Here is a 55,384-nt window from a genome sequence, read left to right as displayed (position 1 = left end):
TATATGCGTGTAAAGGTAATGGGTATACTTGAGACAAACGTAGATGAAATGAATTACATAATGCTTTGAAAATTATTAACTGACATATATTTTTAATTTAAGGACAATCTACAATATCCTGGAATAAACAGGCTATATCTGAATCTTTACAGAATATGTAAACCATATAGAAGTTTGCATTTGATAGGTTATTGCTTTTTAAATTGATTTTAATTAAAGTTTGTCTTCATACTAAATCAATACTTTTTAAGTATAATAAAATGTATAATATATTTGTGTTTAATTATTATTATTATTATTATTATTTTACAGTTTGTGCAATAATGATTTGTAAACAAAAAGGCTACGGTGATAACCCACACAGTCAGCAATGCAGGACTTGAACTCTAAAACATAATTAAACATTTGTCAAGTTCAATAATCACTAGACTATACAACTTTATAGAATAGTGTGCTTAATTTATTATTATTATTATTATTATTATTATTATTATTGATCGTTCGTTCTAAGGTACAGATTCATCTTAATAAACATAATTTTGCTTTTTGTGATTGTATGTTACAGTAGGAACATTACTCAAAGTGACTGAATGGTAATTGAAATTCACTGACTTCCTATCAGCAAATCATGTTTGAATCAGTTTGATTTTATGAACCTAGTTATTGCTAAACTAGTCTTAGCCTCAGAACCCTTGCTCTGACGTTTTTAACATCTTCTTTGCTGTTTTAGTGAGAAAGATATAGCTGCAGGCCGAGCTCCAAAAAAGGGGCCAGGAAAGACATGAGGCCCTTTACCAATGCAGGAACTAAAGCTTGTACTTTTACTTTTAGGTACTCAACTCCTTTTCCTTCATAAATATTGACATCAGCAGTCTCCTTGGCAATCATTATTTCAAGCTCGATTACACTTCCTAGTGCTATTTAGAGCTCTGCGCATGTCAAGTACTATGAACTGTAATCGAGCTTGAAATCATGATCGTGCCTAGAGACTGCAATGGCAAGATGTGCAGTGAAAAAAGAGTTACATTTTGGTCTGTTGTCACCTAAAATCGATTAGATTGTTTAAGAAGACATTGATTAAACCACTGGAGTCATATGGATTACTTTTATGCTGTCTTTATGTGCTTTTTCGAGCTTCAAAGTTTTGGCCACCATTCACTTGCATCTTATGGACCTACAGAGCTGAGATATTAATCTAAAAATCTTTGTGTTCTGCAGAAGAAAGAAAGTCACACATCTGGGATGGCAGGAGTGTGAGTAAATGGTGAGATTATTTTGATTTTTGAGCGAACTATCCCTTTAAGCCCCAGTAGCCAAGCCCTAGGTTCGCCATGTGTAAGACAGCCTATCGAACCATTGAAATGACTTTTCTTGAAGCGCTTTGTGGTTGATATTAATTAAGATAGATAGGCTATGTAATAATTTGAGAATGTCGCCTAATAATAATGACAGGTCAGGGAAAACATAGCTTTAAAGGGATAGTTCACCCAAAAATTAAGATTTTCTCATCATTTACTCACTCTCATGTCATCCCAGATGTGTATGACTTTCTTTCTTCTGCAGAATACAAATTAAGATTTTTAGAAGAATATTTCAGCTCTGTATGTCCTCACAATACAAGTGAATGGGTATCAAAATTTTGGAGGTCCATAAAACACATAAAGGCAGCATAAAAGTAATCTATTCAACTCCAGTGGTTAAAAACATGTCTTCAGAAGCGATATGATAGGTGTGGTTGTGAAACAATCAATATTTAAATCCTTTTTTATGATCAATCCCCACTTTCACATTCTTCTTCTTTTGTTTTTGGGAATTTACATTCTTTGTGTATATTTCCACCTACTGGCCAGAAAGGAGAAATTATAGTAAAAAAGGGACTTAAATATTGATCTGTTTCTCACCCATACCTATCATATCGCTTCTGAAGACATGGATTTACCACTCGAGTCTTATGGGTTACTTTTATACTGCCTTTATTGGACCTTCAAAGTTCTGGCCACCATTCACTTGCATTGTAAGAACCAACAGAGCTGAAATATTCTTCCAAAAACTTCGTTTTGTTCAGTAGAAGAAAGAAAGTTATACACATCTGGGGTGGCATGAAGGTGTGAATGAGAGAATTTTATTTTTTGTGTGAACTATCCCTTTAACAGTAAACACATTACATTGTATAGTTATGATTCAAAAAGTAAAAGTCTCAGTTTCATTTATTGCTTTCCAAAGACCCTGAAAAGTGAAAATGGAAATCTTGGCATCAGACAAAATCATCATAATGCCTTTTCACTATCACAATGCAACCTGGAAACGCTTTGGAGAGAGGGTCTAACTTGTCCACATATCTGTGTTTTTGTCGTCATCATGTGGTAGAATGGGCTATTACACCACATCTGATTTTTCAAAGGTAGCATGCTGCTTTATTATTACTCATTTGTGACTTTAAATATAATTAATGATAGCTATTGTGGATTCAGGCTTGTAATTATTGTAGCAGTCTATCGTTTTGCTATTACATTTTAGCCACTGTTTATTTCCACTTTTGGAAAGTTTAGTTTATATAAAATGTCATAAATAATACATTTATTAAATCAGTTCATTAAATTGAACATAAATAAGCACACACACACACACACACACACACACACACACACACACACATATTATAGTTCTTTAGATAATGCTGTATAGATTGTGTTTTGTTTATTATTGGTTTATGAACAGCCTACAGTCTGTTGAGCCTACATGGAAAGAAACTTCACTTTCAAACCATTAATTAAAATAATTGCCATAATCATTTCAAGATCTCTGACAACTGCTCATGGAAGAATCATTAATCACTCTTGCTGCTTTTTTGCATCTTACAGCGCTAAATTTGGGCATATTTGGTATTGTCTCTCTAAGATATCCTTTATTTCTGATTGAGACATGTCTTTATCCCTTCCTGAAAGCATGTGGACAAACTTCTCCCACATGCCTTGTTTCTGGCTCATTGTCCCTCTCCCTCTCAACCTCAAAATTTCTCTCCTTGGTTACAGGTTGTCATGGTTTCGAGGGCCTGGCAGAGGCAGGATTAGGAGCCATTTTAGGGACAGCTGGCTGGTCGTCTCCGCCACCCCTTCATCCCGCACAGAGACGCTCAGGGGGCATGAGGGGGTACATTGTGCAAGGATTAGAGCTTCCTGTGTGTCAGCCGCATTACACAGGGAAGGGGGTGGAGGATGGAAAGAGGGTGAAAGAGGCAAAGAATGAAAGAGAAAATGAAAGAGCCAGCATATGAAAGAGAGCATGACACAGAAAGGGAGAGGGTGTTTGAGAGGAGGGGAGGGAGTGAAGTCTGTACAGCTGCACACTCAATCACATTACACACATTAGTATATGTGTGAACAAACACACACCATATACACATACAGACCTCAGCATACACATAACCTATCTGGGGAACAAAAACTTATTAAAGGAAGCAGACTTCAAAATAGAGGGGACGGATGAAGACAATTGCTGAAGCAGACAGACAAACACTGAGCTTTATGGAGCACAAAAACAAAAATAACCTTCACAGGACACTGAAAATTGCTTTTAGGGCAGTAGTATGTAAAAAAATGTGTTCAAAGAAATAATCAAAAAAGAATACTCAATCTTGAGACTTTCATTTTGACTTTATTTCTCTTTGACAAATTAGGATCAAGTAACGAACATCTAAATAGCAAAAGCTAAATAGAATTCAGTTGAGCCAACCAAAAAAAAATGTAAACCTCCAAGATAAGAGAAAATATAGGAAAACATAAATCTATGGCAATATTGAGCCATTTGCCAGCCTTTAGCATCATCAGGCCAGATCTGATGTGCTGTTTGCCAGATTCCTTTAGTAATCAAGTTCAATATAAATGAATACCTACAAATCAGTAAAACTGGGTCTTCTAAATAAAGAAATCCAAAGAACAGACATTGAGCAGACAGTAAATCTGACACTCTCAGCATTTCCTTTCTATCAGTCATAAGCCTCCCTGGTCAAACAGAGTTATAGCAGTCATGGGAATAGTGCAGCTATAGAGAAACACCTACAAATTACAGCAGCATGAAAGAACACAAAACATATACCCATATATTTACATTCACATCGGTTGATCAGTTTTGGTATGATCCCCCATCCCGTCTCATCTCACTTCAGGTCAATCCCTTTTTTTGTAATGTTTATTTTGCTCAATTAGTTTTTTTTTAATGTTTTTCTTTTAGATGCAAGAATTCCAAATTGCACTAAGATGCAGAATTAATCTTTTATTATACACAAATACTATTTTCAAGATCCAATTTCTGTGTATCTTGATATTTAAAGGTCAAAAGACTAAGTCTTAATCAATATAATTTCATTGTCTTTATGTAAAGGCACACTATTATACATTGACTGATTTACTACCATTCTACAATTTCAAACAATTAAAAACTACTCCTAACAACAAAAATGAAAAAAGTAAAATATAAATCGGTAAACAAGAATAGTGCTATAACCAAACTAATCACATCCTTTTAAGCACTGTCTTCAGGTCTGTTGTCTCTGTCTGTAGTATACAACGGATCCTCATTCAAGGACAGTTTGTCTGTGCTCTCCTCTGAAGAGTTTTTAGTTTCCTCTCCTTGCAGTTTTCCATTGGCTGGCTCCTCCAGACGCTCCTCAGCTTTTCCCTCAGAGGACTGTGCAGATGCTGTACTGGCCAATTGATTCATACTGCCACTGTGGATTTTCATGTGACCCTGTTGAAATACAAACACAAACAATATTGAGAAGTCTAGTTTGTCGCATAAGCTTGATATCACAGGTCAACACAAGTATATTTTCATGAATATAATGAATATTATTAAAATGTCTTCTAACAAAATCCTTCTCATTCAAAATGTAATAATTACAGATATTGTTCTATTTGTACCTTTAATCCACTGCGGCTAGCATACTCTTTTCCGCACTCAGTGCAGCTGTAAGGTTTCTCAGAACGCTGGGGTTGTGGAGGGGCAACTGAAATCACTTCTATCTTCTCTCTATCCAGTGCCTGTTTTCCTTGATCCTTCTCTGCTGATACCTCCGTTTTAGATTGCTGTACATCCTCAGTTTTCCCATTCTCCTCAATGACTCTTTCTGAAACTTTGGAGTGCAAAGATGCATTTTCTGTGGCTGGGTGAAAGTCTAAATTTTTGGGCTCAAGACCATTGTCCATTACATTCACAAGAGGTGCTGTCTGCTTGCTGCTTTGGTCTGACTTTAACTCAGTGGACACCCCAGGGCTGGAGGGTGGAGTGAGGGCTGGTGACAGATCTAGAGCTTCAGAGCCTGCTGTAGAAATATGCCCATTAATCACTGTATGATGTGAACTCCCATTTTGCAATTTTTTACCACACAATGTGTCCTGGGAGCTAGTCCTTGTACAGAGGGACAGAGGTGTGTCTTCTTCTACCGTGCCATTTACAACTTGAAGCTTGCTATGGTAAGTTGTGCCAAGGTAAAGGTTCTCCTCGGAGGCAACAGAATTGTCAGGAGGGCTATTTTCTGAGGAAGGGATGCCATTGCCCTGCTTCTCCATGGTCACGGTTGGACTCGTCTCAGGTGTGTTGTCGTAGGGATCTTGATTTGACTCCATGAGCTGGTGTGCATCAGTATTTGACTCTAGGATGCTGGCAGCGGAAGACATACTCATATTAATAGGAAGAGATTGAAGGGTCTTAGGCAAAGCGACTCCATCCATTTGACCAGGGTCTTCTTCAGACTGCATCTCCCCATTGCCTTCTGGAGGCAAATGGCCCCCCAGATGCATGCGAATGTGATGCTGCAGTACCACGGCATTAGTAAATTTACGCTGGCAGAGAGGGCAGGAGTTCTGGCCACGTACATTGGCAGGACGTGCTCTGTGAGTGGCCAGATGAGCCCTTAGACTTCCTTTTGTGGAGAAGGAGCGGCCACAGAGTTTGCAGGGGAATGGGCGTTCACCCAAATGGGTGGCCTGGTGGAGACGTAAAGCCCTTGGGCAACTGAGGACACGCAGGCACACCCCACACTGATTAGGGGCCAAAGTGGAGGCAGTTGATCCTGGGAGCTCTTGGCTAGTTCGCTCACTGCTGGAGTTGGAATTCAGTCCTAAGGCTGCCATCATCTCCCTCCGGTAAGCCGAGATAACATTAGCATTGGAGGTTGTGGATATGTCATTTGCCTGAGTGTTTGTTTGGCCTTCACTGGTGCTTTTAGGGAGGGGCTGCTTCTCCAATTTTTGTGCCAGTCTCTGTAGCTTGGAGGTGTCAGATGTGGCAGAGGAGGAGGATGGAGAAGAGGATGGAGGAGAAGCGTTTTGAGGTTTGGGGTAAGTGGAGAAGGGGAAGGTAAGTGGGAGGTGAGGAGGGCGGAGAAGGGCAAAGCTAGGATGGTGAGCAGAGGGACCTGATGGGAAGAGAATCTTAGGAAAGTTCGCCAGCTGGGAATATGGAGAACCAGGGTGTAAGGTGGAGTGTGGTGGTGTATTCTCATCAAACCTCTGCTGCTTTGCACCTTTGAACTGACTGTTCAAAGCAGAAGAGGAGGTGGTGGTGATGGATGGAGATGAGGACTGTACGCTAGTGGAAACAGAAGCTGCAGCTGCAGCTGAGGCACGATTAAGTTGAAGCAAAGAGTGGGCAGTGGAAAGTAGGGCCAGATCAACACTAGGTGGCAATGGAAGGGAGGAGGGAGACGGATGAGATGACCCAGATAGGAAACCCAGAGCTAAACTGTCTGGCATGCCCACATTACCTTTAACCCCAAAAGGCTCTTCATCTTCTGCACGGCGTTTCCTGCGTCTCTGTGATGGCCCTGAGACAGATCCTGATTGGCTCTGCTCGGATAGAGCAGGTGGCAAGAGGGAGAGCGACAACTCAGGATTTTGCTCACGGTGACGAAGAAAGTGGGCTTTAAGATTGCCGCGGGTAGTAAAGCGACTGAGGCAGACTGGACACTGGTACGGACGCTCACCGGTGTGGGATCTCAGATGTATCTGTAAGGAGGAGTCACTGCTTAAAACCTTCCCACAGAACCGGCATATGTGTTGCTGTCGGCCTAAAGATGAGGTTGAAGATCCGTTCGAGGTACTAACAGAGGAACTTAGTGGTAGCTGGTCCTGGGAGAGGCTGCGTGTGGGCAAGGGAGGAGTTGAGAAATTAACACCATTGCCATGACTGACAGAGGTGTTAGGAGACTTTTCATTGAGGTAACGAGGAAGTCCCAGTGATAAAGAGAGGGGGTGCATAGAAGCTGAAGAGGTGACTAAAGATGAGGACGATGAGGAAGGCGTTAAAGATGATGAGGAGGAATACTGAGCTCTGCTTCCATTAGTGTGAGACAGGTTGTGCTTTGACACAGGAGCTTGGGGAATGAAAGGGGCACCAGAGACAGTGTTAGGTGGGGAGAGGGAGTCTTCAACTCCCTGTTGACCCTCCACAGAATTTGAAGGTGCATCTTGGGCGCTGACCATACCACCCAGGCGCAGTACCTGCCTGCAGATCTCTTCTGTTATCTGCATTTGGTGAATCTGTCTTTGCTGTAGAACCTGAAGCTCCTCCAAGAGTACAGCCAGGGTCGGAGGCACCTGGAGCTGCTCTGAAGGTGAGGAAGGAGTTTGGTGGATGGGGCTTCCTTGATGTTGTGGGGCACCCAGTGATGAGGAGGAGGATAAAGATGAGGAGGAGGAGGTAGAGGTGGTTGCCGAAATACCCATTGGTGGTGAAGTCACAGTGGAGTGGGGCTGGTGAAGTGGAACATGAGTGGATTTCTGTGAAACAGGAGGAGGTGAATGGGTCTGGGATGACAATGAAGGATGTGGGAAGTCCGGGGAAAGAGATGAATATGCATTAGGTAGAGAAGTGGTATACATGGCAATGTGATTAGGCCAATGGGGAGGAGAGGAGCTCTCGTTGGGGAGCGAGGGTGTACGAAGGCTACCAGGGGATGCCCTTGGGGCCAAAGGAGGCTGACAATCCTGAAGGGATGAGGGTGAGGAAGAGGAAGATGACGAGGTAGCTTCTGAGGCAAGAGATGTGAATGGAGATTTTACTGGAAGCTGGTCATCTGCAAAATAGAAAAAATAAAGAAGAATATTCAGATAGATTATTCAAAAATAGAATTCTGATAACAGAATTAATCCTCAGCCCATGCAGATTGTTAAAAAAGCATCTAAGTACTGCATTGTTGCATTAATAGTTGTTTGTACTGCAGTTTTTAATTCTATTCTAAAACTCTTCAATGATGCATTAAAATGGCATAATTTTTTACATATAGAATCTTTATACTCTAATGTGATTATGCCGAATGTTAAGGTCAACTTCTGTATCAACAGCTTTCTTGCACCAAAATGCTGAATACTGCTCCACTTGTCAGTCTCTATTCTTAATGATCTTTCACCCTTAAATCACAACACTCACATCTTCTGTCCTCATTCTTGCCACAACTCACTGACAACCTTGCAATGCTTTTTAGAGGACAATAGATATCAATACAACCCATAACCCCTCTTAACCCAACCCTCTGTCCATCAACTACATCTTTCATTTCTATATTCACCCTTCCCCCCTGACCCCATATAGGGTCAGAGGTCAAGGCATTGAAAGGGTTTTGGGCACTGTCCATGTGCTCTGATTGGCTAGATGACCTAACCTCTAGAGCTCTGAGGTCAAATTCTTTCAAAATCTTAAACGTAGAAAAAGAAAGAGAAGAAGGGGGTTGGGAAAATGGTGGGCTAACTGACAAGACAAACTATTCCCACTATCTTTGGCATACTGGTACATGAAATAACTGTACACAGACCTGTAGAATTAAATCTGTGAATGAGACAACAGAAAAGCTCAATCATGAGATCCCCGGGCCATTGAATACCTTTTCTTACCAACAGCTAAACAAATCAAACTTTTGAACAAAGATGGTGTACCTTTAAGATTCCTTAGCTAACTTTTTTTTCCCATGGATGTATGCAATGGTGCATTCTTTCTCCCCTCTGTATTCTAACAGTGGAACCCCCCAGCCGAGAAGAGGTACAAAGTGAATAGAGGCAAGAGAGAGGGAAGGGGGGAACACGGTGGGAGCAGAAAAGAGGAGCACATGGAAACACGAGAGAGAGAGAATAAGGGAGAAGTGGAGAATGGAGTGAGAAGAGATTAATCTTTACCCAAACACCCCCTCCATACCCTCCCCCTGCTTGCACCTTATTCACACTGAATAGGAGACTCTTCTAAATGCATAAAAGACCCCCAGCAGTCAAAGTGACTATGCTGCAAGTCTCTTGGTGAATTGATGTTAGTGAAAAGCTAACGCAGTTATGGCCCGAGTGATTCATGTCAAAATAATGACTGGGCCATACGGCTGAACACCTTTAGACCAACCCTGTGGACAAGTCTCTAAACCCTTCTTTTAAGATAATATATTTAACACATATTTTTACTTTACCCATTATTTTATTTATTTTGTATTATTATTTTTTTTAATCAGGTCAAGGTAGAAATGTGAGCTGAATCTCTCAAACAATGGCTCACTGACTGGCGAGAAGAGGGCCACACACACTGGTGCATTTGAACATTTATCAAAACTCTTCAAAATAAATACTTCAAATAAAAGTCTATATAATTATTAGCTACATTAAGTCTGACCACAGGTGTTCCACATGATGGTGATCAACTTCTACAGTTTAACTTGTTCAACAAAAACTTTTCTATTAATCAGCTTAAACTTTCTATTAATAATCAGTGGTTTTCACACAGTAATGCATTTTAATTACACAGTACCATTTAGTAGCAAGTCCAGCGTAACAAATAATTAACAAAGGAGTGATTTCCTCACCTTGCTGCATCAAGCGCGTGCCCCCGGGGTCTGCGTTAACGAGCTGCTGGGGCCGCGTCTGTTTCCGGCGTGACATGATTCACGAGCAGACGGTGAGAGTTACGGGCATCAACCAACTTTGCAACGCAGGTAATAATAGTCGTGTTGAATACTCCCCCTTTTCGTATACTGATCCACCTTGCTGGGCGCGTTAAAACGGCATCGGCTTATGTTCAAAAAGCTGTTCGTTTTGTTTTGGAAATCAGTTAAATAAACTTAATATTCGCACCGACTGTTGAAGCGGACTGTGACGTCGTCCGCGGTTGCTGTGCGAACTGACGAGTGTGTGTGTGGCTATTTCTCAAACTTGTCCACTCTGCGGACCCCCCCCCCCCCCCAAAGAGACACACACACACACACACACCCTCTCTCTCTCTCTCACACTCACACACACACACACACACACACACACACACACGCTCTCACTCGCGCGCGCGCGCACACACACAAATACAATCTCTCCTTGTTCTGACATTTGCATTTCAATGGCACAGAACACCGTCTCTTTTTCTTTCTTTTCCCCTCCGCTGCGTTTCTCTTAATGCTTATATTGCAGCTCTCTCCTAATTTAGACAAAAGAGTATAGTATATAGTATAGTATCAATACGCGCCAATCAGAAGTTTTCAGACATTTATATCTTTATGTACATTTAATTTATGCATGAATGGCGCTCTTATCACCCAAGATTCTGACATCATCTGTCTGTTTTGAACAACTTAATGACCGCACTTCATTTAGTGCCTAGATAGAAAGCAAAGTTTTTGAGTATTGGACCACTAAGTGGCACGTCCCTGAAAAGGTATGGCAGAAATTTGAGAGAAATGCAATGTAAATAGAAGGCTTTACAAATCTTTGATTTTGTATTTTTCTTTTTGTGGGAAAGTAATATCTAACAAGCTGTAACTGTACATGGAAGCAAAACAATGGCTACAGGACTTACAGTGATAAGAATGGCTACTGTAATGTGGCAGATGTGACTGTTATGTCAAAGAATATCTAAAGGTGGTGTGAAATCACAAAATTAACTTGAGGGTGATGATGAGGAAGGTGATGGGATGGGATAAAACATCAAGCCTATAACTGCATGGGTTACTGGAGTAAAGACCCCCTGCAGCTCGCTCACTTTGTCAGTGCGTCCGCATATTCGAAGCTCTGTTTAAAATGCATTGAATGGGAAGGGAATTTCCAACAATGGCGACCTGGACACAGTTGAGTGGGCATCTCTCTCCTCACCCCCAGGATCCATTGCCTCTCCACACAATGCCCCTCTTTTCAACCCCGCCTCTGTTCCCATACACCACATAGAGGAGGGATGAAGTGAAAAGCCATTTTTAATTAGATGTATCAAATACAAGCAATCGACCTGCACCGTATCTCATATAAGGGCAATTTGCCCACTTGCCATAAAGTAGGTTTTCTTATGAGAGTAACGGGTTATTTAGTCTTATGCTTCTATATGTACGTACTTCTATATCTATAAAATTAATTGTTAAAATTGCCACACAAATATTATGGTGCAAACACATCATAACTCAAAAAGAGAGGGACTTCTATCATTTTTTCAGAAAATTATTCAAACAGTCATGGCTGTTTTAGTCTCGTTAAAATGTAAAACAAAATTTCTTGAGGACAAATTGAACTAGTGTACAAATACGCATACTATTTTAAGAGATTCTTTTATTTTCTGACATAACCTCCATGGCTTTATCATGGTAGACAGCTTAACAGTCAACTAGCGTGTTACGACAGTAACTCACCATTTGCGGATACCATACAAATTAATGGGGAGAGCCGTAAACTCACACCGCACGCTGCAGCCGAGCAAACCGAGACAATAGCTGAGTTCGGAATTGCATATTACCATACTACTCTTACTATTTCTGCCATAGACGGATATGGCAGAAGTAGTACGAGAAGTATGGGTAGTATGCAATTCCGAACTCAGCAATCATCTCGGTTCGCTCAGCTGCAGCGTGCAGTGTAAGATTTTGTTCAACTTGCTCCACTTTATTCCCAAATGTTCTACAGCTGCTTGTGTGTTGGTTGTTTTCTTTTCATCATGCCGGCATACCTGTCGCAAAATTGTCTGTGACTTCTCTTATTAACCTTATTCAGCTCTCCGCACTTCTGTGTTTTGTCTCTTTACTTCCGGACTGCATTACGTGTGGGAGCACAGCAAGTATATTTCACCAAGAGTTGATTGTGTGAGTCTACACCACCCCTGTATTACATTTAAATGTTCTCTTTAAATGTTAGTTTTTTCAAAACCCACGGAGGTAAATTACACCTGGCAGATCACATTCGGACAGCTATGACACACTACACTTTTTCATGATACGTTTTATTGTTATACGTGTACTTTAGCTTTATTTTTAGGTTTCAACTTTTTAATAATTTGTGTTAAAATGTGTAGCTGACATGTAATTTCAAACGGTAACAGCTCGTATTATTTTACATGCAAGTTAATAACATTAAAGGAAATTAAATTTGTACTTTTTAAAATGTATTTGTCACCCCACATTTTTTAAAGTCTTAAATGTGATTAAAATTGCTGTAAACGCACACTGTCACATGTACTGTTTATGTGAGTGTGTATAAATATAGTAGCACCCGTTCCCCCATCCAGGTTTAACACTCAAAAAATCTGCTCACATTAAAGGAATAGTTATCCCAAAAATGAAAATTCTCTCATTATTCTCTTACCCTGATGCCATCCCAGATGTGTATGACTGTCTTTCTTCAGCAGAACACAAATTAAGATTTTTAGAAGAAGATAGACCTCTGTCAGGTCCTTATAATGGAAGTACACTGGTGCCAGCACTTTGACGGTCCAAAAGTCACATTTAGGCAGCATAAAAGTAATCCATGTGACTCCAGTCGATCAATTAATGTCTTCTGAAGCTAATCGATTGGTTTATATAAGAATCAAGTCAATAATTAAAATGTTTTTAACTTTAAATTGGTGCTTCCATCCATGGCTCTGATGCTGTTTGAAATGGCCAAACTCTCGTGTGATGTTCATTCTTCTGTTGTAAATAAGCGCCACTTCCAAATTCTTGTGTGAACTCACCGACGTGCTTACGTCACACTTCGCGTCAGCTGCTGGCAGAAAGCGCTTTTAAAAAGTTTATAATGTTTTAATTATTGATTTATTTTTTACACAAACATATCGATTTGCTTCTGAAGACATTCATTGATTGACTGGAGTCGTGTGGATTACTTTTATGCTGCCTAAATATTACTTCTGGACCGTCAAAGTGCTGGCATGAACTTCTATTATAAGGACCTGACAGAGCTCTATCTTCCTCTAAAAATCTTAATTTGTGTTCTGCTGCAGTAAGACAGTTATACACATCTGGGATGGCATCAGGGTAAGTGAATAATAAGAGAATTTCATGTTTCACTTACAGAATCATTTTTGGGTAAACTATTTCTTTAACGAAACGCGATGGGTGAATGACATAAGATGCCAGAGGTGTTGTACAGAGATGTTTTTAATGACTTTGTGTTGTCTCTTGGAGTTTCGTGAGCACAGAGGCAAAGAGCTGTTCAGCTTGTAGTCCAAAAACCCGAAAGAGAATTCACCATGTGTTCCCTCAGGATTTTCCTATGGGTTTTTATAATGGGGTTTAGTAAAATAAGGTCTATGGTAAACATTACTTAATGATAAATGGACATTTTGATCTACAACATAAATTACACACAGTCATACCTCAAATGTGAATATTGAAGCCGTATTGAATTGCATAATAATAAAAAAAAGCTTCAACGCTTAGGGGTTCTCGCACTCAATGGGGCACGTGGTAAGTTGTGCGTGGATCACGGAGAGTAGCATGAGCCTCCACATGCTGGGGGTCTCCGTGTTGTCATGCACAACGAGCCACGTGATAAGATGTGCGGATTGACGGCCTCAGAAGTGGAGGCAACTGAGACTTGCCACCCGGATTGAGATGAGTAACCGCGCCACCACAAGGACATACTAAGTACTGGGAATTGGGCATTCCAAATTGGGAGAAAAGGGGATATATTTTTTTTTATATATATACATAAAATTTTAAGCTTATTTTAACCTTCAAAACAAAGAAAAACAATTTGTCAGTATAAATGCAACAAAAACACCTGTTGCATTTCATATTCATGTTTCATGATTAATATCCTGCTGAACAAATTTCAAAATAGTTTCAGAATGAAAGCATATGCTTTAGGTGTATGAAGACAAAACTGTCCTTGACATTCTGTTCTGTTGACATTTAAGTTATTTGTTGCTCTTCCCCTCCACTCAAACATAGACAAAAGAAAGTAAAAATTGCATTAGTCATTACAACCAGAGTTGTTGTTATTTCAAATTTTAATTTAGTTTTTTTTCTACTTCATTTTCAATTTGTCCATTCAATTTAGTTTATTTTTATCTAAAATTATGGGTGAAATACATGTAATATAATTTATTAAATACATTTAATGTGTTTAATACATTTAATAAATGGTAATATTAAAACATTTAATAATGCCCATAAAATTAAACAGAAAATAAATCAGAATGAACAGAAAATATCAGATACCATTATAAATGTATTTTTATTCTACTACATTTCACACTTTTCAGTCCTCCTGCTGTGTCCAGGTGTAGCCTACTTCCCTACAGTAAAGATCACATTTTTTATGACAAACTCTCCTTGAGCTGACGTGTTGTTCTTTTCACATTATATTTAGAATGGATAATAGGTGAATAGAGACTTCTGTTTTCTGTATTTTCTGACTTTTTTGCCATTGAAACACAAGTGCCAGCTTTACAGGTAACACAGAGTTTGCACTATAAATATGTAACGGACAGAGTTGTACAATTTCCATCATGGTCTATTTCATCCGTCACATTTGTTTAAATATCCCTAATATGTAGCATATTTTATTTTGTCTCGATATAGTCAGTTAGAAATGGCTTTGCGTAGAAACGTGAGTCTGATAAAACGTATTGTATTTAATCATTTGCAGAGTTGGGGAATGTACTTTTAAAAGTGTACTTGCATTATTGATATTTCTGGATGAGAGTGGCAGAGCACGTCTGGTGAATGGCGATCTCTTTCCCGCACACACATAGAGCATGGGTGCGCGGGCGAGAGAGAGAAAGTACTTTGAAAGAGTGCGCGCTGCTGCTCTCAGCCAGAATAATAACACGTAAGGACATATACATGTGAAAACTGATGCACAGTATGAAATGCACAGAATGTATGATAGTACTAACTGTAGAGAGCACATCATTACGAAGACAAAACCAAATTCCGGAGGCAATTTTGAAATCCCGGCCGAACGAGGACATGTCCGGGAAAAAGAGAACGTATGGTTACCCTATGTTACGTTATTTGTTTGCTTGTCATTGCAACACACAAAAAATCCAGAGTCCTAAAGGCTTGAGTCCGAGTCGAGTCCGAGTAAAAATGCATCTGAGTCCGTGACAAGTCCAAGTCCATTAAAATTGGACTCGTGACTTGGACTCGAGTGCCCCAACTCTATTAATTAGAGCTCTGAAGAGTGGACAACAAAGCAAAAAGTCTGATCAAACATTTACATGCTATTTCATTTGTGTGAAGACTTTGATTTCAGCAGATCTTGCTCACGTTTCATTGGCCGTTGTTGATACTGGAAGTAAGTTTACTCTGCGAGGGGCACCCCCAGAAGCGAGAAACACGGAAGTGTGAAAATAGACTATCAGATGATGCCATTTAATTGCTGCCCGCCCCGTGTGCTACCTGTGAGACTAGTATAAATAAAGAACAACATACTTGATAAAACTCGGTAAACTATCCCAAGTTTTTAAATGCTGCATATTTGTTAATAAAGATTTAATGCTGTATAGCCATTTGCAATTGATTAACAACGAGATGTACAATAGCATGAATGTAATAAGCGGGTTTTAAACGTTTTCCTCCATTTTTTTAGCTGCTAGCTTACGCATAAAGTGGCACACAAATGTCTCGTTGTTATTTTGCTATAATTGAAACCTCTATTAAACCTACTATTAACATGACTGTATCTCTGTTTCACCCATAAAACCAGCCATGTCTGTATCCGAATACAACTTGCTGTGTAATTTCCCTAAGTGCCGGGCCAGACTAAGTGGGTTTGCATGGGTCACGGCCTGCTGTCATATATTCTGTGATCAACACGGCTCAGATGAGTTCGGCCACACACCTGCCATCTGTCCGGTATGCTCCTCCATGCTCTCGGGCAAACTAGACGTGATGCGGACCGAACTGGCTCCATCAGAGCGGTACAAAGCCATGGTTTTGGTCGGACTGCAGCCTCATACGGTTCTGGATATCTGTCATAAAGCACTGGAGTTCTGGACCTACCAGGTTTGGTGTCTGTAGGGTTGCAATCACATATAAGGGGGTCGGTGGAAACTGTGTATCGCAGTTAGCCCTGTGGCATAAATGCTTGTTTTCTCAATCAGTGGTGATCTAGCCTGCATGTTGGTTTTAAAAATCTAGTATTAATAAAAACAATTTTGAATGCTATCCTGCAAGCTAAAATTCCAATATCATTATATTTTTGTAATAGGGAACACAATAAAACCACATGGGATGCATAAATGCAAGGTTAAGCTGTTTTATTAAGGTCCATTTTAACCAAAAGATTGACGTGTACTCGGAACAAGAGTACTTACAAATATCAAGTTAGGGCAAGTTGTCATGTGTTTTATGTTGTAATTTCTGTTACCTTTTCCATTTTTACTGTGCCATTAATTGTTTTGTGTTACATAAATGTTGTGATTTTTACATTTAACCAAAAATTCATTAAATAGCTTAAATTGTCGCAAATTAGTGGGCGATGACATTTTAAAGTTCAGATAGTGTTCTAATTTAGTATATATAAAAAAATAATATTTTCCTCCAATTATTGTCAATAAATGGCAGGTTTTCATTGTTACAACTGCTATAGAACATTGGGTGATGTAAAATCCTTTTGTGGTTGTTTTTTTATTTTCAGGTACACCAGGAGAGGTTGCTAATGGAGTACAAATTGTCCCAAGCTGGAGGACAAGTGGTTCAGATGGAGAAGTTTATGACCCAGCAGAACCAGAGCAGAGAGCTCGAGTTAAACATATTAAGAGGGGAGATTGCATCGCTGAAGAAGGTCTTAGATCCATCATGTCATTAGATCCTCACATCAAGCCAATGCCCACTCTCTCTCTCTCTCTCTTGCTCTTTATTTTGGAGCATTAGAGATGCTTTTTCCCCCCTTACCTCCCCATCTCTTGCCTCCATTCCTTCATTTTATCTATTCTCCAGGTGCTGGAGGAATACAAGTGGAAGTACAGTGAGGTTTTGGAGCGACTGAATGAACGAAACAGGCAATACCAGAAGCTGCAGGGACTTTTTGACTCGTTGCGTATGCACACTTTGGGGACAGGAGAGAAAGACATCATGCCCAACCCTTTCACTACAGGTTAGGAAAGAGAGGGACAAGTAGAACTATGCAGGGTTTGGAACTGAAGCAAAAGATGACAAATGAGAAGACCAATAATCTGGTTTACATGTACTTACATTTTTTGACAGAATGACAGAACTTGTCCCATTTATCCTGATGAGCTGTGTCTAGTTTTACATTGCATGTCTATTTCTACCTCATTTAAATGAGGTCAACAGTTCTATATCGCTTATAGGGGTTCACAGTTGTACAGATCTGATAGACTATTTTAAGATATAGTAGATAAGGGGCCTGGGTAGCTCAGTGAGTATTGACGCTGACTACCACCCCTGGAGTCACAAGTTCAAATCCAGGGCATGCTGAGTGACTCCAGCCAGGTCTCCTAAGCAACCAAATTGGCCCGGTTGCTAGGGAGGTTAGAGTTACATGGGGTAACCTCCTCATGGTCACTATAATGTGGTTCTCGCTCTCGGTGGGGCGCGTGGCGAGTTGTGCGTGGATGCCGCATAGAATAGAGTGAAGCCTCCACACGCGCTACATCTCTGCGGTAACACGCTCAACAAGCCACGTGATAAGATGCGCGGATTGACGGTCTCAGACGCGGAGCAACTGAGATTTCTCCTCCACCACCCGGATTGAGGCGAGTCACTACACCACCACGAGGACTTAGAGCGCATTGGGAATTGGGCATTCCAAATTGGGGAGAAAATGTAAAAACAATAAATAAAAAATAAAAAAAATATATATATATACATATATATATATATATATATATATATATATATATAGTAGATAAAATGTGTCTTTTCAAATATTGTCATCAGGGTTGGCCAAACAACGCTCTACCCATAGCAGTCCTTCCTTCCTAGCACCAGAGAGTGACAGGTTCTTCTCACAGGGACCAGAAAATGCTAAAGCTTTCTTCCAGTTCAGCTCACCATCCCGGGACAGGAATTACTCTCTTAAGAAAAACTAATCTTTTTTTCAGTATTTTGTTTAAAAAATAAATAAATAAATTAAACACACACACACACACACACACACACACACACTTGAGATTGATAGAAAAAGTGTTATGTTACTCTGACTTATGTTAGCATGTATCAGTCTTTTTTCTTACATTTATTAATTCTGATTTCAGTTCTAATTGTACTGTCAGATCTGGTTGTTTATGTTTAGTTCTTCGTGTTCATTGTAGATATATTATTTATTGGTGATAAACTGTTTGTAGAAGGTGTAAACACGTCATCTGTAAAATCTCCAAGCATATTCCTCTAATGCAAGCAACCTTGTTCTGGAAAGTAACTCAATTAAAATATGTGAGATCAACCCTGTGTAAATTAGATTTATTATCTGTAGGTACTTCCAAACAGTTCTCAATTATCAGTTTTTATTAAGGAATTGAAATAAAAACTAATCAAAGTAAAATTTAAGAGCACCTCTGGGAGTATATTAATTTCACAACCCAAGTATGAAACAGACAATCTTACAGAGTCTACCAGCAGACAAGAGGAAACTTAAAATGGGAAATGATTTGAAAAGTATGTACAAAGACTTTTCTTGTCTTCACATAAAGGAAGTGAACAAAACATTACAAAATATATATACAAAAGGGAAAAAAACTCTACTCTCATCACTCCCCATGTTCTCATTATGTCCTCAGGCTGGTTTTCATTCACTCTGTGGCTTGTAAGTAACAAAGGCAGCACTTTGGCTTTTTGTCACTTGCCTTTTCCCATTGACAATGAGAAGCAAAGGAGAGTCCACACGAATACTTCGGAAGTCATAAGACTGTATAGAGAGAAGTCAAGAAAAATATTATTAGAGATTTACATTATATAGGCCTTAAAGGGATAGTTTGCCCAGAAAAATGAATTTACTCACCCTCATGCCATCCCAGATGTGTATGGCTTTCTTTCTTCTGCAGAACACAAATGAGGATTTTTAGAAGAATATTTCAGCTCTGTAGGTCCATACAATATGTGAATGGTGGCCAGAACTGTGAAAGCTCAAAAAGCATATAAAGGCAGCATAAAAGTAATCCTTATGATTTCAGTGGTTAAATCCATATCTTTAAAACTGATATGATAGGTGTGGGTGAGAAACAGATCAATATTTAAATACTTTTTTTACTATAAATTCTTCTTCCTGGCCAGTAGGTGGCGATATGCACAAAGAATGTTAATTGCCAAAAACAAAAGTAGGTGAAAGTGGAAATTTATAGTAAAAAAGGACATAAATATTAATCTGTTTCTCACCCACGCTTATATCGCTTCTGAAGATATGGATTGAAGCACTGGAGTTTTATGGATTAATTTTATGCTGCCTTTATATGTTTTTTGGACCTTCACAGTTCTGGCCACCATTCACTTGTATTGTATGGACCTACAAAGCTGAGTTACTCTTCTAAAAGTCTTGTTTTGTCTTCAGCAGAAGAAAGAAAATCATACACATCTGAAATGGTATGAGGGTGTGTAAATGAGAGAATTAAAATTTTTGGGTTAACTATCCCTTTAACGCAAAGACTAAGCACTTTACAGTTACAATTGGGTAAAGTATAATGAAAAGTATCTGTTTAAAACACAAACCTTATCTTTATGGGTTACGCTGTGCCGTTTGACCTGTGGTTCGGGAATGACAACAGTATCTCCTATTAAAACACCCCAGCTGTCTGCTGTGTTGTACACCATGATGACACAACAGGTCTCTTCACTGTCCACCATACCAAATGTGCTGAAAGGCAAAAACATAAACACATTTTAAAAATAAAACTCAATGCTAACATAGCTAACATTTAAGTATACTCAACAATGTTTATGTGCTTATAGACGTGTGCTTGCACACATTGAGAAATGTTCAGTAAAAACTCACAAAGCCATACGGCCCTCTGAGGCCAAGCTAAAGACCACTTTTCCCAGGGCTGCTACCCCGGCGTTGTGTCCGTGAGTGAGAGCGGAGATGCTGCGGGGTTCCAGGCTTCCTGTGTGGCCTGAGGGAGAGCGGAACTGAGGGGAGGAGCATGGGCCTAGGGCAGAGCAACTGAGGGAGGAGAGCATGTTACGAAGACGCCGCGCTTTTACTTTTCCCTGTGAAACAGAGAGAGCAGGGGTTAATATGATTTCTTATGGAAGTCTGGAACTTTGTCTGTACTTCACTGCCATCTGCTGGAAACAGAACACAAAACAACCAAAACATTTTTTTTTTTTTTTTTTTTGATGAGCAGCTATTCCAACTTCAACAGAATGAAATTAACATTTCCACCTCACTCACCTTGTTCTCAATTAGTGCTGTAATCTGGTCTAAGTACTTCAGAAGCTGTTTTTCTCTCTCCTGAGGTTCTTCCCAGGCAGGGTCAAGGACGGCAGCCTGACTGTATCCATCCAGTGCTGAACTGTACATCTCCTCATACTGGAACAACTGGTGAAAGTAAAAATACGTAGGTGTCTTAGGTAGCTGTGGAATATTTATTGGTATAGATTTGTTAAATTAGGGCTGTTTCACCACTTGGTTTGATTGCTTGGTCCATACCCAAAGTTAGATTCCACCCCCTCCTCCCCCTACAGGTCTCTCTTTACATTACAATTTGTATATGAAGGCACCTTGCGCTGGATTCAGGCAGCCTTCCAAGGCATCATAACGTCATGTCTAATGATCTAAATCTATTTCAAAAGAGCTTTAGACACAGCCAAGCAAATATCAAGAAAAAAACAATGCTTATTTCTTGCTAGAAATTGAGTCACAAGTTGAAAAAGGAAAAACAGGACATTTATAAATTAATTACAGCTTTCACCTGCTCCATCAGATTCCATGCTCAATCTTTCAACCTACCAGCGAACAGCACGTGCAGGATTTTGAGATATTATAGGCCAGTCTCGTCTGTTTTTTTACATCATGTGGACAGCTGTGTACGCCATTTACCTGGGGAAGTGATGGCACCAGGATGCACTGTGGGAAGACAAGCCAGTGGAGGGAGTGTGATGCTCTGGGCAAAGTTCTGCTGGGAAACCCTGGGTCCGGCCATTCATGGGGATGTCAGTTTGACACGTGCCACCTACCGAAACATCGATGCAGACCAGGTACACCCCTTCATGGCAATAGTATAGTATTTCCTGATGGCAGTGGCCTCATTCAGCAGGATAATGCGCCCTGCCACACTGCACACATTGTTCAGGAATGGTTTGAGCAACATGAAGAGTGTTGCCCTGACCTCCAAATTACCCAGCTCTCAATCATATTGAGCATCTATGGGATGTGCTGGACCAACAAGTTCGATCCATGGAGGCCCCACTTCACAACTTACAGGACTTGAATGATCTGCTGCTAATATCTTGGTGCCAGATACCACAGGACACCTTCAGGGGACTTGTAAAACCCATGCCTCAGCGGGTCGGCGTTGTTTTGGTGGCATGTGGAGGACCAATAGCATATTAGGCAAGCTTCTAATTTAAATGTCAGCTGATGTTAATAAATCCATGCTTTAAATGTATTGATAAAATAATGTGCCGATCGATAATCCATATGTGTACACTGGTGGCCAACATTTTTGGAATAATGTACAGATTTTGCTCTTATGGAAAGAAATTAGTACTTTTATTCACCAAAGTAGCATTCAACTGATCACAATGTATAGTCAGGACATTAATATCGTGAAAAATTACTATTACAATTTGAAAAAAAAAAATGTTTAGAACTTCTTAAACTACTTCAAAGAGTTCTCATCAAAAAATCTTCCACGTGGAGCATTGAAAGCCTTGCAGATCCTTGACATTCTAGCTGTCAGTTTGTCCAGATACTCGGTGACGTTTCACCCCACACTTCCTGTAGCACTTGCCATAGATGTGGCTTTCTTGTCGGGCACTTCTCACGCACCTTACAGTCTAGCTGATCCCACAAAAGCTCAATGGGGTTAAGATCCATAAAAATCTTTTCCAATTATCTGTTGTCCAATGTCTGTGTTTCTTTGCCCACCTTAACATTTTCTCTTTTTTTTCTGTTTCAAAAGTGGCTTTTTCTTTGCAATTCTTCCCATAAGGCCTGCACCTCTGAGTCTTCTCTTTACTGTTGTACATGAAACTGGTGTTGAGTGGGTAGAATTCAATGAAGCTGTCGGCTGAGGACATGTGAGGCATCTATTTCTCAAACTAGAGTCTCTGATGTACTTATCCTCTTGTTTAGTTGTACATCTGGCCTTCCACATCTCTTTCTGTCCTTGTTAGAGTCAGCTGTCCTTTGTCTTTGAAGACTGTAGTGTACACCTTAGTATGAAATCTTCAGTTTTTTTTGGCAATTTCAAGCATTGTATAGCCTTCATTCCTCAAAGCAATGATTGACTGATGAGTTTCTAGAGAAAGCTGTTTCTTTTTTGCCATTTTTGACCTAATATTGACCTTAAGATATGGCAGTCTATTGCATACTGTGGCAACTCAAAACAAACACAAAGACAATGTTAAGCTTCATTTAATGAACCAATTAGCTTTCAACTGTGTTTGATATAATGGCAAGTGATTTTCCAGTACCAAATTAGCAATTTAGCAATTACTCAAGGATAAGGTGTTGGAGTGATGGCTGCTGGAAATGGGGCCTGTCTAGATTTGATCAAAAATGACTTTTTTCAAATAGTGATGGTGCAGTTTTTTACATCAGTAATGTCCTGGCTATACTTTGTGATCAGCTGAATGCCACTTTGGTAAATTAAAGTACCAATTTCTTTCCGAAACAGCAAAATCTGTACATTATTCCAAACTTTTGGCCGCCAGTGTATATTTTATGACATCCCAACAAATCATACATCATCAGTTGTGAACCATTCCGCAGTTTACATGAAGGGTGTGCAACCGACTTCAAAAAAACACTCACACACACCAATTAAACAAAACTCTATATCCAACAGCCTTAGGGCCGCAGCGAAAGCTCTAGTGTGAAAGCACCCTAATAGGTTGCACCATGACAACATGATAAACGGAATCAAGATCCATATCAAGACGAGAGAGATAGAAGCAAAAGGAGGGATAGTAGTGCGTGTATGAGTGAATAATATATATATATATATATATATCATTTATTTTTATTTTTAATTTTTTTTGGTGGGGAAGGACAATATTATTACCGTAGCTCTGTTGAACTGGAGGTCAGGATTCAATGAGGATGCTTTGTCAATTTTCTCCTGTAAAATTGCACACAGACAAAAATTTAACAAACACAACTACCTTTGGCTCGTGAAAGTGTTTGCTAATTCGAAAGACTGTACATGAGGGGGGGAAAAAAACACTCACGGCCTGTGCATAGGCACTGAGGGCCTGTTGAGACAGCTGCGGGTTCTGTCCACTGGTGAAGAACATGGAGATATATGCATTTCCTAAAATATCTGTTGAGTCAAAGCAAAACAAAATATCTAAGAATAATTTATGCCAAATATTCTCATCATACCCAGCATGACTATCTGTAAGCATTTGGTACAATCTGTCAGCTCTCTAATTCACTCACACCAAGATGTCCCATCAGTAACATCGAGTTGCACAGCCTGTCTGGCAAGCTCCAAACTCTCTAAAATGCGTTTGCTCTGCTCTTGGGCGTCCTCTTCTGGTGACAGCTGTCTTAGCACCATGGACAGGCTTCTCAGAGACACTTTGTTCTTACTCTGGAGGAGAATGACATAAAAGGTTAATCTGTTTCATGAGCAGCATAACAGAAGGCATATATCTCCATATTTCCTATATGTCTCACCTGCTGCAGTGCACCTGTGAAGCAGGTCTTGGCCGCAGTCAGGTCTCCTTTTTTCCAGTACTGCTCCCCCAGTGTGTTCCAGCCCTCCACCAGCCCCGGTTCCAGTTTAACAGCCCGGGAAAGGCACTCCTCAGCAGCCTGACTGAACCCTGGGGCAACGTTCAGACACCGACCCCGCAGCAGCAAGAACTGGGCACTGTGTTTGTACAAGCCTGTTAAGAGAGAGGATACAAAACAGAAATGATGCTGCCAGCCACCAATACACTTACAGTCAAATTTTGCCATTCTGAAGAAGAAAGAGGAGGAGTGATGCTCACCTTCCTTTTCCTCAAGCCTTTCAAGTGTCTTGGCCATCTCTTCAGCAACATCATTCTGTTTCCTACTAGCATCTTCGACACTGTGTGTCTCAAAGTAACGGTCTCTAAAGCAGTACAGTTCATCTACTAACTCCTGTGAGAGAAATGTGTGATTGGAAACAACAGCACATTTGACATGCTAAAAAAACAGTGAGAAAACCTCATGTATTAAATGTGTAAAACAAGAGTATTTTTTTTTTATTTATTTATTTATTTTTTTTGGTTGTCTGTTGTTGGCCTCACAGTGAAGGTTCTACTTAAAAAAAAAAAAAAAAAGTTGCAATGGTAACTATACTGTAGCTTCCACCAAAATACCATAGCTACAACAGTAAAACTCTTGTAATGTGGTATTTGCCTCAATAGTCATCAAAAAATATAAATTAGGAAAAATGACCAAACGATTCAAAAGGCCTCTTTCACCATTTAAAGAATGGTCCATTGATTTGCAATAATTTTACTGTAGTAAAATAAGGGTGCCATTATAAAGAGATGTGAATAATGGCGTAAAACATTAGCCTTGCACATGGTCGTTAATACAGACAACACTGACAAGCTACACATGACACAGAGCAGAAGAGGTTCGTCGAACAGAGAAAAGACACAGCTTGAATCTTACGAAGCAGTTGTTGTTAGACGGCAATGTATCAGTTGTTATAGTGATTAACAGCAGCCATTTGTTACACATATTATACATCATCACTATTATTATCTGAGTGCAGAGACCCACATTTATTACAGTTTACTTATAAGAAAGAGGGGGACAGTGTCAGTCCAAACCTTTAAGACTTGTAAATCATCTTTGTCTGATGTCTTCTGCTCCCCATCATTGTCAACCTCGGCCATCTTTCACATGTACACAGAAGCATCCGAGGGAAATTTGATAAACACAAAATGTCCTCGCGCCACCTATCGGTCGGGAGACAAACATAACAATAAATAAGTGACACTAAAATCCTGCGCCGAAAATACATAAATGTGAGAGAGAGAGGAAAAACTAAATACAAAATGTATAATAATACAAAAGCTCCAACCACAGAGAATGAAACGATAAAAAAAAAAAAACTAAACTAAATTAAAATGCACAACTATTAAGATTAATAAAATATTTTTGTGTGTGATTCGGAAATCGAATCAATACTTTGTTTTCCTATTATTATGCAGTAAACACTTTTTGGTCTGACACGCATAATTGGCATAAAAGCTCGATAAATTCACTATTTACCAAAAATAACTTGTAGAAGATGGTCAAATCCGTGTATCTTCCGTTCATTCAATATCCGTTTTGAAAAAAAAAAAACGGAAAACGAAAATAACAACAACAACTTTTGTTTTCATTTAGCAATTATTTGCGTTGGTGAATTATTAACTAAAACAGAGTTTTAATATATTCATTCTGTGATCAGAATATGATGTTTTAGAAAAATGACCTAAATACTGATTTTGTAACTTCGAATTTCCAATTAGCCTAATGGTAACACATCTATGTTATTTCCCCGAAAGGTCACGTGAAGCGGGATTAGTTTTATGGACAGGACATATAAAGTAATTATTCTGTAATTCACACGGGATAAACGATGTCTGTCGCAGAGATGTTTTTGTGTCAGCTGCATTTACACACTGCCGTCACACGGACCCATCAGAAAATGTATGGTTCGGCTTATTAATTATGCAGGAAATATTAAACATGGTCTTACTGTATCTGGGAATATTGAAATTGATTGGAATACCTGACGAATGACACTATCAAGCCTGTAATCCTACACCCTAGAAAATTAAAAATATGAACAATCCGTTCACATGTAATTTTATTTGTGTCAAAACACAAAATTACGTGCTTGTGGACCTAGCCAAAAGAAAACACACATATAGACATAAAAGTTGCTGTGATCTTCAACTGCTCGGGAACGAGCAGTCCATAAAAAGCCTGGAAAAATTAATGACGTGACCGATGCACGGGATTTAAATCACCAAGAAGCTCTGGTAATTATTAGGCTCCACCGTCCACATATAAAACTAATCCTGTCCCAACAGGGTTTATATAAAACGGCTGGTAATAACCCCATGTTACACTAATCCTGGACGAATTGCTGGCAAAAAGCTTACCCGATCTTGTGAGAAGTCGTAAGAATTTGTACAAGATGGCTAAATCGCCAAAAATAAATAAATAAATAAATAAAAAGTGAACCTGCCCAGTCAAATTCTTCGCGTGTCTGAAAATGTTGGTCAGTGAGAACAGACCGGAAGACAGCTGTTATTTACTCATTAAAAGAGAAAGAAACAAGCGTGTTTTCTTTTAGCTATGAAAATTAGAAAAGTACACAAGCACGTCATATATAGCTATATATCTATATATCTATTTATATAATTTGTTTTATTATTTATTTATGAAATAAGTATATATAGAATATAGAAAACATTTATATTTTAAATGTGTCGTCAATTACGTGTCTTAGCGCATTGATAGATCGCAAATACATTTAGATAATAATAATAATAATAATAATAATAATAATAATAATAATAATAGCTACATGGTGAAACCATACAGTCTGCCGCAAGATTCCTGAAATTTTATTCCATTTCTATTTTGAAATTCTGAGATTTTAACGTACCAAGAACATTGACGGTCAAAGATAATTAACTAATAAAATATCAAACTCTCGTCTGTTTATATGAATTAAGTGAAATGATAATACAACAGTCAATTTTATTGATCCCCATGGAAGAGAGAACTGCATGTAACAGCAGCATATTTAACAAAACAGTGTAAAATGTTAATAAAATATGCAATGTTGGTCTTCCGCACATACAAAAAATTCCAATAACATACCAAAAATAAATACTAATATCGTGGCAAATACTTCCTTTCCTTCGTCTTTACTCCCCCTGCTGGTGACTTTTTTAAGTGTCGATGAGACGACTTACGTAAAGAATTATTTATTTATTTATTTATTTATTTATTTATTTTTATTGTTTTCACTCCAGGTTTTGAGAAGGGAGAATGGGAAACCAAAAATAGAAAAAGGCTGAGAATTCTACTTTTTTTAAAAAAAGAATCAGTTTGTTTTTGTTTGTTTTTTAAAAAAATATTTTTACTGCAAAACTAAAAACAAAACAAACCTGTTTTTTTTCTTTTTTTTCTTTTTTTTTAAAAACGATATGGAATGAACGTAAGATTCACGGATTTGGTCACTCGGTTTTTAATTAAATATTATTCTTAATGTGGGGAAATTGTATTTTCATATATGTAAGTGCTTTAAAGCAAAACAATTATAATCTATATTTCAAAAATAATTGTGGAGTTCACTGTTATTCTCGTAACGAAAACTAAATGAAAACATTTTCGTTAACTGAAATAAAAATAAAAACTGACATGACTGGAAAAAAATGAAACTAAACTGAAATACTTTTTCATAACTTCAAAACTAAAATAAAATAATAATAATAATAAAAAAATACCTCGAATTTCTTTTAGTTTTTTTAAACACATTATATTATACAGTTTGAAACATTTACAATCCACCTCAATTAAATATAAAAATGCCACAGATAGAGGTTACCAAGACTGCCCTAAAAAATTGAATGACTTTAGACATAAACCTAAATGCGTATAACTTAAGCGCTTACATTTTGGCAGCCATAAAATATCAAAATAAAACTAAAATAAAAAACGAAATAAACTGAAACTAGAAAACAATGAGAAACAAAAACTAAACTAAAACTATCAGACAAAGTGAGAAAACTAACAAAAACTAAATCGGATTGCCAAATTGAATATAAAAAATAAATAAAAACTTAAAATCCAACACTATATCCTAAATTACAGTTAATCCTTTAAGAAAATTTAAGTTCATTGATTAATTTAAATGAATAATTTAAGACCCTGCTATAATACATAGTGTATAATTTAACTTTTTTTTTTTTTTAACCATTTTTACTTTTGTTATGTCTCGACTATCAAGAGAGTCCTCCCTGCAGACTGTAGCGCGATGACGTAGTGGATCTAATCCCTTGCGTATTGGATTTTGGTGAGGTAGTGGATGTTTCGGTTTTTATGCATTACAGTGAGCATATTTACTTTATTACACTGGGACATTTGTTTGGTTTAGCTTTTAAAAATTGTAATAACCATGGATTTCGTAAATTACTTTTCCTTGTTTTTCCTCTTCACCCTCAGAAAACAAATACATGAATTAAGCAATATACTTAAATTAGGGGCCTACAATATAATGTGCTCCTCATTTTAACATCTCCGCTGTACATAAATGCCATGGGGTCATTTATTTGTATTTGTATATTAACATATATTCTTTCGCCAGCTGAGGAAGTTCAACCTGCCTCAGGCGCTGCTGATACAGTTCTACTCTGCCGTCATTGAGTCTGTCCTCTGCACTTCAATTACAGTCTGGTTTGGTTCAGCTACCAAGTCAGACATCAAAAGACTTCAAAGGATAGTTCAGACTGCTGAGATGATTCTTGGTGCTCCCCTACCCACGCTGCTAGAACTGTACACATCCAGAGTGATGAAAAGGGCTGGTAAAATCACTCTTGACCCCATTCACCCAGCACACATCCTTTTCGAACTGTTGCCCTCTGGCCGGTGCTACAGAGCTCTGAGCACCAGAACCGTCAGGCACAGGAACAGTTTTTCCCTCAGGCCATCCACCTCATGAACAGTTAAAACTGCCCCCAAATACTTTCCTTTTTGTCAACACCACCTTGTGCCACATTCAAACCATCCATTCCTACTTATATCTATATATCATTTATACAGGTGCATCTCAATAAATTAGAATGTCGTGGAAAAGTTCATTTATTTCAGTAATTCAACTCAAATTGTGAAACTCGTGTATTAAATAAATTCAGTGCACACAGACTGAAGTAGTTTAAGTCTTTGGTTCTTTTAATTGTGATGATTTTGGCTCACATTTAACAAAAACCCACCAATTCACTATCTCAAAAAATTAGAATACATCATAAGACCAATAAAAAAAACATTTTTAGTGAATTGTTGGCCTTCTGGAAAGTATGTTCATTTACTGTATATGTACTCAATACTTGGTAGGGGCTCCTTTTGCTTTAATTACTGCCTCAATTCGGCGTGGCATGGAGGTGATCAGTTTGTGGCACTGCTGAGATGGTATGGAAGCCCAGGTTTCTTTGACAGTGGCCTTCAGCTCATCTGCATTTTTTGGTCTCTTGTTTCTCATTTTCCTCTTGACAATACCCCATAGATTCTCTATGGGGTTCAGGTCTGGTAAGTTTGCTGGCCAGTCAAGCACACCAACACCATGGTCATTTAACCAACTTTTGGTGCTTTTGGCAGTGTGGGCAGGTGCCAAATCCTGCTGGAAAATGAAATCAGCATCTTTAAAAAGCTGGTCAGCAGAAGGAAGCATGAAGTGCTCCAAAATTTCTTGGTAAATGGGTGCAGTGACTTTGGTTTTCAAAAAACACAATGGACCAACACCAGCAGATGACATTGCACCCCAAATCATCACAGACTGTGGAAACTTAACACTGGACTTCAAGCAACTTGGGCTATGAGCTTCTCCACCCTTCCTCCAGACTCTAGGACCTTGGTTTCCAAATGAAATACAAAACTTGCTCTCATCTGAAAAGAGGACTTTGGACCACTGGGCAACAGTCCAGTTCTTCTTCTCCTTAGCCCAGGTAAGATGCCTCTGATGTTGTCTGTGGTTCAGGAGTGGCTTAACAAGAGGAATACGACAACTGTAGCCAAATTCCTTGACATGTCTGTGTGTGGTGGCTCTTGATGCCTTGACCCCAGCCTCAGTCCATTCCTTGTGAAGTTCATCCAAATTCTTGAATCGATTTTGCTTGACAATCCTCATAAGGCTGCGGTTTTCTCAGTTGGTTGTGCATCTTTTTCTTCCACACTTTTTCCTTCCACTCAACTTTCTGTTAACATGCTTGGATACAGCACTCTGTGAACAGCCAGCTTCTTTGGCAATGAATGTTTGTGGCTTACCCTCCTTGTGAAGGGTGTCAATGATTGCCTTCTGGACAACTGTCAGATCAGCAGTCTTCCCCATGATTGTGTAGCCTAGTGAACCAAACTGAGAGACCATTTTGAAGGCTCAGGAAACCTTTGCAGGTGTTTTGAGTTGATTAGCTGATTGGCATGTCACCATATTCTAATTTTTTGAGATAGTGAATTGGTGGGTTTTTGTTAAATGTGAGCCAAAATCATCACACTTAAAAGAACCAAAGACTTAAACTACTTCAGTCTGTGTGCATTGAATTTATTTAATACACAAGTTTCACAATTTGAGTTGAATTACTGAAATAAATGAACTTTTCCACGACATTCTAATTTATTGAGATGCACCTGTATTTTTTATCATATCCTACCTATTCCTCATTACATTACCTCACCTGCAAATCTGTATATAAAATATTTGAACAAAATTATTGCTCTGTTGTATATTTATCTTTTTATTTATCTGTTACATCCTATTTTTGTTAATTTATTTTTATGTCACTATATGTAGGTGTAAATGTATATGTTTGTATGTATGTATATATGGTTGGATTCTCTTTGCCCTGGAAGCTCCTGTCACCATGACAGTTTCCTTGTGTGTGTGTGAGCATACTTGGCAATAAAGCCGATTCTGATTCTATAAATGTGTGTGTGTGTGTGTGTGTGTGTGTGTGTGTGTGTGTGTGTGTGTGTGTGTGTGTGTGTGTCCGTACAAGTGGTTTATTAGGACTTTTTTTTTTATTACAAACTGGTAATTACAATAGTATTATGCTATAAATGTGGTTTATGAGGACATTTCTAGTGTCTCCATAGTTCAAATCGCTTAAAAAAACATATACTAAACAATGTTTTCTTTTTTTTTTTTTTTTTTTTTTTTGAAAATGTAAAAATGCAGAAAGTTTTTTGTGAGGGTTAGGTTTAGGGGTAGGGGTAGGGGATAGAATCTATAGTTCATATAGTATAAAAATCATTGTCTATGGAGAGTCCTCATAAGGATAGCTGCACCAACGTGTGTGTGTGTGTATGTATGTATGTATGTGTGTGTGTGTGTGTGTGTGTGTGTGTTATATGAATATATACTATATTAATGACCGTTAAGTACGCTACAGTAATAAAACAAAACATTAAAATGTGAATATTCATGCGCATTAAAACATCCACTACATCACTAAAATCCAATACGCATGGTATATAGGGGTGGCCAACTCCGGTCCTGAAGAGCCACTGTCCTGCAGAGTTTAGCTCCAACCCTACTCAAACACACCTGGTCTTAATATTTTTAAGTTATCCAAGAGAAATTTATTAGTTTGTTCAGGCAGGTCAAGTGGCTCTCCAGGACTGGAGTTGGCCACCTCTATGCGCTTCAGTCTGCAGCGAAAAGTACTTTGTGATTTCGAAGAAGAAGAGAAATGTTATGGGAAGTAAAAGTGCGCATGCGCAGATAGGCTCTCAGTCATGAGACTTTCTTGAAGTGCAGGTTATAATGTTCCGGTGATCCTGTAGTGGCGATGATGTTTTTATCTTTCTATCTCTGTTTACTACTTATGACAGTCTCTGAAAATGATGCTGTTGAGAGGATTCAAGCTTTTGTCATTCCTCACAGTCACATGGATGTTGGTTGGGTGTACACAGTGCAGGTAAAGCTTTAATTTACAACATACATTTAGACTTCAATATTTCCGCTAGTGGAGCTGTCAGTAAGAGGTGTCTAACTTTTCTGTTGACTGTTGTAGGAGAGTATGCATGCGTACGCCAGCAATGTGTACAGCAGCGTAGTAGAAGAGCTGTCACGAGTCAAAAGCCGCAAATTCATCGCGGTTGAACAGGAGTTCTTTCGCCTCTGGTGGGCGAATGTGGCATCAGATTGGCACAAGAAACAGGTAAGCACTGACAGGTGCCTCATTTGGTGGTTTAGTAGTTTTCTGTATTAGACGATGTGGTTAAATGGAATATTATTGTTAAATGTGAGGTGAGACAGCTGCTGCAGGATGGTCGTCTGGAGTTTATAATCGGGGGTCAGGTGATGCATGATGAGGCAGTGACAGATGTAGATGATGCCATTCTGCAACTCACAGGTGTGTGAGTCTGACAATCTCTTTACTGATGAAACTGTGATGGTACTATGGTACACAGAGAGTTGGGAGGGTTACTTTTCAAATGTATTTCACTACAGAGTACATGCTGTAAAATGTATACCTTTAGATTAGGTCAATAATTTATTCTAAATACTTTGGATTACTTATTTAGCACAGATTGCTTCACTTGTTTTGACTATAAAAAAGTTAATATCAAGTGAAAAAAAATTGCCAGTACAAGAAGACAAAATACACATTAAAAATAAATGTGCGTAAAAAAGCCTAAATATCTTATGCATTGTTTCTTATGCAAGTTAATGGATATTGTTTTAAGGATTCTTTGATATTTTTACAGGAAAACAATAAATAAAATAAAAAATTATCATCAAGAATACGATTTTTCATACTTGAAAAAAAATTGTGATCTAACGTGGATTTTCTTGATAGAATAAAATATAATTGTGCCTGATAACAGGTGCAAGGGCTTGAAATAGCATTTTAGCTTAGCATTAAGCTAAATGTTCACATGACAATTTACACAAGGTTAACTATTTCTGCTGCTCCAAACTTGCTTGAAAACCCCACAGAGGGTACACAACGACATGTTTTTCTGATCGTGTATGAAATTAATTGTCTCTGCTCCCAACAGAGCTGTTCAGCCGAGACGTAAATTTGTAGGCGAACCCGGAAGGCTAATTCGCCAATGGGTTCCCTCGGGATTGTCCTATGTGTTTTTATATGAGTAAAATAAGGTCTGTGGTAAACATTACTTGATATGTGGACGTTTTGTTCTGCAACACAAAGTTCACACAGTCATACCTCAAACGTGAATTAAAAAAAAAAAGTATGCAATTCAATAAGGCTTCAAAATTTACACTTGAGGTATGACTGTGTGTAATTTAAGTTGTAGAATAAAATGTCCACGTTTCGTCAAGTAATGTTAACCACAGACCTTATTTACTCACATAAGTTGAAAAACCCCTTTATAAAACCCCATAGGAAAATCCAGAGGGAACCCTTGGCGAATTCTTTTTTAGGACTACAACCTGAACAGCTCTATGGAAAGCTCCTCAATGACGTCATATCCACTTTTTCTCTCACAACAGTGTGAGAGTGCCCTCTGTCTGCTCGTATGAATGTAACACATCATAAGAAAGTGTTTCACTGCTGTCCGAATGCTCCTCGGATCGCATCATTTATATGTATAAATGTTTTCCAACTGAATAGACTAAATATTAAACAAATTACAATAAAATGCAAAGTAATCTCCAGTGTCATCTCTGATTACCAATGATTTAAATAGTAACTGTAGTGAAATACATAAAATACAAATATTTGGGGCAGTGGTGGCTCAGCAGTTACTGACCAGAAGGTCGGGGGTTCAAGCCCCAACACTGCCAAGATGCCACTGTTGGGCCCTTGAGCAAGGCCCTTGACCCTATCTGCTCCAGGGGCACCACATCATGGCTGACCCTGCACTCTGACCCCAGCTTAGCTGGGATATGTGAAAACAAAGAAATTTCACTGTATATATGAAAATGTATAATGTGTGACAATAATAAAGGCTTTCTTCTTCTTATAATATTTTATATTTTAAATACGTAATCCCATTACATGTATTCTGTTACTCCCCAACACTAAATGTACATTTATTGTATCAGACGTGATGCTATTGTCCTACTGAGTGATTTACACATACATGTAGTACTAAGTATAACCATAACCCTTAACCTGTGACCAGCAATATTCTTTCTGTCTTTTAGAGGGTCATGGCTTTTTGTATGAGACTTTTGGTGTTCGACCACGTTTCTCATGGCATGTTGACCCGTTTGGTGCTTCAGCCACCACTCCCATCCTCTTTGCCCTGGCTGGGTTTGACGCTCATCTCATCTCTCGCATCGACTACGACCTAAAAGCTGACATGCAGAAAAAGAAGGTTGTTCTTTCACGACATTTGTTTGTGTATATAGTAAAGACTTTATCTGTGAAAGGTGTACATATTTTTGTTATTTCATGTATGAATGCAGCTGTGAATATTTCATTTTTAGAGAGAATACTGCTCTTTTGGTCAATGTTATTGTAACTGGATTGCATTTATAGAGGTTACAGTTTGTGTGGAGAGGTTCTCCTTCCTTAATGGAAAAACAAGAGATATTCACACACACCATGGACCAGTTCAGCTACTGCACTCCATCTCACCTTCCTTTCTCAAACAGGTGACTTTCCATATGCCTTCTTTTATTTAAGATAACAAAGTTACCTAGTATTGTTCATACCTGAAATATCATACCTCTATTTTGACTTCACCTGTACAAAGCTTTGTTTTTAATTATGTTCCTATGATTTTAAAACTGTCTTGTTCTATTTAAAAATATCTAAAGAGCATGCAGAGATAAAAGAGTCTGCGTTGCTGATAATATTGATGGTGGTTTTATTCAGATCTGGGTTTTACTGGAATGGTGTTGCCTTGTTTCCTGACCCACCTAAAGATGGCATATACCCCAACATGAGTCTGCCTGTGACCAAGGAAACCGTGGAACCTTATGCACAAACCATGGTGGACAACATTAAACAGAGGGCCCAGTGGTTTAAAACCAGTCATGTTCTGTGGCCTTGGGTCAGTTCAGTTTCATGATAGTGCAAGCAAATGAATACATGGTTTCTTTTATACACTCACTGAGCACTTTATTAGGAACACAATGGTCCTAATAAAGTGCCCGATGTGGTCTTCTGCTGTTGTAGCCCATATGCCTCAAGGTTCGACATGTTGTGCATTCTGAGATGCTCTCCTGCTCACTACAATTGTACAGAGTGGTTATCTAGGTTACCGTAGCCTTTCTGTGAGCTCAAACGAGTCTGGCCATTCTCTGTTGACCTCTCTCATCAAAAAGGTGTTTCCGTCCGCAGAACTGCCGCTCACTGGATGTTTTTTGTTTTTGGCACCAATCTGAGTAAACTTTAAACTGTTGTGCGTGAAAATCCCAGGAGATCAGCAGTAACAGAAATACTCAAACCAGCCCGTCTGGTACCAACAATCATGCCACAGTCGAAATCACTGAGATTATTGGCTGATTGGATAATCACATTAATAAATTGGTGTACAGGTGTTTTTGTATTATAAAGTACTCAGTGAGTGTACAGGTGCATCTCAATAAATTAGAATGTCGTGGAAAAGTTCATTTATTTCCGTAATTCAACTCAAATTGTGAAACTCGTGTATTAAATAAATTCAATGCACACAGACTGAAGTAGTTTAAGTCTTTGGTTCTTTTAATTGTGATGATTTTGGCTCACATTTAACAAAAACCCACCAATTCACTATCTCAAAAAATTAGAATATGGTGACATGCCAATCAGCTAATCAACTCAAAACACCTGCAAAGGTTTCCTGAGCCTTCAAAATGGTCTCTCAGTTTGGTTCACTAGGCTACACAATCATGGGGAAGACTGCTGATCTGACAGTTGTCCAGAAGACAATCATTGACACCCTTCACAAGGAGGGTAAGCCACAAACATTCATTGCCAAAGAAGCTGGCTGTTCACAGAGTGCTGTATCCAAGCATGTAAACAGAAAGTTGAGTGGAAGGAAAAAGTGTGGAAGAAAAAGATGCACAACCAAGCGAGAGAACCGCAGCCATATGAGGATTGTCAAGCAAAATCGATTCAAGAATTTGGGTGAACTTCATAAGGAATGGACTGAGGCTGGGGTCAAGGCATCAACCACACACAGACATGTCAAGGAATTTGGCTACAGTTGTCGTATTCCTCTTGTTAAGCCACTCCTGAACCACAGACAATGTCAGAGGCATCTTACCTGGGCTAAGGAGAAGAAAAACTGGACTGTTGCCCAGTGGTCCAAAGTCCTCTTTTCAGATGAGAGCAAGTTTTGTATTTCATTTGGAAACCAAGGTCCTAGAGTCTGGAGGAAGGGTGGAGAAGCTCATAGCCCAAGTTGCTTGAAGTCCAGTGTTAAGTTTCCACAGTCTGTGATGATTTGGGGTGCAATGTCATCTGCTGGTGTTGGTCCATTGTGTTTTTTGAAAACCAAAGTCACTGCACCCGTTTACCAAGAAATTGTGGAGCACTTCATGCTTCCTTCTGCTGACCAGCTTTTTAAAGATGCTGATTTCATTTTCCAGCAGGATTTGGCACCTGCCCACACTGCCAAAAGCACCAAAAGTTGGTTAAATGACCATGGTGTTGGTGTGCTTGACTGGCCAGCAAACTCACCAGACCTGAACCCCATAGAGAATCTATGGGGTATTGTCAAGAGGAAAATGAGAAACAAGAGACCAAAAAATGCAGATGAGCTGAAGGCCACTGTCAAAGAAACCTGGGCTTCCATACCACCTCAGCAGTGCCACAAACTGATCACCTCCATGCCACGCCGAATTGAGGCAGTAATTAAAGCAAAAGGAGCCCCTACAAAGTATTGAGTACATATACAGTAAATGAACATACTTTCCAGAAGGCCAACAATTCACTAAAAATGTTTTTTTATTGGTCTTATGATGTATTCTAATTTTTTGAGATAGTGAATTGGTGGGTTTTTGTTAAATGTGAGCAAAATCATCACAGTTAAAAGAACCAAAGACTTAAACTACTTTAGTCTGTGTGCATTGAATTTATTTAATACACGAGTTTCACAATTTGAGTTGAATTACTGAAATAAATGAACTTTTCCATGACATTCTAATTTATTGAGATGCACCTGTATATATTATACTCATTCATATAAAATATTAATAAGGCTTTCTTGTATTTACAGGGTTGTGACAAGCAGTTCTATAATGCTTCTGTGCAATTCATAAATATGGATGTGTTGATGAAGTATATTAATACACATAGTGACAAGTATGGAGTGACAGTTGAGTATGCCACGCTAAAGGATTACTTCCAAGCAGTGCACTGGACAAATATGTCCTGGGATGTTAGAGGAAGCCAAGACTTTCTCCCTTACTCAACAGGTTATACATTTTTATTCTATATATATTCTGCTTTTAAAATCCACACACCTGGTAAAATAAATTTCTAGCAGTTTCATGATTACAGAATTGACCTGAATTGTTTTAAACCCTTGTTTTCAAGAACACTTTCAGGCATGGACAGGCTTCTATGCTTCCAGGAATGTTCTGAAAGGAGTAGCAAGAAGAGCAAGTTCTCTCCTGTATGCAGCAGAGTCTCTCTTCACCAGATACCGCATCACATACCCAGATGGACCAGTTCAGAGAGAGTGGGCTCTAGACAAACTCAAGGCCCTACGTTGGGCTGTCTCAGAGGTGCCTGATTTTTAAGTGATCTGATTTATTGGGCTGGAGCGAATGTTACACAAATTTAGGCTGCGTGGCATTTGCAGTTTACTAGGGATTAACAATATATTGGCGACTATTGGTTTCAGTTTTGTTTTTTTTAATTAGCAGTATCGGTCAAATTTGACTGATGTTGGAAGCAGATAATATCATGGTTTATTTTTTTAAATTAAAACAATATATTCCTTTTTTCTATGCGAGGTTACAAAAGTACTTTTCTGTTATTCTATCAAACATTAAAATGTTATGATGTCTGATTAAATTTGAAGCAGCATTTAGAACACTTTTAAAACAACCATCAAAACAATATGGGTAATCAGCCATAATGTAAGTAATTATCAGCTATCGGTCTGTCAAAATTTCTACAACTGTGCTTATCTACAGTTTAATCCAGTGAATTAAAATTACAATTGCAACTTTACTACAAAAACTGTATTACCTCTCCTGAAGGCCAAAAACTCAGATTGTCTTCTTTGTTGTTATTTGATATTTTGTGGTTGACTGGTTATTATCTGGTCTGACCTGTACCAGGTTCAGCATCATGACGGCATCACAGGGACAGAATCACCCAAAGTGGCTGACATGTACATGCAACATCTCATACAAGCCATGATGGGAGCTGAGGAACTATTGGCAGCTATTTTCTTGCTTCCACAGTCCCTAAAATCTTCTGATGACATCCATCACCCACCCCAAACCAGACCCACCTCTGAGAATATGGGTAAGTATTTAGATTTCTGTACATAGATTTTCAAAATGACAAGAATCTAGGTTTTCTGTATATATCCATATAATGTATCCTTTCCTCACAGCTGAGCAGTGGTCACCCAAACACACATATAATTGCAGCCTCTCTGGCTACATTAAAAACAAACACATATTTTTAAAATATACCTTGATTAAACTGCAAATACGTTATATATAACTGCAAACACATTATTTTTCTATTCCTATCTTTTGAAACCTGCTAACAATTACCCTAATTGTAAAACCTTATTGTATTTTAATTGTTTAGCTGTTTGCCAGAACTAGATAAGTAATTCGTTTGGTTAATCAAAGATTATATTGTCTAATACAGTGTTCATTGTAATAATAAATGTTTGTTTTGTTTCAGACTTAGGAAAGGTTCTTGAACAGCATATCATTGTGTACAACCCACTTGCCTGGAACGTTTCAACATATATTAATGTATCTGTGCCATATGCTATGGCAGTTGTGCTCGATGATGATGGAAAGGCAGTACCTGCTCAGGTACCACACCATCATTTGTTTTCAGTAGGGCTGTCAATTTAACATGTTAATTCAGTGCGATTAATTCTATAAAAAATAACGTGTTAAAAAACAAAAACAATTTGGAATATTCCTTCTATCAGAGCAAATTATGCATGAAGTACCACCTGTTTTCAGCAGGGGGCAGTGAGAAAACATCAGCTGTATAGGCAACGCATAGCTGTACAGAGAACAAATCAAACTCGGGCTTGCCTAGCGGCATGTCTAGAAGGTAACACCCTGGCAGCCTAACGGTCAAAGTATACTTTGCGTGTCTGCATTGCTGATCGCTCTGCGCACAGTATGCGTGATGCAAATATCGTCATCAGTACAGCCACGTGGCTTGACCGTGCGCTGCCTCGTGCACGCGGCCCTCGGCTGTGTGAGTTGTTTGTGCATGCGCAGGCCATTGTCTGTACTAAAAAAGTATCACAAAGCAGTCGAATGCTTTCGTGTTCGCTCGCGGTCAGAAAGGTATACTCACAAAGGCAACGTGGTCAGCCAGGCGCGATGCGATCCGGAATGCGCAAAAACAAAGTATACCTGGGCCTTTAAGGTCAAGGTCAAGGTCAAGCCGCGCGGCTGTGCTGATGACGAAATTTGCATCACGCATACTGTGCGTGGAGCGATCAGCAATGCGGACGCACAAAGTATACTTTGGCCTTAAGTCTCGTGAGAGTTTCATTCGCTGTTCATAAGGTTAGGTTTAGTTATAGTGGTAGGATTTAGGTTAGAGTTAGGTTTAGGGGTAGGGGTAGGTGTAGAGTTTCTTTGGACTCCAAATAAACAAAGTAAACACAGTGTTTGAATGTTGCATTCGGCTCTCGCAAGACTTTAGGTAACCGGGGTGTTACCTTCTAGACACGACTATGCTTAGGGACAGGACAAGATAATGCTCTTGCATTCAAACACAGCTGGATGGAGCATAATTCCACTCGAATAATCTCGAGACTTTTTTCTTAGTTTCAAACTACGTTTAACTTAACGACTTAAAATGCTGTTTATGATGCGACACAACCAAAGTGAGACTCTCCAAAACATTCTGCAGGTGTACATTGATGCGTCCTTGAAAAGCCCTTATAATAATCTTGGACAGATTGACGAATTCAATTAAAAATGGATTGCTGTGGACTGTAGGTTAATGATATGCTGATAATATGGCAATAAACAATAATTTACATTCTAAAGCCACTTTTTGTATTGTCTTATCAATGCTTAAATTGTATGCCACAATAATCAAATGCATTTTAATTATCTGAATTATTATTTTTATAAAATATAACTTTTTATAATTATTTAATACTTTTTTACTATTATTATACTATTACTATAATTTTTTATTATTATTCAATAATCATTATTATTATTTTGCTTTCTCAGCAAATATTTAAATATGCTATTTATTGCGATAAATTCAATGTAATTAATTTGATTAAAAATGTTAATACTGTTAAATATAGTACAGTAGATAATATACTGTATATATGCACACACTGTTATGTATACACACTCAGTATGTATGTGCTGCTATGTTAGTTCAGTCTTTTCAGAGTTCAGCTTTTCATTACTTGGCTATCAAATTCTTTTTGTTTACCCCATTCATTGCTACTATCATGCAGTCTATTGGTCAATTGTTTCGACTAATAAACAACAACATCTGTTGCAGATCCAGCAATCTATGGAGTCCTCCTCTGAATACGATCTGTTCTTCATTGTTGAACTGGGTGGACTTCAGTACAGGAAGTATGTTGTACAGTTCCCACAATCCCACTGTGAAACTGCATCTGCCTGTGAGGCAACCCATGTGGCCAGAGTAGTGAAATTTAAGAGGAAGAATGTGAGCCAGTGGAAGAGGACATGTAAAAAGTTGTTACCAGTGCTGAATGAGTGCTACAAACTGATGTTTGACCAAGAGACAAATCTTCTGCACAGCATCACAGATCGGTAAGCTCTCCTTTAAACATCTCCACAGGTTCAGAAACTCAGTGTGTCCAATGGGGTGAATTTGCATTTAAAATTGAATTTTTGACTGAGTATTTTTATTGTAGGATTGAAAAGAGGAGAATTCGAGTGCAGCAGGATTTCTGGGAATATGAGGCCAATGGAGATATTCATTCTGGGCCAATCTCAGACAACTACATCTTTACTGCCAATGGATCGGCTATTCCTGCCTACAAATCTGTGGCCATGGAGATTGTGCCGGGGAAAGTAGTCTACGAGATCCGACAGTATTTCTACAGGTAAAAGAATCATGAAATCCTACAATTTCCTTTATATTCTGAATTCATGTATCATGTCATATGTCTCTTTTACCAAGGATAAAAAGTTGTAAGGAGCTCGCCGTGACTTTTAAGAAGTCCAAAAAACTGTTTTTAGGTTTGTAGGCCACAAAAATCCAAATAGTAAATGTAAATACAAGAAGCCCACAATATTGTTATGAGAAAGGGACATACACCATTATATGCAAGATTTGTGTGAGTTTTACTGCAAGATGGCGGTAATCTTGTATATGGTGTAGTAACCGATTTACCCTAATTTTAAAGGAAAAAGTTAAGCTCTATCAATAGCCTTTGTGGCATGATATTGATTACCACAAAAATAATTTTGACTTGTCCCTCTTTTTCATAAAAAAAAAAAAAACAAAAAGGAAAAATCTGGGTTACAGTGAGGCACTTACAGTGGAAGTGAAATGGGATAATCTGTAAACATTAAAATACTCACTGTATCAAAAGTATAGCCACAAGACATAACCAGTATGTTTAGTCTTGTGGCTATAAAAGTAACCTTTTCTATGTAAAGTTAAATCCAATTTTACAACTTAGTTGCCATGACAGTGTAACGACGTAAACCCTAAAGCCCTAAAACATCCGTAAAAACAATGATTTAAACAACTTTTAATACAACTCAAATAATACACAAAAACAGAAGAATTAATGTATTTTTATAAACTTATAAGCTTCACCTTTCTGCCTTTAAACCCTGCAAAGAAAAGGAGGGACGAGTCAAAATAATTTTTTGTGGAAATCAAATGCCACAAATGCTGTCGATTGAGCTCAACTCGCCAAAACGACCTGCCGGTTGGGCTGCGATGCACCTCATTGATCTCTGCTTGCATCACCTTTATTTATTGATGGACTACACTCTTGAAATGGAATACACAGACTAACAAAACCCTTCATCAGCCAACTAAGAAAAGACAATGCATCTATGTGAACTTCTGCAGTTAATCCAGGATGAACTTCAAAGACATTAGTCATTAATCTTACAGTTCATACAAAATCTTTGTTTAAACACTGACCCTTAACACTTACTTAGTTTAATAATTTGAAACCATGACTTGCACTGCACATAAAAAAGTAATATTGGCATTATATTCATGATGTTAGCCAGAGGGGAACTGGCCCCCACAGTGAGCCTGGTTTCTCCCAAGGTTATATTTCTCCATTAACCAACATCTTATGGAGTTTTGTGTTCCTTGCCACACAGTCACCTTCGGCTTGCTCACTGGGGTTAAAAATACAATTATTATTTAATTTATATACACAATTGACTATCATAGTTAATCAAACTACACAATAATCACTCTTTAAGACTTTATAGATATTACAGTTTAATTTTCTGTTAAAGCATGAGTTTCTGTAAAGCTGCTTTGAAATGATGTGTGTTGTGAAATGCACTATACAAATAAAAATTACATGACTATTGAACCTCAGATATTCCTTTAAAGCATCCATTGTTGTTTTTTCCACCTTTGTCTCCTGTTGTTCACTGGCATTTACATTGACTTCTTGTTCTTTGTGAAAGCACAGCTCAATTGTGAGTGTTGCCACCTTGTGGACCCACTAATTATTGCAAATAATTCCAGGCACATGCACATCTTGGTTAGAAAAATTGGGCCGCACATGTTCAGTGCTCGAGCACTCTGCTGAGACCTAACTACCATAGCGTTCGCATCTAACCAAAGTATACTTTGGGCTTTATACTTTGAGTTTTGTGCTTAAAAAAAGACTCACATTTTCAGAAAATACAAATCTAGTCTAGATAGTAATTGTTGCCTTCGTTTTCAATGCTTAAATGTGAATGCTGTCTCTGCAGGGAGGAGGAAGATAAAAATCACACTTACTCTGTGGTCACCAGAGTGCCTGTTGGGTTTCAAAGTAGACTGCCGTGCCACAGACTGGAGCAGAGCTATATGGTGGGCCCCCTAGTGGTGAACAGAGAAACTGTGTTCAGAACCTGCACCAGTCTGCAAAATAACAGAACACTGTTTACAGACAACAATGGCTACCAGATGATGAAAAGGACACACAAGACGTTTGTCAATAACACAGTCGCTCGTGTAAGGATGCTCTGCAATTAAGATTCATTAGTCATACAAATTTGTGGGATATAAAGATGTATACATGCTTATATGTATCTCTCGTGTGTATATGTGCACAGAATTACTACCCAATGGTGCGAGCGGCCTACATAGAAGATGATTCCAGCAGAGTCATGTTTCTCAGTGAGAGAGCACATGGAGTGGCCAGTCTGAACCAGGGTCAACTGGAAGTGAGGGCTCAAAATATTGCTCTGTTACACACGCACAAACACATAGTACATATATATATACACACACTACTGGTCAAAAGTTTTGAAACACTCATTCTTTATTATAATTTTTTTTTCTTCACATTTTATAATAATAGTAAAGTCATCAAAACTATGGAATAACATAAATGGAACTATGGGAATTATGTTGCGACTAAACAAAATCCAAAATAAATCAAAAGTGTGTTATATTTTAGCATCTTCAAAGTAGTCACCCTTTGCCTAGAATATGCAGACATGTACTCTTGACATTTTCTCAACCAGCGTCTTGAGGTATCACCCTGGGATGCTTTTTAAACAGTATTGAAGGAGTTCCCATCTATGTTGGGCACTTATTGGCTGCTTTTCTTTATTATTTGGTCCAAGTCATCAATTTCAAAAACTTTTTTTTTTATTATTACATTTTAGATTTATAATGAAATAAATTAATATGGTGGCACAATTATATTTTTGTCTACAAAACTAATTTCAAACATTTAAGCATACGCCTTCAGATCAAAAGATTTTTAAGATCATGAGAAACATTTCAGTCAAGTGTTTCAAAAGTTTTGACCAGTAGAGAGTGTGTGTGTGTGTGTGTGTGTGTGTGTGTGTGTGTGTGTGTGTGTGTGTGTGTGTGTGTGTGTGTGTGTTATATATATATATATATATATATATATAAGGCCTAATACTATTGTCTTATCATAATCATTAATTATTTTGTTCCATACATTTGTTATGCACTTGTTGCGGCAGTCATAGCATTCTTTGTGTGTTATCGCTACGAGGTGATGCTTCATAGGCGGCTTTGGAACAACCTGGAGTGGAATTTGGATTATAATCTGACCCTGAATGACTCCTCTGTGGTGCGGCCTGTTCTCTGGTTGATGCTGGGCTCCACCGCTGCAATATCATCCATTTACCAACAGGAGGCACTAGAGCTGCAGCACAGACCAGTGGTTATGCCCATTGACAAACCTCGTGAGTTTGCAGAAAATGTTTGTAAATGTGGCTTAGGCTCTTACCTTTGGCTGGGTTAGAAAAGATGCCCTTAATTTTTAAACAAAGTGTACTGTACTGAGCAACAACAACAACAACTCTATTTTTACCTTACAAAGAAAAGCCATGGAAAAAGGGTGAGAAATTTAGTGGGCCCTCTATTCAACCTGTGGTGCTGCCCCAGAACCTCCACCTACAGACCCTCAGCATACCTGGCTGGAACTACAGTCCCAATCACACTCAGCACCTACACAATCTCATCTCAGGTAGGCCACAATTCTCCTGACAACATCCAGTGAGCTAGCACTGGCCTTTAAAGGAATAGTTCACCCAAAAATGAAAATTCTCTTATAATATACTCACCCTCATGCCATCCCATATGTGTACAACTTTCTTCTGCAGATCACAAACAAAGATTTTTAGAAAAATATCCCAGCTATGTAAATCCATACAGTGCAAGTGAATGGTGACCAGAACATTGAATCTCCAAAATGCACATAAAGGCAGCAAAAAAGTAATCCATATGACTCCAGTGGTTTAATCCATGTCTTCTGAAGCAATCCAATCGGTTTTGGGTAAGAACATACCAACTCCTTTTTCACTTTAAATCTTGACATCATCAGTTTCCTTGGCAATCATGAATTCAAGCTTGATTACATTTCCAAGCACTCTGCGTCAAGCTTAGAGACTGTAATGGCAAGATGTACAGTAAAAAATGAGTTACATTTTGGTCTGTTCTCACCCAAAATCAATTAGATCGCTTCAGAAGACATTGATTAAACCACTGGAGTCATATGGAATACTTTTATTATTCCTTTATGTTTTTTAGAGCTTCAAAGTTCTGGTCACCATTGACTTGCATTGTATGGACCTACAGATCTGAGATATTCTTCTAAAAATCTTCATTTGTGTTCTGCAGGAGAAAGTTGCTTACAGCACCTTTAAATCCAGAAACTATATTCAAAGGATATCCATTTTATTTCAAGGTAAAGAGAGAAAGTCAGAGATAGACTTTGACCGTATTCTGTTGAGGATCACACACCTGTATGAGGAAGGAGAAGACCCAGTCCTGTCAAAACCCACCACTATTAACCTGAAGGTACATCTATGAAATCCATTCATTTTTGGTGTTTTAGGGTATAGAAAATGATTGGCAAATCTGTATTTTACTCTTAAACATTGCCATTAACAGTGAGTCCATGCACTGATTCATCAACAGGAAGTAATGTGGGGCATAGGAGAAGTGACTGAAGTTCTGGAGCGTTCTCTCACTGGAACATGGAATATATCAGACCTCCAGAGATGGAGCTGGAATACAACTGAAAGTCCTCAAAAAACAGGTGAGATTTGGTCCTGTTCTCCTTTAACAGCAGACATTTTGATTGATAACATCAGTGCTTGATCTGACAAGAAATCAAAATACAAATTAATAGATGTGATGATATTAGTAGTAATCTCATTAATTTGTTTTTGTTTTGAATGAACACAGAGGAAACGGAATCTTTCTGTGGCATTACAAAAGACTTCAATGTGACCATCTCCCCGAAGGAAATCAGAACATTCTTTATTCACTTTAAATAGAAACCAAAAGATATCTTCTGTGAAGATTCTTTTCTAAGATTATTTCGAACTTTTTTAAGGCATGTACAATTGGAATAATTGAATCACATGAAACATTTCTGGTTTGCTGTATCTAAATTTCCTGCATGGTTGTTGCAATTCTCTTTCACGTTAAACATGTTGATTTTAAAATTTGCTCTTGCTTTTTCTTATAAATTTAAATAAAGAATTTATGTAGACTGCAGTGGATTTTGCTCACCTAGTAACATCTCTGAAAGACACCTGAAAGGTCAATGGTAGATTGTCCAAATCAAAATTTGTCATTGTTGTACAGTAAATTCAATTGATTTAATTGTTATTGTCAGTGGTACATTAAAAACATAGTTTACATGTGTGTATGCTACAAAAATGTTATCCTGAGATTGACCTTACTGCATGGAACATACTATGGTGTAACACTGAATTATATGGTAAGAATTTACCATATGATAAACATGTCACACCACAGTATGAAGCTTGTAACGAAGATGCATAACTACACATAGAACAAACACAACAAACTATTTGTATCAGTTTAATAACCTCTTTCTTTGTTATTCACACCATCCACATAGAGACTGATTCTTACTGTATAGGTTCTATTAAAGGGTAGTTTTTTTCAAAGATTTTATTTATTAAAATTAAGCTGTTTAAACCTTAATTGCATTGGGATTTTCCCAAACACTCTTACATATTTGGGTCTTTAGAGACCCGGTACTGCCCAGATAGTGTAAAATGTCAAGACAATTAGGAGATAATAGAATAAAATAGATTTTTTATGTTTTATTTTTCATATGAAAGAGATAATGCAACAAATCAGGACAAAGCTAGAACAGGATTCATTACTTTCACACTGAAATTTCATGAGATGCAACTGGCTGTCAAACACAAATTTAAGCTACTCATAACACATAAGATATACATAAGTTACACATAAGCAACATATCAGCTACACATATGTATTTTCTCTAAATAGATGCACAATTTCAGAAGTACACCCAAATGACAATAGTCAAATCATACTGTTCATGTGTACCTGCTATAGTTTACTTCCATGTTGTTTCTTCATCAAATAGCAATGTCAAATGTAAATCAAGTCAATCACTGAGACAACAGTGCCACCTTGAGTAAGAAATAGCATTTATAATATGTACGGTACTGTGTAAAAGTCTTAGGCACATAAGATGTTTCACAAAAGCATTTGTCTTAAGATGGTTATTTATATCTTCAGCTTTAGTGTGTCAATAGGCAATATAAATGTTAGACTCCCAAACATTACTTTTGCAAATAGAAAAGATTAGAATAGAAGAACAGGGAGCCCTGCAACAGATGTCATGAACATCGTGTCAGTCTGAGATTACATAAAGAGACAGAAGTAATTGAGACAGCCTAAACAGATAGAAGAACTGTGGTGAATTCTCCAAGAAGCTTGGTACATCCTATCTGCCAACAACCAAGAAAAAATGTGTCCAGGTGTACCTAGGAGAACTGGTGCTGTTTTAAAGGCAAAGGTGGTCACACTGAATATTGATTTAGCTTTTTTATGTTTACTGGACTTTTTATGACATTAAGTGATAAATGAAAACTATTTATGCCATTATTTTTGAAGACATCCTCACTATGCAACATTTTCACAAGTGCCTAAAACTTTTGCTCAGTACTGTATGTGTACACGCAAATAGAATACTGATAATTCACCATTGTTGCACAGAAAATCAATGTGATATAGTATTTATTTGTATGAATATAGTACTCATTCCTCTTGTAATAAACAAAGAAATAGATATCGTGATAAACTTATATAGATATGAAATAATCATAAAAATATAATTTATGGAAGTGCAAAAAAAAAAAAAAAACATGTCTAGGGTCGATAATGACCCTATACACTTTTGGTACTTAAACTTATATACATGTTATTTATTTTTTTCAATTTTGGTATTTTTTTGTGTTACACTATTTATAAGGGAGAGATTGAGGAATACTAAAGAATGTGGGCACAACTCCAAAAAAATGGATGAGGCACAGGGTGTGGAATGAGGTCCCGGGTCACTAAAGACACTGAGTTCAACCAGATACGAAAATTCTGTCATCACTCAGCTTGACAGCCTCACTATATGGTTTCCTTGAATGGGAAAGAGCAGCATCCACATTCTTTAATTTTTTTTTTTCTTTCTTTTTTTTTTTACAGTAGAAATTAAGTAATACGAGTTTGGAACAATATGAGTGTGAATAAATGATGGCAGAATTTTCATTTTTATATTTGTGTTAAGTCAAATTAAGTTAAAAGACAAACTTTAATGTGGTCTTTGTGTTGGTGTTTTCATGTTCTTAATACATTAATAGTAGTACGCATTATGTTTGACTATGATAAAGTGTATTAGTGTGTATTATGTGTTCAAAGATTAAGTTTTATTAGTAATATTAGATTAGGTTATGTCTTGTGACAAATAGTCTTTATAGATGCACTCTCTCTTTCAGTGTGGAACTGTGGGTGACTTCATAACGATGACAGGCTGAAAGACACACAAAAAAAAAAGTACCACTGAGAACTCTGTGATATTTTGTATCATTTCAACGGTGTTTGCCTGCATTCCTACATGGACAGGTTGAGACATAAGCACTGCTTACCACTTGTGAACTGGGCGAGCAGCTCTGAATGACCTTGCAGCAGTATGCAGCTAGTGTGACAGAGAGAGCAATCTGAGCTGCCTCCATTAGTTGATCTAATGAATACAGATTATAAAATCCATTCTGTAAGAAAAGATAAAATGATGTTAATTAATTATATTTATTTATTTATTTATCACACATATACACTTGCACATATACAGTGAAATTCTTTTTTTTTTCCACATATCCCAGCTAAGCTGGGGTCAGAGCGCAGGGTCAGCCATGATACAGCGCCCCTGGAGCAGATAGGGTCAAGGGCCTTGCTCAAGGGCCCAACAGTGGCATCTTGGCGGTGCTGGGGCTTGAACCCCCAATCTTCTGATCAGTAACCCAGAGCCTTAACTGCTGAGCCACCACCACCCTGATGTCCTGACACTACTGATTGGCTGATGACAACACAATAACATGCACAGTCCCAAGCCCTTCACTACTGACTATCTTGCCAGTGAATGAGCTGTGACGTCAAAGGCAGCAGACAGGGAAACATATGGGCTGCGTCCGAAAGCTAAACAATACTGCCTTCACTGGCTGCATACTGATATAGGATGTCCAACATTGTATGTTTCCATCACAACCTGTCTACTAAGATGCCTTCATCTGGTTGGTTTTTGAAGGCAACATTGATGTCTCTTTCACTGCCTTTGATTTCCAAACTCCTGCATGTCTGATTCATTGGTTGGTTAAAAGAATAAACATGGCATCTTAAGGAACCGGTTGAAAGTTTATAAATGTCCCTTTATAACTCGAGAAATAAGCATTAAATATTTGCCTGATAATTACTAAAGGCCAACTGAATTTGTTTTAGATAATTAGACATGACATTATCATGACTTGGAAGGTAGTCCTTACGAGGTGCCTTCATACACAAAACGCTGCATGTGAGCATTGACAGAAGGCTCTGAGGCAGCAAGGCCTTAGCTTTTGGACGCAGCCTATAAATCCATTTCATGCTTTTAAGAGCCCTGCAAAAAAATAAAATAATAATAATTAAATAGTAATAATCTGACAATGTTAAAACATCTAATATAACATAATGGAATATTTGTGATTTATGTGTTGCTTGCTAAATATATATATATATATATATATATATATATATATATATATATATATATATTATTTTGAAAGAATAGCTACATAGCTACTTTTGAATGGCTGTCAGTGTAGAAAGGTGCTTTTTAGCTGCAGAATGGTGTAGTCACTGCATTTTATTTAGAATTTATGACCTGGGGTGACAGATTGTCTTGAGAGATGCAGTCTTTGGCCACTATGACAAACCTAGCCCTATGTCTTTGTTTAAAAGGAAGGATTGATAAATGAGTTTAGTTATAATTTTCAAAGACCTAATTGAACAATAGCATTACGAAACCAAATGATCCCTCTGAAACGTTGGCCTAAATGCAGTAATACCGTGAAAAGCAGCTGAGATATATAGACATGCTGTTCATAATTGTGTTATTTGTGGAGTGTTGATGGTGATACCCACAGGTTTGACAGTAATCCAGTAAAATACTTTTGTTTTTCCTCAGCCCTGTGTGCAGGACATAATTTGCACTGAGAATATATCTTACAGTGACCATTATATTTGTGGCAAGGTGGGAATTAAATTCACTCTTTAAAAAAGTTTAAGATAGCTTACCATTAAAAGCAGACATGTGTTGCTTGTTTCATTTGTTTCTTCGTAGTTCACATTGCTGTCGTGTAGCCAGCATGCATCATACCCAGGCATTCTATAATCTTCAAAAGTTGTAGTGATAAGAAAGATCCCATATATCACACACATAACTATCTGGATTCCCAAACAAGCCTTAAGCTGTTAAGAAACAACAACCAGAAAAGACCACAATGTCAATTTAGTTAAGTTTTTAGAGCCTCTTCGGTTAGTGTTTACAATAAATTCTGCATTTGCAACTGTTGAAAGTATTGGGGGGATTTAATGTCATGAAACAAGCTATACTGTAGCTGTCATAAATACTAAATTATATAAACTAAAGGGAAACCAGGGTTAGTTGTCACATACTGTAAGGAATTTGTCACAAGAACTATATTTCACTAATAGCTCTTAGGTTAGGACCGTATATGGGGTGAATCTTTTGTGATCTTTGTTCTCGTGGACTCGTTCTACGTCATCATCCACTGCAGAAGTTCGATTCCAATCCTCAAGAATGCAAGTACCGAGAACACAGGAAATTATCAGGATGTGTCCTTCAAATCGAGTATGCATCGGATGATGACTTGTGGGCAAGAACTCGGTACTACGGTGGCAGACGAAGGACATTTATCGTTTTGTTTTCCTCAAGAGTTTCCTTCTGTAAGCTCGCGAAAGTCTGATGGCTCGTAAGAGTCTTTATATTCCGTCAAAAATAAATAAATAAATAAATAAATAAATAAAAACATTTGTGCAAATGTGCTGTGACGGTTAAGCAACAGGAAGATCGCAGCATATCTCAAAGCTCGCAATAGCTGCGTTCTTCTACATCCTCCTGTCCTTCCGAGTTCATTCTTCCAAGGATGCTTGGCAAGACTGGTCTTAATAAGAACACAAGTCCGTTCTCCGCGTTCTTTGAATTGAGATTCACCCATGGTTTTGAGCAAAGTGCCTTTCAAAATAATTCAGTTCATTCAGCAGCCATCTTGGGAACGCTCCGTGGGAGATATTTTCTGTATCTAAAAGCTGATTGGCTCTTTTACCTGTAAGGCGGGACTTCTAGTTCTACATCCGCCATATTTGGTGTTCCAATCTCTCCCATTCCTTTTAATACAAGTGCTCCGTCTCGTGCTAAATAGTCTGTTTTGAGTTGGAAGTCCAGTTGGTGTGGTTTTATACAGTATGTTGGTTCCAAACTGCTGTAAATTATGTTAATTTTGAATTCTATCCTCCAAATTAAAACTCCAGTATCACCATTATTTTGTAATAGCGCTTGGGTATACAATATAATAAATGTGAAGATGTGTTTTTTCTTTCTTTTTTTCTTTTTTATAAATTGTTGTAATTTTATACAATTCATTAATTACCTGTAAATGTTTACTAATAACAATGGTTTGATATATTGCTGTTGATTTTCAGAATTGTTTTACTGTTTAAATTTAGCTGAAAGTCATTTAATAGCCTATATACATCAATGAGACAAAACATTATGACCGCCTGCCTAATGTGCTTTTGGTCCTCCACGTGCCGCCAAAACAGCGCTGACCTGTCGAGTCATGGACTCTGCAAGACCCTTGAAGTTGTCCTGTGGTATCTGGCACAAAGACATTAGCAGCAGATCCTTCAAGTCCTGTAAGTTGCAAAGTGGAGCCACTGTGGATCGTACTTGTTGGTCCAGCACATCCCATAGATGCTCAATTGGATTGAGATCTGGGGAAACTGGAGGCCAGAGCAACACTTTGAACTCTTCTTCATGTTCCTCAAACCATTCCCGAACAATGTGTGCAGTTTGGCAGGTCACATTATCCTGTTGAAAGAGGCCACAGCCATCAGGGAATACCATTGCCATGAAGGGGTGTATCTGGTCTGGAACGATGTTAAGGTAGGTGGAACGTGTCAAATTGATGTCCACATGAATGACCAGACCCAGGGTTTCTCAGCAGAACATTACCCTGAGCATCACACTCCCTCCACTGGCTTGTCGTCTTCCCACAGTGCATCACTTTCCCAGGTAAATGGCACACATATACACGGCCATTCACGTGATGTAAAAGAAAACAGGACTCAACAGGACTGCTCCAAGGTCCAGATCCGATGCTCGTGTGCCCATTGTAGGCACTTTTGACAGTGGACAGGGAGCAGGAACTGTTGTGCTCAATAACTGTGAAAATTTTCAATAGCATTTTTGTAGCGAAGTCAAGGTATGTGCCTACAGAAGCTGAATTTCAGAAATAAACCTACCCTGAGAAATATTCACTGGGATAAAAAAGTGTGACAACTAGCCTCAGTCTCTCCTAATCAGTTTCTGCCAACCAGTAACAGTATTCATTCTGTCTTCAATAAAAACCCTTAGCACAACGGTCATCCACACTTCACCAAAGTGCCACTAAATCAGAAATCTCAATAGACAGTGGGACATTTTTTTGTTGTTGTGAATGCTCAATGAAATAGTGCAGTTCATAATGTGTCCAGATGGTGGGAGGTGTTTGGAACTTACTGTTGGTAGGTGAAGTTTCTGAGCAGCTATTGCCACACTGCCTCCAATTATGCTCTGTTCAAAGGGAGCATGACTATTTACAGTTGTAATACTGACAGAAAGTGTTATATTCTATAATACTGTACATGCAAATGGACATTTTATACATCTGTCAGAAATTATGCTTTCTCTAAATGATCAGTTTAAACTAGGAATCTTGCATTAAAGAGTTCGCCCAAAAATGAAAATTCTCTCATCATTTACTCACATTCATGCCATCCTGGATGTGTATGACTTTCTTCGTTCTGCAGAACACAAATGAAGATATTCAGAAAAATATCTCTGTAAGTCCATACAATGCAAGTGAAAAGTGGCCAAAACTTTGAAGCTGGAGTCTTACTAACCCATAAGACTCCAGTGGTTAAATTCATGTCTTCAGAAGTGATATGATAGGTGTGGGTGAGAAACAGATCAATATATAAGTCCTTTTTTAATATAAATTCTCCTCCCTGCCCAGACGATATGCACAATGAATGCGAATCACCAAAAACAAAAGAAGTGGAGATTTAAAGTAAAAAGGGACTTAAATATTGATCTGTTTCTCACCCACGCCTGTCATATCACTTCTGAAGATGATGATTTAACCACTGGAGTTTTATGGATTACATTTATGCTGCATTAGTGCCTTCATTTGCTTTCTGGACTTTCAAAGTTCTGGCCACCTTTCACTTGCATTGTGAGGACCTACAAAGCTGAGATATTCTTCTGAAAATCTTTGTTTGTGTTCAACAGAAGACAGAAAGTCATACACATCTAGGATGGCATGAGGGGGAGTAAATGATGAGAGAATTTTCACTTTTGGGTGAACTATCCCTTTAAGGTCAAGTAAATTCATGTTTACAGTTATAACATGAAATAGACACTTACAATAGAGGAAAACGCTACAATGGCGCTGAGAAGAAACCAGTTATTTGCTTCCATATAAAACGGAATTTTGCATCCAAGGAAGAAGACAGTCAGCACTATCTCTGTGATCTGTAAATGAATAACAACAACAACAACAACAACAACAACATAAACGTCCTCGCCAGACGTGGCAATACACTGTATATAATTTCATATGAATTTAAGTGTACCCCTAAAATCTTGGGTTCTGCCTCTAGGTATTTATATTTTTGCTTGGGGTTCCTCTGGTATGTAACTTCCAGTAAAGTTCCCGCTTCGGCTGAATCGCTCATGCTCGGGTTGTGGACTGTCGCAGAAGCAACGTCCGACACCTCCGCTTCGGGTTCGTCTGTTGATATATAAAATGAAAAAATGAGTTGTGGATCAGGCCTGCTGTTACAGACTATATAATAATTCTCAAATTTATCTGACTGTTTTTTAAAGCCGTAAGGGGCCGTTCACACCGAACCCGTATTTGCGTCCGCCCGCGCTGTCTTTGACCGTTGCGGCGCGTCTCGCTGTTTAATTCAGCGTCTTTTAGACGTCAAGTCAAGTTAAAAATCACTTCAACTGTTAAAAGTATCTGCGTTCTGTTCTATTCGTTGCGCCACGTCAAGCTTTTTTTAGTAAGCGCAAGGACGCGTTGGGTGTGAACGGCCCCTAAGACTGGAAACGAATTCCATTATTCAAATTCACGTAAACCATAAACGTACGTCAATATGCAAACTACTGTATTGTGTAAGTCAAATGGCTTACTATTCATTCTCTTCCAGGCTACGGCTCTTAAGTGTAGCTATGTCTCGATTAAATTGTGCCCAAAGACCCTGCAAAGCCTGTGCGCTTGTAAACCACTGTGAAAAGTCCGCCCAAAATCTGTTTTGTTTTGGGGGTTTAGGAATGTTTCCGCCCCCATCTCTCTTGAGAGCTTCGAGTAGGGGCTCATGCAACGGTCATTGATTACAGATGGGGGGAAAACTGCACATGACACAATTTATAACTTATGTAACCTACAATAGAAGTAGGAGGTAAGTTAATGGAAGAGAAAAACAAGTTTCTGTGCATATTATTGATTGCATTGGTTTTGAGGCATTGCTCTTTAAAATATGGACTATTCTTCCTCAGAAGGTTCTTTAAAATAAAAAATAAGAAAGCACACATAAATGTGAGCCCACATAGTATGACATAGTCTAATAATAATTGTGCCCTAGAAAAAAGTACGCTTCTGTACCCCCAAATTGGTAAGAAAAGTTGTCAAATAAAAATCACATCATACTTAGCACTTGGTTCTGAAATTAGGTGGAAATGTTGGTTAAGCATCTGAGTGCATCACAGTGTGTATTTTGTTTCCAGTAGTTTTGCTCAATGTCATGCTCCAGTTGTGTGTCCAAGTGCTCTTCAAAGAAGCTCCAGTTTCATTGCCAGTGTCAGTGTGGATGCCT

The 55,384-nt window shown here is 38.3% G+C and overlaps 5 protein-coding genes across 7 annotated transcripts; 2 read left to right on the top strand and 3 right to left on the bottom strand.

Annotated features, from left to right (window-relative positions):
• Positions 1 to 3,647: 3,647 nt before the first annotated feature.
• si:ch211-212k18.5 (sal-like protein 4) lies at positions 3,648 to 10,130 on the bottom strand. The gene is made up of 3 exons (XM_051652161.1): positions 9,836 to 10,130; positions 4,920 to 8,074; positions 3,648 to 4,746 (listed from the first exon to the last, which is right to left on the bottom strand). The coding sequence occupies exons 1-3, from the start codon at positions 9,909 to 9,911 to the stop codon at positions 4,522 to 4,524; spliced, it is 3,456 nt and encodes a 1,151-aa protein (XP_051508121.1). The 5' UTR covers positions 9,912 to 10,130; the 3' UTR covers positions 3,648 to 4,521.
• Positions 10,131 to 15,888: 5,758 nt separating this feature from the next.
• LOC127414433 (E3 ubiquitin-protein ligase CCNB1IP1-like) lies at positions 15,889 to 17,936 on the top strand. Its single transcript, XM_051652447.1, has 3 exons — positions 15,889 to 16,225; positions 16,860 to 17,006; positions 17,162 to 17,936. Exons 1-3 carry the CDS (start codon positions 15,929 to 15,931, stop codon positions 17,321 to 17,323), a joined length of 606 nt encoding a protein of 201 aa, XP_051508407.1. The 5' UTR covers positions 15,889 to 15,928; the 3' UTR covers positions 17,324 to 17,936.
• A 694-nt stretch (positions 17,937 to 18,630) lies between these two features.
• ttc5 (tetratricopeptide repeat domain 5) lies at positions 18,631 to 25,261 on the bottom strand. Its single transcript, XM_051652279.1, has 10 exons — positions 25,157 to 25,261; positions 24,341 to 24,473; positions 24,024 to 24,235; positions 23,784 to 23,937; positions 23,573 to 23,664; positions 23,407 to 23,463; positions 20,571 to 20,717; positions 20,172 to 20,386; positions 19,889 to 20,033; positions 18,631 to 19,091 (listed from the first exon to the last, which is right to left on the bottom strand). Exons 1-10 carry the CDS (start codon positions 25,220 to 25,222, stop codon positions 18,972 to 18,974), a joined length of 1,341 nt encoding a protein of 446 aa, XP_051508239.1. The 5' UTR covers positions 25,223 to 25,261; the 3' UTR covers positions 18,631 to 18,971.
• A 6,560-nt stretch (positions 25,262 to 31,821) lies between these two features.
• Positions 31,822 to 46,408, top strand: man2b2 (mannosidase, alpha, class 2B, member 2). Its single transcript, XM_051652209.1, has 19 exons — positions 31,822 to 32,020; positions 32,117 to 32,263; positions 32,353 to 32,458; positions 34,222 to 34,394; positions 34,559 to 34,674; positions 34,898 to 35,075; positions 37,227 to 37,425; positions 37,547 to 37,737; positions 38,299 to 38,488; positions 38,882 to 39,018; positions 40,703 to 40,980; positions 41,085 to 41,276; positions 43,132 to 43,375; positions 43,477 to 43,587; positions 44,394 to 44,586; positions 44,724 to 44,870; positions 45,591 to 45,703; positions 45,824 to 45,944; positions 46,094 to 46,408. The coding sequence occupies exons 1-19, from the start codon at positions 31,892 to 31,894 to the stop codon at positions 46,183 to 46,185; spliced, it is 3,057 nt and encodes a 1,018-aa protein (XP_051508169.1). The 5' UTR covers positions 31,822 to 31,891; the 3' UTR covers positions 46,186 to 46,408.
• A 558-nt stretch (positions 46,409 to 46,966) lies between these two features.
• Positions 46,967 to 54,850, bottom strand: LOC127414413 (uncharacterized). Of its 3 annotated transcripts, none has more exons than XM_051652426.1 (7): positions 54,702 to 54,850; positions 54,137 to 54,294; positions 53,928 to 54,035; positions 53,022 to 53,075; positions 50,516 to 50,689; positions 48,835 to 48,957; positions 46,967 to 48,719 (listed from the first exon to the last, which is right to left on the bottom strand). In XM_051652426.1, the coding sequence occupies exons 1-7, from the start codon at positions 54,706 to 54,708 to the stop codon at positions 48,681 to 48,683; spliced, it is 663 nt and encodes a 220-aa protein (XP_051508386.1). In that variant the 5' UTR covers positions 54,709 to 54,850; the 3' UTR covers positions 46,967 to 48,680. The 3 variants fall into 3 exon arrangements, with proteins under 3 accessions (XP_051508386.1, XP_051508395.1, XP_051508403.1); XM_051652435.1 differs by having other exon boundaries at positions 54,659 to 54,788; XM_051652443.1 differs by lacking the exons at positions 53,022 to 53,075; positions 53,928 to 54,035; positions 54,137 to 54,294; positions 54,702 to 54,850 and adding an exon at positions 50,951 to 51,662.
• Between the last annotated feature and the right edge of the window lie 534 nt (positions 54,851 to 55,384).

This window comes from Myxocyprinus asiaticus, chromosome 2 (genome assembly GCF_019703515.2).
Source record: "Myxocyprinus asiaticus isolate MX2 ecotype Aquarium Trade chromosome 2, UBuf_Myxa_2, whole genome shotgun sequence".
NCBI lineage: Eukaryota > Metazoa > Chordata > Actinopteri > Cypriniformes > Catostomidae > Myxocyprinus > Myxocyprinus asiaticus.
Note: the sequence above shows the minus strand (reverse complement) of the source record. Positions and strands in the feature narration are given on the sequence as shown.

Excerpts from the sequence above, each read along its gene's own strand:
- LOC127414433 (XM_051652447.1), top strand. The coding sequence starts at position 15,929 with ATGTCTGTATCCGAATACAACTTGCTGTGTAATTTCCCTAAGTGCCGG. Across the intron at positions 16,226-16,859 it reads TGGAGTTCTGGACCTACCAG|GTACACCAGGAGAGGTTGCT; the intron begins GTTTGGTGTCTG and ends TTTTATTTTCAG. Across the intron at positions 17,007-17,161 it reads AGATTGCATCGCTGAAGAAG|GTGCTGGAGGAATACAAGTG; the intron begins GTCTTAGATCCA and ends TCTATTCTCCAG.
- si:ch211-212k18.5 (XM_051652161.1), bottom strand. The coding sequence starts at position 9,911 with ATGTCACGCCGGAAACAGACGCGGCCCCAGCAGCTCGTTAACGCAGAC. Across the intron at positions 8,075-9,835 it reads CACGCGCTTGATGCAGCAAG|ATGACCAGCTTCCAGTAAAA; the intron begins GTGAGGAAATCA and ends TCTATTTTGCAG. Across the intron at positions 4,747-4,919 it reads CTAGCCGCAGTGGATTAAAG|GGTCACATGAAAATCCACAG; the intron begins GTACAAATAGAA and ends GTATTTCAACAG.
- ttc5 (XM_051652279.1), bottom strand. The coding sequence starts at position 25,222 with ATGGCCGAGGTTGACAATGATGGGGAGCAGAAGACATCAGACAAAGAT. Across the intron at positions 20,387-20,570 it reads CAGCACTAATTGAGAACAAG|GGAAAAGTAAAAGCGCGGCG; the intron begins GTGAGTGAGGTG and ends TCTGTTTCACAG. Across the intron at positions 20,034-20,171 it reads TCAGAGGGCCGTATGGCTTT|CACATTTGGTATGGTGGACA; the intron begins GTGAGTTTTTAC and ends TTTGCCTTTCAG.
- man2b2 (XM_051652209.1), top strand. The coding sequence starts at position 31,892 with ATGATGTTTTTATCTTTCTATCTCTGTTTACTACTTATGACAGTCTCT. Across the intron at positions 40,981-41,084 it reads CTGCACAGCATCACAGATCG|GATTGAAAAGAGGAGAATTC; the intron begins GTAAGCTCTCCT and ends TTTTTATTGTAG. Across the intron at positions 45,704-45,823 it reads CCACCACTATTAACCTGAAG|GAAGTAATGTGGGGCATAGG; the intron begins GTACATCTATGA and ends ATTCATCAACAG.
- LOC127414413 (XM_051652426.1), bottom strand. Across the intron at positions 54,036-54,136 it reads CAGAACCCAAGATTTTAGGG|ATCACAGAGATAGTGCTGAC; the intron begins GTACACTTAAAT and ends ATTCATTTACAG. Across the intron at positions 53,076-53,927 it reads TTGTAGCGTTTTCCTCTATT|AGCATAATTGGAGGCAGTGT; the intron begins GTAAGTGTCTAT and ends CCCTTTGAACAG.